Raw genomic sequence first — 54,074 nt, 5'->3', positions numbered from 1 at the left:
AACCTATGAGTGGATGTTTTATACATCAGTGCCTCAGCCACATATTCTTGGAAATATAAAATTCTAAAAAAATATAAAATGATTAACTTCTCATGTAACAATCGCAGGCTAAGACACACATTTTATTAACACAGATAGTGTTTGGATTCAGGTTGTGGGCGACCAGCAGAAATTTTGAAATGCAATGAAGCTAAATATGAGCATTGTACTTCAAGTGCTAAAAGACAATTAATAAACGAATGTGAAGAAACTAGCATGCTTAGCAACATCCGTGCTCCAAACAACACATAAGGCAACACTCTCATATTGTAAAATAATACAAGGATCGGTACTCGAGAACATCTGCTGCTGTGAATTACAAACTCTAAATGTCAAGTCCTCGAGCCGCTTCCAAATGTAGCAGCCAGAAAAGAGTCTTCTGTTTGGGCCAGCGCAGCAGGAGCTGTGTCAGGTGTCGAAGGCATAGACAATGCTCTTTAAGGTGAGCCAGCCTATAGCTTCAAGGTAATTGCATCAGCATCTGTAGCACAGAGTCGCCAACGTTTCAATTGAGTTTGCAGTGAGATCCGGTTTGGTGAAGTCAGTATATTCTGTGAGAAGGTCTTCTGAGTCATTACCCACCGCAATCAAATTTTTAACATATTTCTAAGTCCACAATCACAGTCAATGATGACTGAGTATGGTTAATCAGAATACTTGCCAACGTCCAGACATAACAACAGGAGATTGAATCTAATCAGGGTATCTGGGATCTTCTCCCAGAAAATTGTTAATTTCAGAGGCTGTTTTCTTGCATTCTAGTGAATTTATGAAGTCATTTTGTCACCAAAATGTGGACCTGGGAGGACAGGGGCAAGGGAACATTGAAAAATGGGCTGGAGAGCAGCTACATCTATAAACAGTTAAACTGTATGAAAGCACATGGAGGAGAAAACTAATTGTTCAATGACAGTGGACCCTGCAGGATGATTTAAAATTTAAAAATAAAAAAATAAACAAATTTATCAAATGAGAAAGCCAGCCCAGAAATGGAAAAGTGGGAAAAAGTTCTTACAGTAGCTGAACTATGTTTTTCTCACTGATTATGTCCGAGGTGTTAGGACACCTCTGCCTCCTCCTCCCTTTGGTTCCATTGTGTTTTCCCCCTGTCCCTTTGTGTCTTATGAGTCCTTTCCTTGTGTCTATCATTGTTTGCCTCCTCAATCATGGTTCACCTACACCTGATCCTCAGCCACCATGGCTGCAGCCAATCCATGAATCACCAGCCGCAGCATATAAACCTGGTTCTCCTCACATTGTTGCACTCACCAGCCTGGTACCATGTCTCGGCCGTCTAGCCCTTCTAGTGCCTTGTTCTTCGCTCTAGTTCGCCTTGTCTTTTGCTTAGAGTCTAAACAGTGTTCTCCTCATGTCTCAGGATAAACTCCCTCGTGTGTTAACCTGCCAAGTCTGTCCAGCTCCCGTCCTCCACCTGAAATCCTGTCGACTCACCTCACCTGCCTGCCCACTCTCTCCGGGATCTGCGCAAGTTGTCTCCCATTGATCAATTACCTTTTTGTGACAATAAATCCTTTTCTTAATCCAAGCCATCTGAATTATGTCCTGCACTTTGAGTCCAGCCACAAGAGGTGCTTTCACACATATTTACTGATACAACTAGGGAGGCAATTTATCTTCTAACGCCTTGGCAGCGAAATGAAGCTAAATGATTCATGGTTTTGCGTTATACTAACCTAAAAACCTTCTACTGTGAATCATCAGGGCAACAGAGACACAGAACATCTCCATAACCATAGCAACTCAGCCTCTCTCCTGTCTGCAAGCGCACAGCACGGGAGGAGAGGACGGGTCTGTGCTGCTGACTGACCTTACAGCATGCAGGGGAATGAATTACAGTGTAATACTTATTTCTCCCTTTGCCTCTGACGGTCTGAATAACGCGCTGCTGCACAGGGCTGCTGTTGCACTGCGCTGCTCATGTCTGTCCATGCGCTCTCTTTTTTTGTGCCACAGAGTTATCAGTTATGAATTTGTTTTTCACAGCATGACAAAGTGGACGTGTGGCGTTAGAGCATGTGTCAATTGCGCAAGTCTCGAGGTCACTGCTTCGCAGTTGGCAGCCTTCAGCTAGCGAGCGTGAGCGTGACAACTTTGGAGTTCCAGGGAGGCACATTTCACCTCTTTTGGCTGAGGTTATTTACACCCCAGTTCTCCCCCCAACCACACACACATACGTGGATAGATATGAAATTGAAAGCAACCCTCTCTGTCACTTGATAAGATGGAAAAATATCAAAGTCACAGAGTGTTACTGGCCAATACTTAATAATAATAAAAATGCACAGTAATGTTTGACTGAAGATTGGTGGGTAGAGGGAAGTTTGGATGAATTTATTTATGTAAGACATTTATTGGTATTTATTAAGTGTATTTGGGTGTGTAAATACTTATTGAGACTGCTTTTTGGTGCTTTTTTGGGCCTATGTAAATATTTATTGTATATTTATAGATGTCTGTGCTGCTCGCTGTAAATGGTATGTGCCAGCCAATAAGGTGAGCAGACACCCTCATATAAGGGACAGTCTGTGTGTGGTTCTTGAGGTGGTTTTTGAGGGTGTTGTCGATCAGAAACGGTGTATCGAGGTAACTGAAAATAAAGATCAGATGGAAACCTCATGCTCTCCTCATTTGCCTCCTTTGACTGCTCCCTCAGACTAACAACAAGTTAATTTAATTTACATGTTGCCAAAACAAAACTCCCATGTAACGTCGTAGCTTTCTCCCCTGTGCTGAGCTGAAACACAGTCTTTCAAGAAAGCTGGTAACATCCACCACATCCAGGTTTTCTGTTATTCCTCTCTTGCTGATTGGAACAGCTTGGCTAATCCACTTATTGAGTCATCTTAAAAGTCCACTGTTACCGGGATGGGTGATAAACGCGACTTGTTCAGAATCAGCTTTGCTTGTTGTGTTTTGCTGCATGCAGCAAAATAAAGATCACTTTAACTGTTTGGCCTTTTGAACTGTAATAACTCCTTAGTTGCCACAACTGCTAATGCTAGCATTGCTAATTTGTTATTGTCTGTGCTCTCGGGGATGAGTCTGTTGTGGTATTTTCACCTTATTTCTCACCTGCGCTTTCTCATCCTATTAGGCCTACTCATAATGTTTAACAGGCCCTAGTAGAAGGGGACCTGACACAGACCAGATTGTAAATAAAAAAAATCCAAACCCATGTCAGGCCCTTGGTCGGGGTTTCAGGTCTCATTGAAATGAATGAGGGGGCTGTGTGTTGTTTCATACAATGCTAATATAGGTCTGAACGTGGCCTCATTACCATCGGAGGGTCAACAACGGCTTTAGGTGAAATATAGATTTCCTCAGCAGGAGCCTGCCCTTTTGCTGGTGTCACACTCAAGGTCAACCTCTATGTCATGAGGTCTCTGTCTGGTGTCAGCTGAGACCCTGTTGGCTTTGTGCACAGTTGTGGTTCCTGTTTTTCCACCACTTATCGTCATTATTTTGCCTGTATGTGTCTGTGTTGTGCAGCTTTTGTTTCTTTTCATGAGACAAGCCGACTAAACCTGACAGTGTAGGCAAGAGTATAGATTTAGAGCAACTGATGCAACCAGATCGGCCAACTTATATTTTACTGTAACCGACAAGGGACGTTGTGATAAATTTCTATGAGGTCTATCAAATGAATCACAAAGAAATAAAGTTTGACATCTTAGGATAACTGAAGCAAAAAAACCAGCATCAACAGCTGCTCATGACTTCCCTATTCAACAAATTACATCCATCAAACTGTCCTTTAGCAAATTAACTAACTGCTCCAGCGGTGCTGCTCTTACTGGAAGAAAACGGAGGTTTTACTGGGCAGCGCTCGTGTGTGAAAGTGTCCGATGATTAAAGTGGGAAGTTGGACGGTGTTGAAACGGGTTGTGTGTCCTCAGCAAAGCTTCCCTGATAAATCAAGGTTAAAGACATGGACAGTATGAGCCTGTTTAAGGATAGACATATGCTAACTGCTAAACAATGAAACAGAAACATTCAAGATTTGTTCCATTTATTATCTAATGCATGTTTTGAAGAGCATGACTGAACCTCTGCTATAAATAGGCTGTAACGAGAAAATATATTGAATTTTAGAGGCCACATTTCCTTCAGTTTGATTTCTGAGATACATCATAACTCCAGCACTTCAAAAGAGATGAAAAGTTGATGGCATGATGAAAATAAATATTCACAGTAAGTCAAATTTATGAAATACTATATGTATACTATATCATTTCTACGGACAGTTCATTAAAAATGCCAGTGTTAATCTCTGACCTTAGTATCTACACTTAGAAATTGTTTTGCACAGCGAAACATTACAAATGTAGACACAGGTCAAGGGGGCTGAGTGCATGGTTTAATGAGTATGAAAGTGGTGTGAATCATATGTTATGGCCTTCTGTGCCCAGATCGCAACTCATCAACTCAACTAAACACCTTGGGGAGCGATATGTCAGACAGCTCTCGCCACCACCATTATCAGAACCAAATGAGGGAATATCTTCTGGAAGAAAGCTGTTCATCCCTCCAGCAGAGTTCCACAGACTGGAGTTGTCCCCACACACACATTTTCCACCCATCTGCATGTGTGTTTTGCCATTTTTGATCGGTAACGAGAGAGAGGAAGGAATGACATTCTCACATCTGCTTCTAAATTTATTACATTACAGGGTACTAATTGCAAAAGTCAACCATATAATGAAAATAGCCCATCTGGCACTGTGAGAGGTAGGCGGAAACAGCAGTAACAGACAGATGAGTAGACTGAGAAAGAGGTGAGACAGAGGAAGCAGCTGAATCGGTGAGTTCTTCTCAATCTGCCACTTTGTTTTTTTGTTTTTTTTTCTTCTCAAACTCACCTTCTCCTGCCTGCGTGCATCTTTCCAGGAATGAAATATTCATGGGAGGCCTGGATTTTATCTGCTGCTTATCATCCCACCAGCCTCTCTCAGCTACGACCGCTGTGATCGCCGCTACAGCAGCAGTGAGGTCACCGCTGCCGCCTGCATCACCACCATCACCACTGACACCTACTGCAACTTCATGCTCTTTAGGCTGTTTTGAGGAGCTCCTGCATATATGCAAGAGTTATCTCCAGCTCCAGTTCCAGCTCCAGTCACCCTCCCTTTCTTCCTCCCACCCACACAAGAAGCCAAGAAGAAGAGCAAAATGGTGAAATGTAAAATGAGGGAGAGGGGGGTGCAGATATCACAGAAATGGGAAGGAGGGAGGGAGGAGATAAGGAAGTAATAACTGTGGAGAGAAATGAATGGAGGTGGGAAAATACAGTGCAGCCTGGTGCAGTGGGAAGAGCACCATTATATGCCTGTGATATCTTTTATTGGCCCAAAATTTCCTGAAATCACAGGACTTCATGATTATAATTTTTTTTTTCTCCCCGAGAGCAAATATAGAAAAGTATTCCAGGTCGATAAAGGTGGAAAAAGAAGCACTGACTCCATTTTCAGAGCATGAAAAATAAATTCAGAGGTTTGCTGGCGTTCACGCTTGTGATGCTGAAGCTGCATCCTGTGAGTCTGAGTAGCTTTGGAACTTCAAAAGAAGAGCTTTTGCTCCCCCTAGAGGACTCTCTGCACTCAGCAGATAATTGTTCTTTTTTTTTGTCAAGGAAAAGTGATTATAGTCACAGATGACACTTTTTGCAGTATAATTACCCACTGAACCTTCTGAAATGTAAGTTTGAGACACTTGAGTTTTGGAAGTATTATTTTATTTTATTTGTATTTTATATTCTGTGTTTTGTGTGTTTATATTGATATTAGATTTTGTATTACTTTGTCTCTTATGTCATTGTTTCATTAAACATTCAAAAATATTTTGTGTTTATTTGTTTCCATAGATAGATATTACTATTCTTTTTATATAGTAGTTAGTAATTTTCTATTTTATTTTATTTTATTTTTTTTATTTTATTTATTTATTTATTTTTTTTACCCCCCCCCCCCCCCCCCCCCCCTTTTTTTTTTTTTTTTTTTGCCCTCCTGTATCCCTGAGTCCGCGTCGTGCCACATGGATGAAGTGTACCTGACTGCTTACCTGTTTACAATAGACTGGACCCTGATACTGATTGATATTGAAATTGATGTCATTATCATATTTTTTGAAGACTGATGAAATGTGTTAGGGCTGAGGTCTCGAGGCGATCTTCCCCTGTTGATATGGTTTTTTTTTTTTGTTTGTTTGTTTATTTGTTTGTTTTTTTCTCTTCTCAGCAGGCTGGAGCGAGAGAGAGGCGGGGCCGAGTTACTCTAGAAGCGAGCTTCATGAGACACACCTGCGCCTCATCACCGAATCGGCTCGGCTTCTTAAGCCGCCTCGTGCTCTGCTCCGGTGCCGGACTATTCCCGTAGCTCCGGGTCGCATGCAGCTCGCACAGAATATTCCTCGTGTTTCTCTCGTCCCTCGTGCCTCCTGTGTATCTCTTGTCTCTAGTTATTCTCACTGTGGTTTTTTCACAGTCGCCTTTAGTTCAGCGTTAGTAGATTGCTCATCTCAGCCTCGGTGTATTTTGACTTTTTTATTTTGTGCCTAGTTTTCTTATCGTCTTGTTTTTTGTGCCTTTTTCCCCGTTGTGCTGATTTTCTGTTTTGCTTGTAAGCAGTATTCCCTGGTTCAGGTGATTTATTTATTTTTTTATTTTTTTATTTTTTTGCATTAATAATTTTTTGGTTTTGACGTCTCTGCCATTGGGTCCTGGCCTTGCTTTACCTCAGCCGTAACAGAAATGTTTTATATTTATATTTGTACCAAAGGTTTTTATTTTCATTTTGTTACTTTGCCTTGTCATTTTGAATTAATATATTTGCTTCTTGCTTTGCTGCTGTAACACTTGCAAATTTCCCTCCTGTAGGATGAATAGAGGACAATCCTATTATTCCCTTTCTTATCGTATTGAACTTTACTACATGTGTAGCTCAGATGTAGACTTGCAATTTCTTGATATATTCCTTAATTTTCTGTAGTTTGTTTTTGCTGGTTTTTTGATATTTGGACTTTTGGTCTTTCTTGGTCGGGAATCTCTGGAGACTCATGTCCTTTGAGACCCTAAAGACGACAGCACACTGGAACATGTTGCCATTTTGAGACTTGTAATAAAAGGTTGAATTATGAGTTATGAGTGTGCAACTTTGCTAGCTAGTTTACTCCAAATCTGTTTGGATCTTTTGGACTTTTCTCTAATCTTTGGTGTTTTAATAAGCTCATTTGACCTCTTTGAACAGTGTTATGATCTTGTGGCCACAACAAAAGAAAGACACATCAAGTTAAACAAGTCCATTTGATTAAATCAAACTGAACCAAACTGAACTAAATTAAATGTTCACAACATGGGGTATGGAAATCAGTAAAGTCATTGGTGTGTGATGTGTGTGTGGGTGTACAAAGTAACTAAAGGACAATATTTCCCTCTCAAGTGGTCCCTCCATCCATCCATCCATCTTGTCTTTCCATCTCAGCCACATCCTCCTCAGACCGTCCTTCACTTTATCATTTACCTCGTCAAACCGGGCGTCGTCTTTAACTGTGATCCAAGTCTGGTTTACCGGCTATGCCAAGGAGACCCCATGTTCACTGACTGTAATTTGATTTATGGAAATGTAATCAACTGGAAATGTGTTTGGACAGTCTACAGACCCTGTCCCCACAGTCTGGTTTGAAGACCTTTTTTATTTAACTTGATATTGTGTTTACATTGTACATCTCCCTCAATAACCTCTTTTTAATAACATCACCACACACTCACTGACACAACAAACCTGGGACCAGTGGGGGGAACAGAAGGGGCCCACGGCTCAGGTTTGCTCAGGACCCCTAATTTCGGCCATGGCAAAGAAAATAAGAAAGAACGTGAGTCCACAGGCAGCACTGCTGAAGACTCTGTCAGAGCATTTGTTTATCAAAGGAATAAAATTTCATTTGCTGGAGCCGGAGGTATCATTTAATGGTTAAAAAGATGGTGCAGTTTTGAAAAGATCAACAGTACTTGTAGCTTGGTTTGATGATTTGGAGAGTACACTTAGAACATTTAGAAAAGGAAGTCCAGCAGAGATTCAACATTGGCTGAATGTTATTACATTTGTGAGGAATAAGGAAACCCTCTTTGGTCAGCCTCCATTCAGTTATGAATGTGCGTTTATACTGGTGCCAGGAGGCAGACAACAATGAGTTTAATATTATCAAATTGATGACTGTCTGCTTTCTAATAGTCTGCTCCCTTACATACATACCCATGAACCAACAGTGGGGCCAGCATGTCTTCTTCCCTAAACAAAAAAATGCAGAACGAGCCACTTTCTGAAGAAACCTAGACACCTTTAGGGCTTCTGATCTGTATGATTAGACAGTGTGAACCTCTCAACTTATTCAACAGATGATTTAGGATTGTGCTGGAGGACAGGATCTACAGGTGGTTAATGTGACGGAGTGTTACCTGGCCTGTACTGAGGCAGAGGCTCAGGAGAGAGAAGCTGTCATGCACGTTGGTAAGGAAACACACTGGCTCCTGAATCACAACTGAGAGCAGGTTGGTTCTCCCCTCTTGGGCAATCGGGGCGTGATGATGCCCTTTCCTTGGGGCTTCCAGTAAAAGTTGGAGGTTGGAATTGGAATGAATCTACATAGACAAAGTGTACACGCCATTGAACTCTAAGCAGTGCAGCCTCCACGCATACATAACCGAAACAGAGGAGGATGAAGAGCACACGAAGTAACAGACGCATTAAGTATTTTATTTCACAGTACTTTTATACTTTGATACGTATCTAAATAAAAAATGAATTACGTGACACTGAAGACAAAATAAAAATATGAAATAAACAAAGGACTAAAGTATTAACTTGAGAGACATATAATATCAAGGCATAGCACACATTCATGGGTGTTGCCATTGCTACAAACAACTGCTTCCGAGTTTTCTGGAACAAAGCATCAGATAGGTGGGGAATTGCACACCAAGGTCATCATGATCCTTTCTTGACTTAACGTAGACCTCAACTTAGCAGATATTGTGAGAAGCTGGGGTCTGTTTAGGCCTTTTTGAACTACTTTGTTGTCTTTTGCTTTTGTGATTGAAGGTGATGTTGAGGGATGAAGGGATGAGGGGTGAGGGACGAAGGAGTTGGGGAAGAAGGGTGCAGGGTGAGAGAATGAAGGGAGAGATCTGGGCCGTGGATGGATGCATGGATGGAGTGTGATGATGGACCAGTGTGAGGTGCCTGTGTGAAGACAGGATGAAACCAGGGGAGTTGAGGCTCAGGGTCAGGGAGCTGCCTCTTCAGATGTTCTTGGATTTTCAATAAAAGCCCCCAGTGGTTCCTGTATTCAAGGGAAAACAAGGGATGAAAGAAAAAGGGGTTTGGGGGGAGAGATGTGAAGACAGGGGAAATTAATCAATCAGGTGAGATTAAATACTTGTGCGTAAGTGGGATGTGTGGTCTTTGTTCCTGAACTTAGTTATAAAACTTAATTTCACAAAAAAAGTCTACGTCCATAAGATACAGATTTCTAATGGTTTAATGTGTGTTGTGAATGGAGGAGAGCGTAGATGATGGATGATAATACATTTGGATGAGGGTCGAGGGACAAAGGGAAGGGAGGGTGTAGGAAAGGAGGGATGAGGGGAGAGAGGGATGAATGGATGAGGGGTGAAGGATGAGAGTCGAGGAATGAGAGGATGAAGAGATGAGGGTCGATCGGTGAGGGATGGAGGGATGAGGGGGTGAGGGCAGAGGGGTGATGGAGTAGGGGAAGAAGGGTGGGGGATGAGAGGATGAAGGAAGAGATTAGGGCTGTGGATGGAGTGTGACGATGGAGGAGTGTGAGTTGCTGGCATGGAGGCTCGGGTTCGGGGAGCCGCCTCTTCAGATGTTCTCGGATTTTCAGTAAAATTCCCCAGTGGTTCCTGTTTTCAAGCTAGACACAAGGGAGAGAGAACAAAAGGGTTTGAGGGGAGAGATGTGAAGACAGAGTCGAAAGAGAAGTGAATCGATCAGGTGAGCTTAAATACTTGTGTGGAAGTGGGATGTGTTGGGGCCTGGTCTTTGTTACTGCACTCAGTTCTAAAACTTCATTTAAAAAAAATCACCTGGACTTACTAGGTTACCTGCATGAGAGAAGAGCTTCATGCTGTCGGTGATAGAGGTTTTACTTGCTTAACAACAGCCTGAGTGCCTGCAGGATTTCTTTTCTTTATTTGCATTGAAACCTCTTTTGTACTCTTTTCTTTTTGTCTATTTAATATCTGGAAACTTGAAAGGCTGTAAAGAAAAAAACAAAACAATGTATTTATTGGTTATACACATCACTTTGACTATAAAACGATTTGTAATCAACAAAAATAAATGTCTTCTCTTGAATGGAGAAAAATATAATGCAGATTGCTGAGAGTCCACAACTGTTTTTGTGATTAAAAACCTGCGGTCAGTCAAAGAAGACATTTGTTTAGCTTGTTTGTTACAAGTGGCCAAATGAACCAAGTTCTGTGATAAAGATATCCTTTAAAACTCTTGCTGTTCTATAAATGGATTCTGATTTCCTCACTTTTACTCAGTGGTGGAAGAAGTGTTCCGATCCTTCACTTAAGTAGAAGTATCCATTTGATGTCAAAATACTGTCTGCATTCAAGATCTTAGCTAAGTTAAACCACAAAGTATCATCAGCAAAAACTAATTAGTCTCAAAGTCAAAGTAGTCAGAAGAAGTGTGATATAATCATCAAGTCATTCTGAGTGCAATCCTTCTAATCCTCCACTAGGTGCTGCAGCAGGACAAGACTGAGGCCGAGCAGCCTCTGAAGTCAAACTGATATGAAGCTCAGTTCATTTTAGGTCACATGAAGAAACTCCCCAGGCTCTCAGTCCCAAGTGATATCCAGCGCTGCCTCGTCCTGCTCTGTTTTCCACATTCCTCGGTTCAGAGTTACCGCAGGACATTTTACAGCTTGACCTATTTCCTGGAAGAGAATTTTCAGTTCCTAAACAGCTTCAGTTATCAGTGTCACAGGGTTGATGCTAATGGGACTATTCTGTTTGCATAGCCTGGCATTCAGCGCTTTTCAGAATGTTTAAAGGCTCAGTCTCCGGTGGCCTGGGGTTCTACCGATCAGGTTTTGCATGACCAATTACACAAGAAGCAACACTGGTTTGAGGAGGATTTCTCATTTCACTGGGAAGCGTTCCAATCGTTACGGAGAGTAGTCCCTTGACGGTTCTAGCAAATGAAAAACAGGAGAATAAGCACTTATTATCTATCAGTGCTGCTGGTGATTCTTCAGCTTATTCATAGGAAAAGCAGATTGTTGAGGAATTCATTTGAAATGTTTACTATTTGTTTTTTTTCTCCACTGTTTTTCTCAACACAGTGACCATACTATTAAAACTATATGAGGACTCCTGAACATTACACCCACATATGACCGTAGAACATGTGACTCCAACACCATGGGTATCAATCTGCTGCTATATCAGCCTCCATAACAGCCTAATGTCAGACTTCCGATCAGTTTCAGACATCTAAATTTATCTGTTGGTCAAAGTTGTATAAATCTTGGCTAGTAAGACTAACTTGCGATCAAATCTGAGGAAATTAGAATGTTTTCAAACCGAAACACATGGTAGACTGTGAGACTGTCAAACAGCTCAGATCTGTTGTGCTTCTGCTAACTCGACAGTCAGGCTCAGGATAGTTTGTCTGGGCAAAAGAAAAAGATTGACGAGGTCCTCCTCACTGCTGGATAGTATTCAAACTCTTTCCCTTCTCAAACAACATTGTTAATATACCACAAATTATGAGTCATGTTTTCCTCTTTTTTGTTGTTTGGTGCTGCTGGTCAGCTGCTGTTGCTGATTGCTACCATGGAAACATGGCTCTTGTTTAGCCTGGGGGTAGGGCGGCTAACCTTTAAGCCTTAAAAGACGTCAGTCTTTATTTTTGTGAATGAGGCCAGTCTTTCAAGCCATTTTCATAATCATCAGTAATTGTTCACATCATTTGAATCATCTGCGATGGCTATTTTCCACTCTTTATAGACAAAATGATGAAATGCTTGATTAAGGCCTTCTTGGCTTGGATCTTTTACTTAGTTTAAAAGTTGTAGGTGCAGCAGCTTAAAAGGCATTAAAATACTGCAGTAGCTGCATTGAGAGGAACTAGTGGATTTATGAACACACCAGAAACAAGAGTGTGTGAAGCAGGAGCTTTGAGTTTCCTCTCGGCGTGTGTGTCTATGTTTAAGGCCGAAATGGAAGTATGTGGACCCTGCATCAGCATCAACCCAACCTGACTCTGGAAAGATGTCACAACAACAAAGCTCAGTGAATAACGTTGCACAAATCAATACATGTATACTGACAAAAGTTAAGCAACCCTGTGCTTAGGTGCGTACGCTGTTACGCTATGCTAGCTAGGTATGCCCAGTTCCCAGTCCATGATGGGAGAGAGGCTCTTTGGTGTGCTGCTTTGTCAGCTGGAGAGTCCATCACCCGTTGCCAAGGCTGGCTGGGAGGAGCTGTGGTCCCACTGTTGAATGCAGTCGTTGCTGTGCAGTGATGTGATGTCATTTGTTCTCCATGCGTGTTCTCCACTGACCCCTGATGCTTGTTAAGAAAGCAGATTTTTGCTGTCGTAGCTGTCACAGGTCTTTGACTCAAGGGAGCAGCTGCATGATATGCAGGGAAGAAAGAATGAAAAAAAAACGGGGAAAACACATTTCATCTAAATATATGTGCATCGTTGCACCTTTATTTGGAATTTCATTTGAGACTTAACACAACACAATAGATTTGCAAAGCAGTGCCATATGTTTTGAATATGAAACAGGTGATACAGATACAGATAGACAGATACTCAGTGTGCAACATGTGGCGCTTCAAACTGACAAAAAAATACCTCACTGAACGAAACAGAACAGTCAACATTTGTCACACAGTCACATCACTACCTGCGATGTTTCTGGACAAAAAACACGTAAAAATGGCAGATTAAGTTGTAAGTTTAAAAAAATAACATCATTCCTGAATGAAGCCCACAGACACCAAGTCACATTAGGAAAGTGCATGACAGAAAAAACAATATCATTACAGCAGTGGATGAATGGTGAATGAGAAATGTTTCTTTCCCATTAACATCGCTGTTCTTTATCTTTTGAAACATTTCAGCACTAAACCAATGTTTGATCCCAGCAAATGCTGTGACGGGTAAATATTAGTCAGGCCATCTGTGAAGAAAAGACTCCGCTCTGAACGGAGCTTTCTGACTGAGAATAAAAGAGCAATTATTTTCATGTGGTTTTCAGATTTTTTTGAATTTGACAAATCACCTCACACACACACACACACACACACACACACACACACACACACACACACACACACACATCAAAGATAAACTGATATGTTGATTCTTTTTGTTACTGATTTCTGTCAAAATGAAACTTCCTGCTGTTGTCCCTTAACACAAAACACCTGGGCACAGTCATTTTCATAAACTTAGCTCTAGTATTTCTGAGTATGTGGGATTGATTCCAAATTAACTACAGTGTGTGTGTTCATTGTAACAAAGGAACATGTCACCCAGCGTAATGGTGTGACTCACTGATGTGTTTTTAATAGGTTCTGGACAACAATGGAGCTCTATGGCACAGAGGAATCAGGCTTCAGCCTCTGGGAAATACACACAATACTTGTTAGCAGGATCAAGTCATTGGTGGTTTTGTTGAAGAAGAAGAAAAAAAAGATCTACCAGCCTTACTCTTTAATTTGGCACACAAATGGCACAAAGTGTATTAGAGTGAAGAAGGTTTCTTAAAATAAAGGTTGATAAAGATTAATCATCATATTGATTCATATGAATAAATATGGCTTTCAGGTTTCTCAGTCATCCAGGTAATTTATTCTATGTGGTTCCATATACGGAGTTATACTTCAATGAGGAGGTGGCCCGCAGCTCCACTTATTAGCCTTCTCAGGCAGTTTCACATAAATTCATACCTGTAACTCATGTGACCTCAAAACATAGTCATTTGTGAATGGATTATGGTAAATTAATAATGGCGTGCCTTTTAATAATAATCATGGAGCACGCTTGATCCTGTTTCTGTTTGTGAGCGGAATATAGAGTTCATAGACAGGCGTGACTGACAGAATCAAACAAGCACAATGTACAACAGTAATTAAATGCGTTAACAACCATGAAAAACAATAGTAATTTCCATTATAAATTCGGAAAACACTATTTCTGTGCAACACAATTTTGGTCCAACATCACCCCACACATCCTCATTGACCAGCAGACTAGAAACAGACCCAAGAAATTGACAAGTGACTGAGATTCAGTTTGACGCCAAACAAGGACGTCATTGTAGCCATCCAGCAACAGGCCAACAGGCTGCTTCATCCTCAGTTCAGCGTTTCAAATACTTCTCCTTTGAAATCTTAAGGCTTAAACTCACGCTTATGATATTTAACAGAACTTTTTCAAGATTTTCCACATGAACTGAGAACAAACACACCCCAGACTGTGCTGCTATATATTTCCATATGCATAAAGATTAGTTGCATCAGTCCTGATTCAAGGTACGCAGTACAATGTGCTTACTGGAAAACTACACATCAGTTTCCTTTTTGCTTCTACATTGAGATCGGCCTCATACAGACCTCACTGAAATCACATGACATCACCTGAGCCACCCCGATAGGAAGCAAAAAAAAAAAAAAAATGTATTGAAAAATGTATCAATCAGCACATCTAGAACTATTGACAAAGCATTTTGGTGCAAACAGCAGGTCATGATGGTTTAGGCTAGGAACACTGGGACACTCACTGCACACAGTCCAATATGTTGTAAGCAGTGTTTTACATTTAGTGGAACTTGGATTTTGTGCAGAGAACACAGGGACGGCGACATGATGTCCATGGCCACGGTAACACACCTGTACAATATAATGTGATGTAATCCAATTAAACAGCCCTGCAATGAATATTCATTTTTAATTTTTTTTGTGAAGATCATTTGTTAAAATTACAGATTCTAAAATGCTATGTTATGTTTTATTATGTCAAATCAACAAAATGCAAGCCAGCATTCAATATAAATGTTTTTTTTGGACCATATTTGATTGACCTGTGTAGTTACTCCATATGAATCTTTATACTGTGTCATTCCTTTTGGGAAAGAATTGATTGACAGTGTAAGACCCGTGTTTCCTAATCACAAGGTTATGACGTGTTTGGAAAATACTATCTTAAATAAATTTTTCTAACGGAAAAACTCAGCCTGAAGCACACAGATGACCTTTGGTCCACATGACCACAGAAAGTACAACATTGCCCTAATTTAACAGGTACTGACTCAATATAATCTCCACTTTTTCCCTGTATGGGCAAAAACGAGCTTTGAATATTTTGCAATATTGCTCTAAATATGTCAAGGTGGAAATGGAATATGGTTTAACAAGAGTTTTTTCTTAAAGTGACACTGTCTGACCGAAGATAAAGTGTCACTGGGAATATTTTTCAACTCATTTCAGGGGGCAAAATGTGACCACGTGACCGACTTTTGAGGAGTTGTAGGTCATCAGGCCCGCAAGGGATGGTGTTGAGTGGAGAAAAACCTACTAACAGAAGTCTAGTGTATATATTTAGACATGAAGGATAGGTGGCACTAAAGGGTTGCTGGAGAATCCACAAAGTGTCGAACTTGTGGTTGCAGTGATAACAGAGACCCGTCAGCTGTTTAAGACAGTTGGACATGTCCAAACACTTAGGCTTCAGAGTGCTGACATGCGGAGGGATACAAGAGGCTAAATGTGGCAGGTTTACAAAAGGCTGAACAAGACAATGGAATAAAATCTGAAAGGGCCTCACTAGAGAAAGTCTCCTATTACAAGAAAATTCAGAAAATTGTGCAGTCATTTTTTCAAAGACTTTGGTGCTGTCAATCATAGCTGGAAGAAAAGCGTTATAATGGAAGGTTTACTGTTCAAATGCATCAAATTGAAAGTGAGACTTTTCCATCATGTATCACTGTGACTACGACTGATTGCTTTGGCATTGCCTAATAGAGAATTTGAGGTAGATTCAAATGTACTGATGAAAATAGAGTAAATTCTCTTCTGGCAATAGATTTCCCTACAATAATCGTCACATACCAGTCACATACACTTAAACTGGATGCTTTCATTTGATAGCACACACCATATATGCATGTTACTTTACTCCTCTTTGCCTTATTTTTATACGGTATGCTTCAAAGTAGGGCTTAGCAATGAGGATAAAATATTTTATTGTGGTCTAGGTATTTTTATAGCACTATATCAATATATACCAGAATGTAGTACATTTTCTGTTAAAACCTTTTTGAGGAAATAACCAGATAGAAATTTCTGTTTGGTTAGGTAAGATTAAGGTGTTTCATCAAATGCAAAAATTCTCAAAAGTCCAGTACTGCATAAAACTGTCTTGCTCATGGACATGCATCATTGTCCACAATGAGAGACATACAACCAGTGATACAGATACATTTCTGATATTACATTTCAAAGTATTGTGTTTGTTTTATCAGCAGATTTCAAGCTTAGTAGCAATAGAACTAATTCTGTATCTCATGATTTGTCATTTACGTTATGTCTTTATAACCATAACCACAATCAGGCAGATCAATGCGTGCAGTTGGTATGAATGTCAGATTGTTGGTTTAGGAAAGTTACGGAAATTGTTTACTCTGTGAGCCACTTTGTTCAAACTGAGGGGTTTATGCACAACACTGAACTCATTTAACAAGTTCTGTGACCTCATTCCAGCTTGCCTCCACTGCAGACATGTGAGCAGTGACCTTTGGTTTACCCTGATGTGCAAGCTGCTTCTTTCTATTGACTTCATGCAGAATTCTTCCCACTCAACCCACTTCTTCTGAGCTAACCGTGCTGTTGAATTTTCTGAGCACTCATGAGCATCTCTCGGTCAGCAGAGAATCAATGCCCATCATTAACTTCCTTCCTTCCGCTCAGGGGCGGACATTTTGAAAAGCTTCACATTAGCACTCATTTATGATTCATGGAGTGAAGCCGAGACAGACATGCACAATTTTCAATATGCGAGGCCTATTTTTTTTTTGAATATTGCTCGTCTGCATTCGAGAAATGTGCTTACATGAACATTAAACATCAATTTAAAGAACATTGTAATGAATGAGACACCAGGTATATGCAAAAGGGAAAACATTGAACCAAGTAAATGTCCATTTCAAATTATTAATTGATGTTTTGGGAAACATGGTTATTCACTTTCTCGCGAAGTTACAGGAGAAGATCTATGGGAGATTCTCATGCTAGGACCTGCAACGGATACGTGATATACAGAGATAGCCCACAGTGTCAGTCGGCCATGTTTCTGTAACTAGCGTAGGAACGGTGACAAACACAAGAAAGTAGGGAGCAGATTTACTGAACTAAACATGTCAAACCCACAGTCAGTGTTGTTGATTTTTTTAATTTTTTTATTTTTTTTTTAATAACACTGTAACAGCTTGGACCAAAAGTGGCCAGCTTGCAGTGGACATGCTATCAGATTAGCTTGCTAACTGCAGTGCTAGCTCAGTTACCCTCATCAGTTCTACGAGCCTCAGTTTACAGGTTTAAGGAGTCCCTCGAGAGTTATCACTCTCATGTCTCTCCATTAAGCATTGAGCTGGAGGCAGGAGGTGATTATCTTGGCATCAAGACTGCAGTGGGGGAAATGGCTGGTTCTACAAGTTACCAGTAGTTAGCACTTAACTCCCCATAAAACTATGTTTTGAGTTGATTTAATCCTATTAAAAAAGCAAGATCCATCTGGGGATGTAGACATAATTTCTTTACTTTTGACATGGCTAGGCTAGCTGTTTCCCCCTGCTTACAGTCTTTCTGCTAAGGTAAGCTAATTGCCTCCTGGCTCTCGCTTCATGCTTAACACACAGACAAGACAGTGGTTTCAATCTTCTCACTGAACACTGAGACAAGACGGTGAATAAGCATGCATTCCCAAAATGTCGGCATGATGTGTTGTGGAAACAATGCAGCTATCTTTGATCATGGCAAAAAAAAAAAAAACAGACAACAAATTAACAATAAATAGATACTAAAATGGACCCTTAATTAACCTCATTGTTCCTGTACCCGTGGCCACAACTGTAGGTTTGATAACTAGTGAAAGAATGACATAAATGTCTTCAATGAACATTGTGTGTCCATTCCATTCACACATATGACTGTAACCCAAACTGTTATCACTGCATACTGAATGTTTTGAAGTGAAGTAAAGTGCTGAAGTGCACCCGTCCTGTCTGTGTTTTCTTGTGAAGAGTTGAACCTTTAGCGTATTTGTTCGCTCAATAACCTTTTGATCAATGCTGCAAAATGTCAATATCCTCTAAATGCAATGTTTACGCCTCAGCTTCACAATTTAGTCACATAACGCCTCCTTGTGTGCAGTTTAACAGGTGATGATAACATAAGCTGATCTGATCAGTGCCTTCTGAAATATATCTACTGTATACAAGCCACAGGTGGAAGAGTACAAAAGACAACAGCCTGTACAAAGAAACAGTAAAAATACAACTTTGAGCTTGATGCTTCCACTCAGACCTGATTTAACATGGCTCACTTCAGGTTGATTATTTTGTGTTCTAATTTGCAGTTGAGCTTTAGAAACATTGTCAAAAAAAAAAAATAGTACTTGAAAACAGTGTAGCAGTTCCACAATTTTGCAAGATTTGGATTCACAAAAGGTTACAGCTCCAGATGTTACATAACTTTGAAAACTCAAGCTTTCAAAGTTAGGTTGAGCTGTATAATGAGCACAACACTGTGGTTAGTCAAGAACACGTGTGTTGTCTCTTTCATAGCACTGACAGACATTGTGCCTGTAATATTGAAAAGTGAAGTCAAGAAGCTCACAGAACACATCACTTGTATGTTATAACCACTGTAAAGACAATGCAACTCCACAGATTAAGGAAAACTTCGTAGGGGAAGATGTGTTTCCAAGGAAGTGGAGGTGGAGAGCTGCTGGAAGCACGTGGTGATCCAGCGGGGTGCAAAAACAAGCAGCGAAACTCCGGTACCACCGGCAACAAAGGTGAGCAGTTTATGTCATAGCAGGTGACAGGCAGCGTGTGATTGGGTAAGTGTAGGGCACAGAGGGCGGGGAACAAGGCAAACCATCCAAAGTACAGGAGGTAAGAGGAACACACAGTCTAAAGTGTCTTGTGTCACTTCGTGATTTCAGCTTCTTTGGCTGGTGGTGTGCCACGCAATGACCCGGAAATGGTGTAGAACCTGCAGTGCAACAGGAGAAAAGGTCATCAGTAAGAAATGTCTTTGTTTTTAACACTAAAAACCATCTAAATTTAGATGCCATCAGAACATATAAAACACCCCCACAGAAAATGATGACTACACACACACTGATGTGACACCGGCTGTGTCCGAAATCACTTTCTCATTCACTCAATCACTACATGACTGACTGTCAAACAGGTCCTTATCAGTCATCATCATGGACAGGGGTTGTGTCTGCAGTGCAATTTATGCCATCTGAGCTGCAAAGGTCAAGTACATGCTCTGGGCAGACTCCTTTTATGTGCACTTCAAAAACATTCAGTTAACCCGACGCTCCAGATGGTTAAGTAAACAGCACCATCTGGGAAGTCGTCCTTGGAAACTGTTTGGAAAAGGGCAGATGCTCTCAAAAAACATGGCAGGTGATTGGATGAACCTTCTGTCTATCTCAGTCTATCACAGCCACACTTCAACCAATCGAATGATGTAGTAGGACTCTTGCTGAAGCCAGTTGGGAACATCTTTTCCGTGGAGGAAAGCCTTCAGTGCTGTTCTTTCGTCCTCTTCCACTGTAGAAATACTCTTCACTTCTGATATAACTGATGCTATAGCAACATCTACACTAACCTCCACTGTTGATTTCAAACTAAAAGTTGATTTTCTGGATGTCATCACACCTGAACCACACCTGTAGCTGCCAACAGTTCCTCATACACATTGATGCAATAATGTGTAAGCAGTACTTTACTGCTGCAGCTGGTTGAGGTGGAGCTAGTTTGAGCTGCTTTATATACAGTTAACCATTTAGTCATTGCCCACAGTCATACTGAGGATACTATATTGTATTTGTTGTCTGTTTACATCAGGTCATCACTGTGTTTAAGTTAATCCTTCAAGTACAGTGGAAGTTTTGTTTAAGCAATGCATGTTGTGGATATAATTCAAACAGGGACATTCACAATTTCAGTGACTGATAACTGAATTATGGTCATGGGGCCTTTTACTTTCCACCTCTATTCTTTAGATTTCAATAAAATTCCTTAAACTGTGGTAATTCTGCTGTAGGCACAGACAGACCCACTGTACAACGAACAACCTCTGACATATTTGTAAAGGGTTCAAATGTGTAGCAGCCATGGTATTTCTGCTATAAAAAAAGCTGCAGTTAATCCTAAATGAAAATCTGCTGAAATTCTATTTACTTATTATTTTCTCACTTCATCTGAAACAACCCTGTTTGTGCCATTCAGTCTCAAGAGTCTTGTTGTCACAGTTGGACATGCACACAATTTATTGCGTAAACAATGGAAAATGCAATACAAATTTCTACGTTTTTTTGTCAGTATTATTTCTGCTGAATACCGTTCAATCATGAAGTTTTGGGTGAAGCAGGAAGCATAATGTTGTCCTGCCCGGAAGAGCACCGGACTGTGAGGAGATTTGGCTTTGGGAGATTTGGGAGATCCACATATAGACTATCTATATTGTGCATATACAGTACATACAACTAGTATTTCTCAAGTACAATACAATACATGCCATTAGTTAGTTTTCTCATAAGAATATTAGCAACAGTACTTTTTATGCAGTAGGTTTTTTATAGCATTTACTATTTTTTATAATCTGTACAAATGTACTTATACATAGTTGTTTTTCATAGTTTTTTTTTTCTGTATCCTGTATACTTTTTTATCTTTATGCCACTGTGCTTACTCTTAGTAATACTTGCTGGCTGTAACGACTACATTTCCCCAGTGTGGGTTCAATAAAGTCTCATCTTATCTTATCTTAACATGCTCTGTTTTACCTTGACTTTCTAAAGTGCCTGCGTTCCTTCCGGGCCTTAAAACAGGAGGATTTGGCGCAGGAATTTTTCAGATCCACGACCTGGTAGATGATGGGGTTGTACATGGCTGAGGACTTTGCCAGTAGCGTGGGAATGACAGACACAGGGATGGGCACCGAGTCTGGTTCACCAAATGCTGACACCACTGACACCACTGCATACGGGATCCAGGCTATCAAGAAGCCTGCACAGATCAGCATTGCCACCTGGGAGAGGATCCAAAGCAATATTCAGATCAGAGATTTGTCCTAAATATGATTCCTCTATGAGCAATGCTGAAAAGTCTTCTTCTCTCTATTTCCTTTGTCTAGCACTCTTGCTTTATCCTGCTTTTTTTCTTTCCCATGCATTCCCTCCAACCTCTCACCTACCTTTGTAAGTTTCATCTCAAGGTTGTGACTGTTTCTGATGCGGGCATCAAAATGGGAAATCTCCTTTGCAGAGGACTTGACCTTGAAGATGATCATGACGTACGAGAAGACAATGATGCCTGTGGGGAGGACAAGACAGAAGAACAGGATGGCCATGACGAAGCTCTGGCCAGACACGGAGGCCTGTGCCAGCCACCAGTCCAATGTGCAAGAGGTCCCGAAGGGCTCCGGAGCATAGCTTCCCCAGCCGATCAGGGGCATGGTGGCCCAGAAGGCTGCATAGACCCACACAAAGGCCAGGCACAGGAAGGCGTGGTGGCGTTTTAGCCATGTGCCTAGGAGTGAAGAATGATGGACTAGTGGTGAGAAAGACAAGAAACTTTAAAGGCTGCTTTAATGCTGTTGTGCAGCTGCATGTTTGTCTCTGAACTACTCAGTAAACTTGTTAGCTTTTGGGGATCAATTAGTCTTGTACAGACATCTGTGCAGTCAAATACTAAGAAAAAAAAGTATATTGGTTTGGGCACGCATTGTGAACAGTTACTAATTTTTACTCAAATCAAAAAGACAGATCTGTGGCCTGATTCGTATGTGCGTGTATGGAATTCAATTGTTTAGGAGACCCTGGGAGATCCTGACCTACCGTATCTGAGATGGCAGATCTTGAGGTACCGGTCCAGACTGACCATGGTCATCGTAATGAGGCTCCCACAGCCAAAGAAGAAGCCCGCCCAGCCATAGAAACGACAACCCTCCCACCCGAACAACCAGCGGTGGGAGAAACTAGATACAATGAAAAAGGGCTTTCCCGTCACTGCAAGGACAGAGAAGATGGACGGGAGGAGGAGGAGGGGAGGACAAATGAATGAGACACATGGAAAGGGATCGGGGGGGAAAAAAAAGTAGAATGGGAGTGAGTGGAAGTGTGGCTAGAATGCAGTGAAATCCTTTATTAGTATCAAATCATTAAATTAAAGTTCATCATAATCCTGAAAACACAGACAGAAATTACTTGAGATCAGTCAAACACAAGTGTCTATTGACTCACACCACACACATAAAATGCCTGCAGAAAATTTCCAGTTAGTATTTCCAAAACAATAAATGGAAAGCAGGAATACATGTGATAGCTCTTGTGACAACTTGTGACAAGTGCCTCATTACTGTGCAGCATGAAGGGCAGTGACAAAGGAGAGTGAAAGCACCGCTGATTGTTGAGAAACACAAAGAAAAAAAGTATGACTACTACAGAAGCTGTGATATTTTCATGAGACTTGTCCCAGCCTTATCCTTTACTTAGACACAAACATCAAGGATTAATGAGCTTAGCACAAGGCTCAAGTGTACTCTTTTCAGGAAACCACTGTGACTCACTGATTATTGTGGTGTCAGATATAGGACCCTTGTCCTGGAGAGCTGGACAGGCCAAGCCCAAGTGGCATAAAAGGGACAAACATTAAAACCTCTTGAGGCAAGAATGCATGAGATATGATGAGCTAAATGTTTTCTTGGAATCACTGAAAACCCAGCCAGGCATGCACACACGCTTGCACACAATTGCTCACATGACGGGACGCTGAATAGCCAGTCCTATTTAAGTTCATACTTCACAAGAGCCTGATCAAAGTTCAGTTCACATAGATTAAAATGAACTAGTTTTTGTTAACAGTTAACAATTTTGAATTCCAAACTGAGTTCACAGTCCTAAAAAATGAACTAGCTCATGTTCACGTCTCCCGTTTTTCATAAGCTGCAAAGGTTGCTGATCCCCTTTCAATGTAGCAAACAATGTTAAATGATTTGACTTGGGTGGGGCAACTCTGAGGTGGTTGACTCATGGTCTTATCCTTCAATGATATCTTGTGATCATCATTCACTCGCAGATATTTCCCAACACCGATTGGATGCTTCAGCTTGATGTGTCATTTCAAATTCGTTGCTGATGTAGCCGAGGTTTGGACTTGTTTTTTCGGGGCGCAATTTGAATAAAAATGTTCTCCATTGAAATCTGTATTTATTTGATCACAGAACTACTTCAGATATTCATAGTTGTGTCCGATATAGCCAGTGGCTGTGACTGCAGGGAACCTCTTCTTGACAGACTCCTGGGTGTTTTCTCCCTGAGGCGACATGTGGTTGCCAGGCGACAGGCTCGACCATTCTGCTCTCTCACCTGTTCATTTAGTGAATTCTGCCAGTGGTCCTTTTCAACCGTTGCACAGCTCCGTATTTTGTATAGCCAGTTATACGCAGACGTAGAGTCTGTGTGTCAATCTCATGCTGGTTGACAGCGAAATGACTCACTATTTTACTGTTTTTAACTTTCCCATGATAACTGCGGAAAACCTTTTCAAAATTGATGTTACCTTCTCTTGCCAAGCAAACAGTCAATATCAATCAGAGGTGAGGTCTGACTGCTCTTCCACTGGACAATGGAACTAATTTTCATTCTGTGTACATTTTGATTGCCATTTGTTTCCTTTGAGTCTTCTTAATCCCACCAGGCCTTTGTTGTAAATCTCTGAAATGCAAAAAGCTGGTCTTTTCCTGGGAGTGGATCACTCTTTCACTCTGGCAGTTCTTTTTAGTTTTGTAGTTAAAGGGTTGAAAGGAAATCTTTGGAAACTACTAGATAAACCCACCATTATCTCCTCAATGGCATGTCAATGATGCTAAGCTGTCTCTGTGACAAATTATTCAATTACTGAATAATCGAGAATACTTACAGGAATGAATTGCAGGAAGTGGAGAATGTCATAATATATATGTAGTAGTATAATTGCATTGTCTAACTGAACTAGCTTCCAGGGATTGCTCTTCTTTTCCAGGAATCTCTTGTTTTCATTTTCATGTTCTCCTCCTCAGTGACTCCAGGGTTTCTCATGTTTAAAATGGGTCACAAATACAGTATGTAGATTATATTTAAAAAAAAAAAAAAAAAAAAAAAAAAGGATAAATAATTTCCTGGGCATTGCCATATTTAGCAAGCTTTACTCAAACAAGGATAAGCAGTGCATTTGTTTGACAGTTTCCAGCTGTGGATTTGGTGCGCCAGGGAGTATTTACAGCAGCACAGCAGTGTATGTCAGGCTTTGTATACCTGTACAATACTTGTTAGTAGTTTCAATTTATTGGTGGTTTTGTTCTTTTCATGATATTTGTTGACAATTATAAAAATAAAAAAAATAAGTATTTTCAAAGACAGCAGTGGGTGTATTTCTTAAGAAAGCTACATAGTTCAAATAGTAGGGCTGTGACATAACCTCAGCACATAAAGGTGAATGTTCCTGTCTTCATGTCTAGAACTGAAGAGTGGATCTCAATTATGTACAAAATTGTGTAGACAAGGATCAGCAATGATTTCTCATGTCAGTTTCTCAGAACCCCTCAAGTGAGGTGGTGGGCTGATGACTTGTTCCAGACCTAAGTGTTAGCTGGACAGGCCGAGTGAATCAATCAGCCAAATGACCTCATCATCTTTTGGTCCTACAGGGCAAAAACTCATTTCAGTAATGGAGAAGATTCATAATATTAATGTATTTGGCCTCTCTTGATCCGGGGAGTGTCTGTTCTGGATCATTCTGTACACTTCCAGACAAGGTTATTGGCAGCTACAGCTATCACTATTACTGTTATTTATTCATGTCAGTGTTTTTGTCTTCAAACGGGAAAAAATAAAAATAAAATCTAATTAAATTTTAAAAAATGCAATGTGATTTGAGAGATATCAGCTAGTTTTGGGAGGCTTAAAAGGCTAGTTTCTTCTAGTATATTATCAGTTTCACAACAATCACGAACAGCACACCATGTCCTTGTAAGGCCAGCAAAAAGGCTTAATGAGAGAACAGGTCAACTAGGGGAGGATTAGTGAGGATTAACACACTGAGGATGACATCAAGTGTTACACAAGCTAAAACAAAATATGTAATTACATGATTTCAGTTGCGTAACTAAAATAAAATTTGAAAAATAATGATGTTTTTAGACTTTTCCCAATTTTGATTATTTTAATGTTTGTGAGATTTCTGATAAATAAAATAATTCTGTGTGTTTAAATCATGGTCCTGTCCCCATGTCCATCAGGAGTTATGGCTGCTATAGTTACGACTCACAGAACACACGTTAGATCACAGTCCACTAATACAGTAACTGCATTACCTAACAAATCTGTCCATTCATTCTGTCCTTAGTCATTATTTCATTTCGGCCAGTCCTCTTGAAAAGTGACAGTTCAGCCCAAAATCAAAGAAATTGTTACTATTCTTGGTTTAAGACTTTGTATATGAATGCTGCTATCTTTTTTCCCTTCTTTAATCATGCCACTGTGACCATTGTAATTACCAGCATCCAAAGTGATAATCAGTGTCTATAATTAGACATGGTTGAAATGGAAAACTAGCAATTAAGATACTTCACTGATCAAATGTCACTTTTTTCTCCCATTATTATTGGAAGTGGCATAAACACCTGCACATGTTGAATGAATGTGAGGGTGATGGCCTTTAAATCCACCACTGCATCACGGCAGTGTGATCAGTGTGTAAGGTACTGTGAGCCAACTACCTAACTATCAAGCTCAAACCGTAAGGGTGTCTGGATGCCAACAGAATCCATTTGATAATCTAATTAATACAGAATGATTAATCAAAGAAAGGACACAGTCACTTAACCTGCTTTTTATAATGTATATTTATATATGGAGCTGCTAAACATTTAGGAGGAATATAATTACCATATACCTTATTACCAAATGAAACAGCACAGCATAACTTAATCAAGCGACCAATATGTTTCGACCATTCTTCAAGTACTTGAATGGTAACCCATTTTGGGAAAAAAAAAAACTCTTGAGTTAGTCTCAGTATGCCAATGTCATAAGACATATGTGATAAATTTTACTGTGAGACAGGACTATGGTGTGAGTAGCTACGGGGCAAACACATGGGCCAATAACCCATCTCTTTTTTAAGTTCAAGGCACAAATGGTCTCTGCTGACTTGACTGTCAGCACAGCATGGTGGGTCATACACAGATCAGCATCTCTGATACTGACTTGCACTAACTGCTTTGCCCCAGTTCTTCAGATCCCAAGAGCTTGTCTTAGATTTTTTACACTGCCTCAACTGTCTCTTAACATGCAGCCAGTCAATGTGAGAAATCATTTGACCCTGACCTTGAAAGATCTTTAGTCCTCAGTGTCTCATGGTGTCTGCAGCTGCTGAATGTAACTGATTTTACTCTGAAGGAGCATATAGCATCTCTATGAACTGTTCATGCACTGCGGCTTCTGCAGTCTAAGATGTTACAGTTCTACATAAAAGCCAACTCATCTGTAAAGAGGATAAGAGAAACCACATGACAAAATCACAGAAACAGAAACATCCTTTGTGTACCTCAGACAAAGATAATGTATGTATCTTAGCCATGTATTGCTTTCCATTCTATTTATGCTGCCAGTAGTGTAAAAGGATGCATGGCTGAGCCTTGTAGCAAGATCCATGTCCCAAGCTTGTTTTACCCCAGAGCCCTGGAATTTGGTGTAGGGCGGAAGGCCTCCTGGCAGGCGTTCCCCCTGCTGCTTTATACCAGAAGCTCCACGTCTGAAGAGCAAGTTTCAAGCCCTGGAGGCCACAGGGCTGGATTAGCAGGAGTTCCCTCCTCTGTGCAAACAACTACAATCATACTCTTCTCCTCTGTCAGTGCGCACACTGGCACGTCCACTGAAGCAGTTGCCGAGGACAACACTGCAACATTTCCCCCCATCCTCTTTGTTGGGTTATCCATGGTTCCTCAGGTTTAGGTCAACAGGTGCCACCATCCATCCTAATGGCTGCCCTTGTTAACACATTAACACCTCTGCCCTGCAGCTGCTGCATCAGCACCCATCTTTCTCAGCTGTTGCTATGAATGTTGTTCTGACAGTCGGAACTGGAATTGTCACCTTGCCGTTGTATGCTTCCGCCAACCAGTCAAGTTGCAGTTTACATCCATGTTTGTCCAGACAAATATATGTGGTGTCAGTATCACCAATTCCGTATCTGAGCAAATGTGAAATATGGTCACAATCTCCCCTTCTTGCAGAACATTATTATGTCACAGTGAAGTTGACCTTTGACCCTTGAGTGATTACCCCCCAAAATTCAAACATAACTATCTAAAATTTCATCTGAATTTGACTGCACTGTCACCTCAGGGTACTTCAACATCCACACATAAACCCAGTGATCCAGATATGAAACAGTTTACTGATTTGTTCGATTCATTTGAACTCTCACAAATTCTTATGGGGCCTACTCAAAAACTCACGCTTCACCCTCAAAAGCTCACAAATTGTAGTTTTTAACATGATCTGTCAAGGCAGTCAGAACCATAAATAAGTCTTTTATCAATGAAAATGCAAAAGTATGTCTGGCACGTCCTACCCTGGCACCATGTGATGCCATAGTGGATAAATTCATCTGTGTTTTTGGTCGAATTATCTGTAATCTATAACACCAAAAGCTCCTTGGAGGAATGAGACAGGACTAAGAATGCTAAAGAAGCTGAGTGTAAGCGGCTGAAGACCAAGCTGCTGCTTTACGTCAAAATCTTCAAAACTGCACTTAAGTGCTATAATAATAATAATAATAAAAAAGAAACTTTCTAGGCAATCCTACAATTCTCAAATAATAAATGATAATCAAAATAATGCCGTTTCCACTAAACCTGCTTAGCAACTGCTAAACTGCCTCTGTCAGTCTGTCACAAGAGGCAGATTTTAAAAAGAATGGCCAAAATAGATACAATAGACACCGGGGTATCCTTAATTGTAGTCCCTAATTTGAGTCCATAAACACTACAGACCTATTTAAATTGCATGATGGCAACAGTCTTGGGCTGTGTTTCCTGCATTTCCAAGCACCTTTCCTTCCACCGGTGCACTGTGAACCCTGAGCCAGGCACCAAAATACTACACAGACAGACAAAGGCAATTTTAATGACGGGAAAAAACTAAATTTTACAGCACTGCTTGTGCAGGTTGTAGCATTGCCACAACAATAGAGTCCAGAATCCTATTTCCCATAAGACAACTAGAAAGCATCTTTCAATGAGGCCCTGTCTGTTTGGTAAATGCTCACACCTTTCAAACTACACACCTCTACTTTGTAACACAAAATGTAAGCCTAAGGTGAGTTTGAAGACCCTCCTCCAAGGCTACAAAAGACATTATTAAGCTGTTGTCACAGTCTGAGTAGTATTCCCCATGACAATTAAAGTGACCTTTACATGTAGGAGAAATGTGTTAACTAACGCTCCATATTGTGACAGAGCCCAGTAATGAGAAAAGACAGAATCTAAATCTAAATGTCAACATATCCCTCTGGGGTCAATATCCCTCTGGGGTCAAAAGTGCGCGCAATCAAAAAGAGCCAGTCTTCAAAAAAAGAAGCATCTAAGAGTTAATAATGGACAAAGTCAATAATTTGAGGAAATAGAAAAATAAAAGTTCTATTCATGAAAACACAACTAACAGATCACATCTTATCAAGAGAGAACATCTTGTCAAGAGTGGAAACAAAAAAAGCTATTGTTGCTTGAAATGCAGAGGCCCTGAGAGCTGCACACACTGCAGCTGAAGAAAACACATGCAAACAGACAGAACTCAAGAGAATCAAGAGAACACCTGCACAACTCACACGCAGCATTCAAAAACAAGCTGCAAAATGAGAAAACAAGACCATATACAGAAATAGTGCAAACTTGCTGTCTCCAGAGGACTCCAAACAGCGATGAAGATGGTTTTTGTTGCTATGCTTTGTGACACCTGGAATTGATTAAGGTGTTGGAAAAAGAGCTTAAATCCAACAAAAAGCTAAAGTGTTATCAAAAATGTTTTTTCCCTAAATGTTTTCCTTTTGGTGAGACTTGTCCCCGTCATGTGTGTTCATCACTTGTTAATGTCCCATGCAAACAGTTTTAGTTCTGCTAGTAAAAAGGCCATACATTATTTTTCTCTTCCTACTGGGAACCTACCAACACGTGTTTCCTTTTATGTTTTAAAATGTCTAAACTGCAAACCGTGTTTGCCGACCACAGTAACTTCACATGTAAAAGCATACCTGATATACCGAAGTCGAAGATGGCTAGATTAACAGTCATGAGTTCAGGAGGCTTCAATTTGGTCTTGCGTTTGATGGTCATATAAATGACGTAGCCATTCCCCGTCGCAGACATGATTCCTGGAAGAGAGCGAGAGCGAGTTTGAGATAAATACCATTTGCACTTCTGAGACACTGGTCATAACTGTTCCTACATGCATTTGAATGCACTGCAGGTGCTTCGCTCCTAGAAGGGATATGCAACTCACAACTGCATTAAAAACAACACATAGTGTGTTAAATTTTAGTCTTTTTTAAGTCTCCGGGTCAAGTCCATCAGTGGCATGAACCAGAAATTTTGTCAAACCAATGTAAAAACTTGGGTTGGTTTTGTCGAACATAACGAATGGTCTACTTTAAAATGGATGTTAGAAAATGAATTTCATCTGTAGAGCTATGTGAGGGGAATAAAAAGAACAACATACACATTTCAGCCTCTGAGCCAGAAGGCAGCTCTTCACGGCCCGTCTATTTGTGAGCAGAGCCATACATATGATAATGGCATGGTAATTCAGCATTCACTATTGGGTTATTATCAGGCAAGAAAACATGTGAAAACAGCCAATTTGAATCCTATAAACAACAGTGTGTGCGTGTTAACACCTACTTCAGTATTCATTGTGTACGCCACTGGCTTTGAACACAGTGTCTCACACTTGGTAGTCAAACCACATGAAATTTGAGAATGATTTAATCTCCTATGTGTAGTTTATAAGGGAATGAGTGGAGCTGCGGGCCACCTCCTCAGTTCAAGTATAACTCCACATATGGAACCACATAGAATAATTTAGCTGGATGACTGAGAAACCCGAAAGGCATATTTATTCATATGAATCAAATTCACTCTAATACACTTTGTGCCATTTGAGTGCCAAATTAAAGAGTAAGGCTGGTAGATCTTCTTTTTCTTTTCTGGTAGATCTTCTTTTTCTAACACCAATGACTTGATCCTTCTAACAAGTATTGTGTGTATTTCCAGAGGCTGAAGCCTGATTCCTCTGTGCCATAGAGCTCCATTGTTGTCCAGAAATAATTACCATGAACACACACACACACTGTGGTTTATTTTGAATCAATCCAACCTACTTGGAAATACTCACTAGAGCACCAAATGTGTGTTAATCCGCAGCTCTCATTTGATTGATTCCCAAAATTACAGAGGCCAGATTTTTAAGGAAACAGTACACAATGAAGTTCCCATGAAACAGTCTTACTTTTATTGGATTCTCAGTCCCAGACACAAACTATCTATTTTTATTAGTTGGTACATTAACACTTTCAATCACAGTGTGCAGAATGCTTCCCCTGAGGCACATTTTCAAATAAGAAAACTCCCATAAACACAAAAACAGACAGGCACTACGTAAGAAAGCTATCTACATTACTGTTATCTGTATATATGTGTGTGTGTGTGTGTGTGTGTGTGTGTATATATATATATATATATATATACACACACACACACATATATATATCTCTGGCCCCCACAGTGTCTGTTTAGAAAAATTCTGGCCCTGCAGTTGAGGACCCCTGCCACACGTTGTGTTTTGAATGGGCTCCAACACATTATGAAGTGTGATGTTTTCTATTTTTAAAATGAATTTACTATTGATCAATAAATTGTTATTGACTTTGAACAGTGATCCTGTCCCCAGATGAGTCTGCTTTTCATTGGTTGACACCGTTATGCCAGATAAGTTGCTCCAAAATCACAGACCCAGAATGTGTCTCCTTTCCCTGAACACATTTTATGCAAATAGTGAAAAAGTAGTTGGAGTAAAATGTCTGAGTCAGAATTAAATATGGACTAACTGAACCTCGTCTGCCTAAGTTTCATAATGATCCAATCACAAGAGATGTGATGTTAATTAATTATTATTATGCTGTTATTTCTGATTGTTCTGGAGCAGAAATAAAAGTCAGATGTGGACCTTTACGTAGTTTGAGAACCCCTGGGTCAGACTGTGGTGACTCTCTTGAACTGTCTGTATTCAATGACTTGCCACATGTTACAAACATACAAATTTACGCCAAGGATTCTTTACTGTATTACACAGCAAATACAACGATTTTCTGAGTTAAATTTGGTTTTAAAAACTAAATAAGTTGGAACTAAATATGCCAAAGACAAAATCCATTTTTCACAAACTGTCATCCAGGCTTGCACTGTGTTTGTAATGGTCTGGTGAATCTACATTAACAGGTGTATATGGTGAAATTGCCGGCTGTCATATTGGTTATTCAACTGTCATGGGTAAAACACATTAACAAGACTGTTATGAAAATGGGCAACAGCATCTCTATGGCGAGAAAATGCCTTTGTTGTGTTCCAGCACACATTCTGGGACAAGTGGTTAGATCTTTAATTTTAAACCACCTGGACTACTGCTCACCCATATGGTCTCTTATTCAAATACCACTAGGAATGCATACTAAAAGAGCTGATCAGTAGTCCAGTGTAGGTCATGAATGATGAAATGAATGTCTTCTTCTTGTTTCCCGCTGATTTGCACATAATTAGAGGTGTTCATGTAATGAACATGACACATGGAGTGTATTGTTGTATTTATATGGTGAATATGATGTAATGGAGTTCGGATCTCATTAAGAATAGCTACTGCCACTAGCGTCAGCTAATTGGAATCCTAAATAAATAAATAAATAAGAACTAAAGTGGTGCAATCATGTTTTATTCAACTCAAAGACATTATGAAGACCTTTGATTTACACAGGCCTGGAGAGTCAGTGATGCTTTTATCTCCGCTATGCTTCATTACTGTAACACGTTGGCCTTTGCAAGAGAGGTATGAACAGTATTCAGCAAGTACAGAACACTGTTGCCAGGAGGCCGACACGCTCCAAGAACCATGATCGTGTTACCACGATCCACAGTGGACCTACATAGCTGCCTGTCAATTTGAGAATTGACTCTAAGGTTTTATTGCTGATGTTGTTTTTAATGGTCATTTTACTCATTTCACTTCATTTAAACATTGATTACAGTTGTACAGTTTTAATAATACACAGCATTCTGACACTGAAAGTGATGTATACAATTTATTTTTAATTATTCTGATCACATGTGGTAGTAAATCACAGTAAATAAACCCCAATTTAAAGCTATTTTCATCATGGACACTGTTTCTACGCCACCCCACCAACTCTGCCTATTACGCAACAACAAGTATGCATTTTGTGAGAAAACTGTTGCTCTACATCTGCTTCCAAGATTTCAGTAACAAAACATATTGATTCCTGAAAGCCTATCACTTGCTACCATGGAAATTGGTGCTGTTGTTGTTATTGTTGTGTCTGACAACTTGTCCGACAAAGAAGCAAGAATTGTTCAAGCCATTAAAAATTTCTGTAAAGATTGTGACTTCCATAAAACCATCATTTCCGTTGGTTTCATGTGTCGGTGTGAGGAAGGTTTCAGACTCTTCGTCACTCAAACCAGATCAGATGTTTTCATCGGACACCAGGAGGCTTCAGTGAACATCACATGCTTTATGTATGACATGACTTATTCATGAAGTCTGTTTTCATTGCATTTAGTCACATTTTCTTTCAATTCATGCACAAACTTTTCCACCTCTGCCAAGTGTAAGGTCAACCAGTTTTTTACGATATTTTTTTCAAATTCCCGCATTTCCACTGCGGTTTCATGTGCAAATTGAAAATGTGCATTAAAACAGGTGGATGGAAGCTTGCTTCACTCGAGAGTGAGCAGTAAATTAAGAATTCTGACACTTATGATTCAATGGCAGGTCTGCGGTTGCACAACAGTAATTTGTGCTTCTACAAAAATGAGCCCAATTACATTTGCTTGCAGAAAGTACTGTACATTTTATGAACTCTTCTGAATTCTGACAAGAAAAGTACGACTGTAATTATAGTGCACTACACAGTCAATAGTCAGTGATACTGGCCATGACTGTTTCTCAATAAAGCCATAGGAGGAAAGAAGCTCCAGCAACATCAACACAATGAAAAGGAACTCATGAGCGTCTGGAAAATGTTTAATTCCTCTGGGTTTATTGCCTTTTAAAAGGCAAACAGATCTAGAGACACAGCAGCTGCTCTTGTTGTGTCTGTAATAAAATGCTGCAAACAAAACGTTATAGGGAAAAGCTTCAGGCTAGACCATTCACACCAAGACTGTCAACATCCAGAGGCAGCAAGACATTGATCTCCATCAAATCACCCCTAAACAGTGGACTGTATGTACTGTATTGTGTATTATATAATGTAAAAATATATATAAAAATGCATTTAAAGAAACCATTCTTTTCCAGTGTTCCAGAGACTTTCCCAGAGACTCATTTGGCCATAATGATGGTCTTTGAAAAGGAGACCAAGATGACAGCATGCTTATTAAGCCTCTACTCCATCCCCATTCTGCATCCACACTGTTAAGACCATCCAATCGCGTCTTACTGTCCAACAAAACTACATTTGTTTTCACTGCTTATTGCATGTTCACTGTGCTGCAGCATTAAAAACCGGCAGCGTGAGGAGACTAATTATGACATGTTCAGTTTACATTGATCCAAAGTGTCTTTCAATACAATGAACACATTATGTTTAATGTGAACTGGCAGTGAACTCTGACATGGTTTGCCTCATTTTTGAACAACTGAAGTGCAAGATTATACTTTGAAATATGTTGGCCAAATTCATGCACTCTGTATACCACATGCAACAGTATATGATAGCAGCATGAGAGGGTGCATTTTCTCTGTGTTTGCTATAGGAATAAATAACACATAAAATGGCCATGTGTAATGTGAAAGGGACTATATGCATTTACAAAGCCACAGAGAAATGTCACCTGTAGTTTATGGCCTCTTTTAGTTTTTTGTCGGAAGCATCTCATGCTGAGGTTAGCGAGTGTCAACAGATTCCTGATAGGATATTGCAGAAAATACAGTGTGATAGTGACTCTGTATGGAAAACATTACAGGAAGCCAGCACATTATATTTTCATAATGCAGAACTATTCAGCCACTTAACTTTAATAATATGTGGGAAAAGAATCTAACATAGAACCAATGTAAAGGCTGGATCATAAAATGTGGTAAGGACAGCCAGAAGTGAAATTATCATATTAGAAATACTGCACCCCCGTACAGACATGACAGACACAGAGATATTCACCTTCTCACATTCCATTACAACACAGTTAAGACGAGTGAAGTCATAACAGGGACAGAGTGCATGTAAAGACCCTAGCTGACAGCTGATTACTGATTTGTAAAATTACTTTCATTTTCATGAAATATTTAACCATGGAAAGGCCAGGCCCCTCTCGCCATGGGAACCAAAATGTCCAGAAACAGCTCTGGCCGGGTTCATTTTTGTTGACAGCGCACAGCTGTGTGAGTGTATTATGTGCACGTGCTGTATATCTGATGATTGCTCATTTTAACTAAGCCTGAGGTGTAGTTACTATTGTGACATGAACAGATCCACACCAACGTCCTTAAGTAATCTACTGTATGTTGCACATGCATGGGCTTTCTCTGCACAGCTACACAGAAATCAATGCAGGTTCACTCGCTTATTTGACAAGAGTCTGAACAGCCCCGCTATCACTACCACAATCTGACATCTGACCAGCTCAGCAACAGATACAAGAAAAAGTCCCATCTCATTATGTTCCTCCCCAGTTTTCTAAAAAAAAAGAAAATAAAGACAAGAAACCTTCGCCCGGGGCTAGAAAGATTAACCTTCCAGTCGCAAACCTACCGGCCTGTCAGCTGTTCCCCATTCACGCTTTTTGATCTGAATAAACCTGATTCATTCCAATTATTTACTGGGCACTTGAAGTAAAATGCCAAATGGAATGAATGCATAATACAATGAGTGCACTGTAAATCTCCTCATATCCATGCACTCATATGATTCAGTACACCAGGAAAAAAAAAAAAAAACAGCAAATAGAGGCTCTCAGCCAAGGTTGGGTTGCTGGAAGGTTCCCATATAAGCCATATCTAGGTCTGCATGTAGGTACACATTGTAAGTGGAACGCCGACATGAGTTGTGGCCCATGTCTGCGGTTGTCTACAAATGTGCCCGATTCCAACTTAGCTTTGGTATTTCAAGTTCAAATGCCACATTGTTTTCCTCCTCAAGCCATCGCACTTGAGGAGTGGACCACGCTCCGAGCCGACGGAACGCAAGACTCGAGCCGGACAAGGAGGCAGGAGGTGTTCACATCAATGATGCTAGAGTTCGTTAAGATGATGTGATGATGACCATATAATCATCACTATCTTGTTGTTACTGTTTACATTCCTGCAGATGCAAATCCAAAAAGTGCACTACAGAATTATTTCCTGGGTGTTTACATGGATAATGTATAGTAGGAATTAGATGACTTACTAATCCCAGGAATCAGTCTATGAATTGTACAAGTTTTTGAGGCCCTTTCTTGCTAAGGTGAAGGAGAGGACAGAAGGACATTTGATGATGGAAACAGGATGGAACAGGACCCTAAGGCAATTTAGGATGAAATGCATTGTGCCTGAGGAGTTTTAAACCCTAAAAAAGGATCAGTGTGCTCCTCACATGGTCATTGTTTTGGGGGAATGATTTACCAACACCAGGTGCATGTGACAACCAGTTGTCCTTTGCCGGACAGTATAAAAGTCAAGACATTGTGAAGATCTGCTGAGAACACTCTGCATGAGTCTTCCCTCCATGCTGCATATATTAAAGAGACCTGATTCATCACACCGAGTCTGTAATTCTTCAGAGAATTAGCAACTCTCAACACTCAACAGGGAGAATTTCCCTTACAGTATTTAAATAACTGTATATATTATTATTAGTATATATAGGATATTGTTTTGTCATAGTACCACCTAATACATCTATAGTGTTTCTGCTCAAAACTGACCATTATGATTTCAATCAAAACCTATTGTCAAATAAATGTTTATTTCATCAGCATCATAAACTCACCTCCAAAACAGATTATAGCATGAAATATACAACGTAAATTAAAAAAAAAAAAAAATCAGAAAATTGGACTTTGAAAAGAACTTTGTGCATATTGTATAGCCATTGAATTACTGCAGAAGAAGACTGCACAATATTAATTACAAGAATAGCAATTAAAAGAGCAGCAGTCAAGCAGCTGTGGAAAGCAGTGTCGGAAACATGGTGGAAATATGGCATTTTTCATGTTTGTTTCATGTATTAATGTGAGGGAGGTTCCACATAGCTCTTCTGTTTTCATCTTTTCAGTGGATGCTTGTCACATACTTCATGCATGTCAGTGATTTATTTGCTACTGCCAGTTTTGTTTCATTTGCCTTTCACTGATACACCAGCTCTCCAACCACAGCACAGAATGAAACCTTCTTTGCAATATTTTCTTTACGTTTCCACTCAGGTTTCTTATTTAAATATTTCCCATAGTCATCCCTCATATTTGAGATATCTGTTCATATTGACAGTGTATTTCCCAACACTGGGTGACATTACACCACCTGTCCGAGTCTGTCTTCTTCATGGAGACGTGTGCCACGACATCTCTGCTGCGAGTGCAATTCTGCACAATGCATGCAAGATACAGCACCGTAAAACAATGTGGATGATGGATATCAGTTCATGCAGCCGTTCTGCATATATAACAGTGGTCACTGAGTGAGCTACTTGTTAGATATTGTTGTCTTCCAATCACCATTAGAACAAAGCTCAATGGAATGAAAAATGCATCATGTAAACATGATCTGACAAATGAAAAGAGAGGATTAAAGCTCTAATTGATGGGTGCAGTGTTCTAATCAATATTACTCAACAAATAATGAAATATTGATTATAGGTAAGGGAAGGTTGGGGAGTCGATGGAACACACACACACACACACACACACACACACACACACACACACACATATATATAATTGTACAGGGTAAGGTGATGAACAGTCATCAGTACATTGAAGTAAAGCATTAATGGTTACACTAAGAATGTCTGTATTTTCAGTATTAACTCTTTAACCAGCAGCTATGTGTTGGATGTTCAGTTCAACACACACACACACACACACACACACCCACACACACACACACAGAGTGGTAAGAGCTGGACGCCATAGTCAACATGTGCTCAAGCACACTTTGCCACCCATGTGCATTTGTGCATTTTCGAGGAGTTGAGGGTCCATCTAATGTGTTTTCGATTGAGTTTTACACTAAATATTAAAGAGAAAAAAGTAGCTGCTCTTTTAGGCTGGTCATTAAAACTAATTTAGCTCTTGATAACAGCAGCTATAAGTAAACTTTAGTTTTTAATTTTTTTTATTAGGCTTTAACTTTATCACCTCTCTATTCTTCTAGCCCTGCTGTTATATTAAAGCAGTGAATTCTTGTTCTTCTGTCGGTCCATGAAGGCACCAACCAGGGTTTCTAAGAGATGCAAGGCACACGAAGCTGCTAAGGCTATATACTGCGGCTACTGAACCATTTACCATGCTTCATGTGTATAATCTGTACACATAATGCAGGTGTCTATCACTGCTTTTCACTCTGGATGGAAGAATGGTGTTGGCTGAGCAGCCATGCTGCCAAAGAAACAGAGGATGGAGAAACTGAAGGTGATCGCAGGCTGTTCATATGAAAGTAGAAAGAAAATAAGCCCATGACTGCTGATCAGAGCGTGTCAGTAGACCTCCACTCAGCCCACTGACGGATAAAAGAGCTCCTATGTATGTGTGCTTGTGTGAGAACTGTGTTTACACACCACAATACAAGGATTAAAATGTTCTTGACAGACGTTGATTTAATGAGGCCTCTTTGGGATTATCCTGTTTCTTACAGGCACTTTGTGTGAGTGTGTGTAAGAGCAAATGAGCAACTGATGACGCTCCAGTGCAGTAAAAGTGAACTGTATTACAGTGGGGCCCAACACATCAACAAACAACTTTACAAATCATCCTATACCACTGTATCGCCTAATCAGATCCAACGAGGCCTGCGTCTCATCCTGTTTTGTCCTCTAGTAAATGCTGTCAGACCATCCATGTGACACCAGACTGTGCTGCTACACTATTACATTATAAAGAGGCATTCTGTGTGTTTCAGCCCCGCTCTCACCCTTTCAATTACGTAAATAGAGAAACAGTAGCCTTCAGTTTAGAGGAATCTGGGTTGTAAGCTGACGTAAATACGATGTCATGACTACGCTGGTGTCTCACTTGTAAACCTCGATATTAACACTGTAATGTTAAGGAATTTTACTTCAGCTTTTGCCTGAGAATGCAGGAGCTCTATTAGAACCTGTGACATGTTGGGAATATAACCAGTGGCATGTCACTGAAATAAAGTTTAGAAACACTAAATTTAAGCCTGTCAGGCAGGCAAAGGTAAAGTCTTACTACATGAAATAAGTGAATCACAGTGAAATGCCAGCAGTCACTTCATACAGGGGCTGGACTGGTCCAGGGGTCTAGTGTGCATGAAAATGGTACCATGGCATAAAAAATATGAAAAAAATGTCAGATAGATGACAAATGCTTGTCATCATATCGCAGTATTAAATCACACACAAACTTAACCAATCATGTTTCTGTTCATTTTGTTAGCTGGATTGCACAGGGGTCAGGCTGGAAACTCATTAGCCACTTGAAAATGTAACTGACCCTCAGTTTTCTGTCCAGGCCCCCCAAGTACCTTCAGCTGTGATCTCCTCTACCAATGGTCACAGGCTAAAAGGTCAGCAGCTCATTGTGTCTGAGGCACCTTTAGTTCACCTCAAAGTTTACGTTTTCCTTCTATTTTGTTGCTCTGAATTGACCCTGTTTCCAATAAATCTCCAATAACGGCTCTCTTTGTACTCCTGCCTGCCTGTCTACAACAGGATTTTATTTCCAGCAGAGGTCAGTCATTTGATTACTGAACAGTACTAACTGCAGTCAGTCGTGCACGTTAAGAAAGTGTTTCGGGATAATAAAAGGGTATAAGATATTAAAAACAAATATCACATACTTCATACTGATGTATCAGTCTGCATATGTTCCCAGAATGCACCAAGATACGTCATATAATATACTGAATGCCCACTGCTTTCATAAAATCCAAAGGCAGTGGGCCTGGATTTGCTCTGTCTATGTATAAAACCGAACAAAGGTACAAAGAGAGCAGCATGCTCTTCTCTCCGTCAGCAGGACTGGCTGAGATAACGGCTCCTCCAGCTCCTCTTGAAGTTCCTGTCATTAATTTAGTACATATGGAGCCTCCTCTTATCTTTGTTCCTGGTGAATTGTAAGCAGTTAAAGGTAAATTCTACCATGTTCTCTTCTGTATGAGCCCAGTCTGTGTCACGGATAAAAAAAACTCATGTATGCACACAAACAGGGTGCGCCAGGGAGCCAGGAGAAGCTTGGCCCCCCCTTAATGAGACATGAGCTCCCCTGAAAACATGATTTTCTGAAAATTTTGGGGCTCTCTAAAATATTGTCAATATGCTATTTTTGCCATGCATTTCTATCTTTCTGTATCATCATTGATCATGCATTTAATTAGGCTATTATTGATGTATGATTCACGCATGAGGTTGATTCACTCTTATAAAGATACCGGCGTGCATGCTATTCTTGCAATCACCATCGAAGCGCTGCGGCGCAATATCAAATTTCACTCACATTAACAGATAAACTGAAAGATCAGAAGAAAAAAAAAACCTTCTTAGTCCCACTGAGTCTGGTTTGTTGATCCATGACCCTCACATTGATGTATTTGCGCACAGAAATGATTGTGCTCTACTGTGGTAACTTTAACTGTTGTTAACTTTAACTGCCTTGTAGGCAGCCTGGTGCTGTCTGCTTTTGATTTGATGCTCATAAAGTTGTGTGTTTATAGGCTGTTTTGCTGTTTGACCTATTCGTGTCTTATTGGTTTCAATAAACTAGAATATAGTACATCACTGCAGAGTAAGCACTGTTCCCTGCTTTAGTTGGCCATATTGTATTAACCTGTGTTGTCTGGTTTTCATAGTGTGGAGGTTTGATGTGGGTATTGACTGATTTTCATATATCAGAATCACACACACATCACACACAAGTCCTCTCCTTGCACCCCCCCACCCCCCCACTCCCAAAAGCCATAGCATAGTTCACACACTGCACACAAATGACTAAATTCTACACTCAAATAACCTAATTTGTGTTCTTGAATGTATAATTTGTTTGCATGAATTAATGGAAATAGCATTAAATGATATGATATCATATGTTTACATGATGTCAAAGACAGTTTTGTTCAGCTGTGCTATTTGCATGTATCTCTGTCCAAAAAAAAAAAAAAAAAAAACCTGTAAATTAAATTGAATGTACTTGTTTATACACTTGAGATGCTGCTATCCTTAGCTGCACACTCAACACTGTGTAGCCTTGCAACACAATGATAAAAGCTGTCACATAATGGACAGTCTAACATAAATGAATATGATACTAAATAAATATATAATTTTACCTGTTTGTGTGTTAAACAAATGCCGTGTTAGCTTTTCCATAACCCAATGTTAATGATCCCCTGACATTCAATCATATGTGTGCATGGATTAATTATATTCATTCATTTGTGCACATAAATGATTATTAGCTTTTCCTCGTTCACCAGCCACACTCTGTGAAGTCTGTGGATTAAAAAGATTTAATTAGTTGTCAAGTTACCCTTCCTTATTTGCTTACTGATCATAATGTCCATTATAATTTCTCTGAACCATCCATCTCCCATACTTGACTCTCACTTACTGTCTCCACCTGGACATCATGTGCTGCATATTATTTTTCATCACAAGCACATCACAGGTAGAGCACACGGTCAGTCAGAGTGTTGTGGAATTTCCTATTTTTCCTAAGAACCATTGTGTGCTGTCTTCACTGTCGGCCAAAGTAAATCCACACATTAAAGACAGCTTCCTGTGTGTCCTGCCTGCCTCCATCTGGAAAATTCAACAGAAAATCCTGTTGCAATTATTTTGACAAATGTTGTCCAGATTTTAGTGGCAATGCTCATTTTTTGCATGAAGTAAATATGAAAACGATGATGATGTGTGAGTACCAAGTTTGTTCCCTTACATCTGGAGAATATGATTTTTGGGCTGGGGATAACTATTATGCGTCAATGCTGCATTTTATGTTGTGATTCTTGTACAGAAATCAGTACAAGCATGAACTGAAGGCTGCAAACTGTTATCATCTTTTTCTCATTACCTCATTGCCTCGCGGTGAGATGGAGCTGAAAAGATGTTCTAGAATGCTGGTCTTATGCCTGATTTCAGTTCCACCTGACATCACTTTCAATGCATAATGAAATAAACAACATTTCTGAAGAGATGAAGACACGGCGTTCTTCACAGTGAGGGACTGACCTATGATACAGATGTAAAAAGCTGCAACGATATCTGCCTCTCTGGAGAGTCTCGAGGCGAAAGGGTCACCACGGAGGAGATAATGGGGGACGTTTGAAGGGTACAGCCACGTCTCATTCTCCATCACTGCCATCAGCGGGGAATGTCCTGTGAAGAGGAGGAAAAGGCTGAAACAATGAAGCTGCTTCCTCAAATTGAAAGCACTTTTCACATACGCAGGCACCATGTAAACAGGACACATAAAAACACAGACGTACCTATACATGCAGTGAATGAAATGTAAACAAATGCATGTAGGCGTAGAATTATTCATGAGCCCAAACGCCCAAAGCCCTTGGTAGTTACTTGTAAAACACAAAACAGCCAACTAGTGATTGAAACCATAAACTCAGTAAGTGAAGCTCAGTCCATTATTTACACAGCCTCAGGCTGTGTGTAACAACGTGCTTGATGCCAACTTCTCAAGAGCTTTGTGTGTTTTTTTTAATAATGCTTCACTTGCGAGCGTCTTGCGAGCTTGGTTTAATTATTAGAAGTCATATTTCTTTGGAAACAAGAAGAAAAACTCAGCTAATGAGGAGGATCACTGAGCAGGCGCAGCCACACTAAGAATCAGCTAGCACTTCTATATTTTACAGGACAGATACAATGAGTTTCACATAGTCATTTTATCTCCACAGTTATTTATTCTACAGTGAGCAGGCTTGGCTGTTGTTGGCCCATCAGACTACTTTAACATATCCTGGAGTTAGCAGCTACATATGCATAGCAACCATATGCAACTGGAGTAATGATAAGCATACTGCCACAGTTAGGACCGAGGATAATGTTGACAGCACAGTCAGCTATTCGCCAGGCTGATGGGGTATTTCTTGCCAACATTTGTCTTTTCTGACTCGGTCTTCCTCCCTTGAGGAAACAACAAAAGGAAGGGGTGTTGCCGCAGCTCAACAGACTTTTCCTCTCTTTTGTTGTCCCACCTGACAGCAGCAACTTCAGCATCTCTCCTCTTCCTCCTCTTTGCTATGTTTATCCGTACAGTGCTCTGGAGACAGCACCTGATTGGTCAACGCTCAGGAACATGTCGTGGGAGACGTCACACTAAGACGTGTCAAGACAAGGAAATTCTGACACACAAGACTTTTCGTTGGGCTGTTCTTCAGCTTCCCAGATGCTGCACAATTTTGTTTAGCCTGTCACACTCCAGATGCCTGACTGTCGTTCACAATCAGCCATGACATTGGTGAGCCACCAAAAAAAAGTGTCAAAATCAGATTAGAATGGTATGCGGTACACTTTTGTCTCACAGTAAAGGAGTAACATGCGTGCCTATTCCCAGCAGCAGAACAGACACAATCTGCATCCACGTTATCACATTTAAAAACTACTACACAGCTGTGTGTCTGCTCTCTAACATCTCTGCACTCAACAATAAAAGAATGATGGAATTCAGTCAGAAACACTCTCCTGAACGTATACATACAGCTGACCTTGGTATGACAGCTTATTTCAAAGCCCAATCAGAAAGTCCCCTCAAAGCAGAAGCAACCCCCGCCTCTCCCAGTGGTGATAAAGTGAAAGGAGCACAGCATCAAGCTCAGCGTTATCTCATATATTACATATACATATTGATGATGTTGAAATTGATGCATTGCAATGTATTATAGAAATCGTGATTTCACTGCATTGCAAGCTGAAGTTACCTTCAGCTTGCAATGCATTAATAGGTGAGTGATTTCATATTGCTCCAGTCTAAATAAATACTGACAGAGACATCTGCACAATCTATAAATGAACTGTTTTCTAATCAATTCAAATGTGGTTAAATACCAAACATTTGATCTGTGCTGATCTCCACACGAAGCCATGTCCTGTACTCCAGAAAAGCACTGTCCATCTGACCCACTGCATGCCGAGGAGGAGAATCTCCAGTTGAATCCATCCAGTGAAATGACACCTGAATTGATGTGTTGTGAAGGAGACATGAGTTCTCAGTGAGTGGCCTTGCTGCAGAGTGTTGGACTCTGTAACTGCGTAACTGCATCTTGGCTTTGGCAGAAATAAAGAGCACTGCACTGGTCAAGTGGGAGGACACAGAAGCATGGCTAACCGTCTCCAACTGCTGGAAAGATAGCAGAAAATTCCTCAGGTGAAAGCAGCAATACTGAATAAATATGTCTCAAAAGGTAGCACAGAAACAGGTCTGCAGTTTGTTGTGATGCTCGGATCAAGGTGCAGTTTCTTTAGGAGGGGTTGAACTGGTTTCAGGAATGTAGCCTGACTGCTTCATAAGAGATGGTCCAATACTGCCTTTGTTATGTCATCATTAACGTGGAAGAGTGAATCTAGGAAACAGTATCGATCAAATCTCTGTAGAGATGGGAGAAAATTGATCAAGTAAGATGGAACAGGCGTGAGATGGCTCATTCTGAGTGCACTGGGGGGCACTATAGATGCTCTTATTCTGTTTATTATACAAAACAGGGTAACAATTTTTCCCAATCCTCCACAAAAGGTGAGGACATGCTGGAGGTGGAGCTATTTCAGAGGTGGTCAGTGCTTCAAAGAGAAAACCAGGACTGTGTCTGTTTGTGGTGATGAAGGAAGCAGTTTGTACATCCTTATTTTTTTTATTCGGCAACATCATCAAGTCTTGAAGTCAGCTATCCATATCCACCTATGCGCTGCTTTTCCGCATTCTCTTTTCACAGGGCAGATGTCATCGTTTTTCCTGGGAGGTTAATTGGCTTTAGAAACTGATTTAGTCTTGAGAGGGGCAGTATCTGCTAGATCAGTGACATATATATCATTAAAACCATGTTATGAGTATGAGAAGGTTAAGATCCCCCTTGATCCAACACAGAAAAAGCAGAAGAAAATGTGGCTGCACACTGACGGTTAATGAGGTGGTATTTTACAGTGCACTTCTGGGTTAAAATGACTGGCTGTAAAAAAAAAAAAAAAAAAAAAAAAAAAAAAATATATCAAACACGACACATTTATCATCACATAAAATCATCCAATGTTGGCGAGCTAAGAGACTTGTTCACGGTAAAAACTAAGGGATGGGAATAGCCACAGCTATGAGTAGGAGCCTTTAAAAAGCACAGCTGGGCCACCGGCCAGCATAGGAGCTAAAACAGCTCAAATTTGGTGAGCATATCTCCGAAGGTTGACTGCATTGTCTTTCCTGCAGCCAGATTTCAGAGGAGGTATTCTTTTATCGCTTTACAACAAAGGACGGCTCCAGCAAGACTTTGTCCAGCATCGTTTTTAATCCATGAGCCATGAAATCATGTGCATCCAGGACTAAACTGAGAGATCACAAGACCAACACACATCATTCTTTCAGCTCATTTAATTGTGTGCAGCCGATGTCAGTTCAGTACCCGTCTCCAGTTTTAACTCTAATCAACAACCATTTATTTAGCAATTGGGCAACTCCCTAAATCTCTCTGACCTCTTTTATCTGGTCAATCTCTGCTGTTGTAACTTCCCTAAATCAAGTAGCATACACTCTCTAAATAAAGTTTCACTCGATCCTCTTCTTTATCCAACAAGCACTCAGTACAAAACATTTTCACATGAAGAATCTCAAGAGTCCTCAATCTCTCTCTACCACAGTAGATAAGAGTTATTAAACCAAAACAAGAAGAGACTAAAACACTTTGCACAGCTGAGGATAACTGCAGGATCCAGAGATAATTCTCTTGTGGGTCCATCTCTACAAGCCACCCATTTCACATTTAATATTATCATTTGATCAATTCTAGATACAAAAATACTAGGAAGTGCAGCATGAAAATCAACCTGTGGCCAGGACTGTCTATGCAAATAGTTGCTTTTTTTGATTTGATGTTTTTCCTTGCTTCCAGGCTGACAATTTCTTCCTCCACGACAGTACAGATTAAAAATAAACCTGCAAAGCCCTTGACATGCACTTGAGTAATCCATCACAGTGAACAGCATGTCTTCTGTAATTTCTGTCAAACCTGTTATTATTGCAGTCAGGAGAGCACTGAAATGTGTTGATCCCTGTAAATTGTCATGGGAGAGAAAAAAATAATAGATTAACCATCATAAATTTACACATACTTGTCATCTGTGTGAAGTTTAGCCTATTTTGCTCTGCAATTTCGCAGCCTGTAATGCAATGGATTCATTGATCTCACCAATTATGTTCACAGCACTGAGTAATGCAGCTGCTGCTCCAAAACACACCTAGTTAACGTGCCCGAATAACCAACTATGCGCTAACGAGAATAAACTAACTGGTTATGACAGAGAGCCAAACAATGAATCTCAGGCAACTCCATCAGAGGTAATTCTTAAGTTTTACTATTTGGAATTCCGAACATTTGCGGTTGTTCAAGGGGTTGGAGGATGATGCTCTTGTGTTTTTTTCCAAACCAAACACACAAGAGCAAAAGTGCAGGGAATAGATAAAACTGTTTTATTCACTCTGAGGTACAGCTAACACGCTGACTGCCCATAGAGTGGCAGGGGGATATAAGTTCCTGAGTGGAAGCCGGTCCGATATGCTACCAGAGTTTAGGGTGAGGTTGGTATCTCTGTCTACCTCTTTATTGGAGTTGGGGAGGTTTACACTCCAGTAACCCAAGCAACACACCCAAAATAGTTTATGTTGGGCAAACACACTGGATAGTCCTCATCCTAAAAGCCCGCTCTCTCGTAAAACTGTTTCAGCACTTTCTTGCATTCCCAATAATAGGTTTTAAGGTTAGTATGCTGAAAATCCTGTGATGTAATTTTACAACACCGATTCCAAAAAAGTTGGGACGCTGTGTAAAACATAAATAAAAACAGAATGCAACCATTTGCAGACAAACAGTTTAAGAAAGTGTTCCTGAGTCCATGTAGTAATCTCCTTCATACAGTCATGTGTTCACAAAGTGCTGAACCTCTCTCCATCCTTGCTTGTGAACGACTGAGCCTTTCCAGGATGCCCCTTTCATACCCAATCATGATACTATCACCTGTTACCAATGAACCTGTTTACCTGTGGAATGTTCCAAACAGGTGTTTTTGGAGCATTCCACAACTGTCTTTTGTTGCTTCTGTCCCAGCATGTTTGAAACATGTTGTTCAAATTCAGAATAAGCAGATATTTACAAAAATCAATGAAGCTGATGAGGTAAAACGTTAAATATATTTTCTTTGTACTGTTTTCAATTGAGGATATGTCAAAAAGGATTAGCAAATGATCACGTCTGTTTTATTCAGATGTTAAAGAACATCTTTTTTTGGAATCAGGGATGTACATTTTGGATTAACATTATACAGGGTTGCCAACGCGTTCTCACGCTGCCCAAACAAACATGACACCAAACACATCAGCCTTTTTTCCAGAACCCAAAGGGCACAGTTTGTGTGGCACACACACATACTACACCAAAACCAAAAAACACCTTTCATGTATATAGTGTTTTGCCCACTTTGCTCTTCAATGTCACATCTATGACAAATGAAAATACTAATGGAAAAATGACATTTTAATGCGCTTAAGACAGGTTAGGTTAACTGATCAGGCTCGCTAACAATGTCTCCTCCTGCCACTGCATGTAATCCGGGTTTTTCCAAAACATGGATTGCACTAAAGTGGTATTGTAGTGAACTGTATTACACTGTGTCTAATGTTCTTCCCACCCTATTTACAATCATGAATGCAGTCCAGTACAACGCCACCACAAACTACAGCCACAGTAATAAACACATAGTTGAATTAATATCTCATCTCAACATCATATACATACATGTAACCATCAAGAGCATGTGAGACCCTTTTAACAGGGTTCTCATTTGAAAACAAGTCAGATAAAAATATTAAAGTTAGCCAGAGATAATGTTTTAAACAACCTCATAAAAGTAATATTTGCTTAGTTAGCTGACTAGATACAGCTGATAAAATCTGCTCACAACTGGTCAGGCATAAAAAGCCTGGTTTAGTCTTCTTTGAAACAATGGGTCCTGGAAATCCAATTAAAATGAATTAGAATTTCCCACACTATCAATGGAAACTCCTTATGTGCTGCGTGAGACTGCCAAGATTGACAGGCATAGTGACAATAACAAAGGGGAAGCAGTCAATTATACAGTTTTTCATCAATTTTAAAGAATTTTCTCCCTTTATTTCATTGCTATGCTTCCAGGATATTGAACAGATTACTTTGCCAAGAATTAGGGACTATTTAATCTACTGAAACACCCAGCACAGATCATGAAGGTTGTAAAGCCAAATGAGTAGATCATATCCCATGAGCCTTCAAATTTGCATTATTTTACAAGAGGCTTCGATCTGCTTCAGAAGGAGTGACTCAGGTTTGTCAAACAGAGAGGAAACATGACAATGCCCATGAAAAATGAGGGAAAGGACACGCACTCCGGAGGAAAGATGTGATTATCCAAACACAGTCAAACAAAGAAAAATCCAGGTTTTGTTAATGTGCAGCTCTGGAGTCAGAATGCCTTTCAAAGAGAATGTGTCTTGTCCACAGCAGATTTAATTAGTATGTTTTGGAGGACCAGTCAATACCATGACAATCTAACGGACAACGAGATGCTTTGTGGTTGGAAATGACTGCTTGAACCTTCCGTAAGGGGCAACATCCAACCAGCTCAGTGCAAAAACGCATGCTCAAGCCCACAACACTGCCTACAGCCCTGCATCAAACATCTGAAGGGGAACGATTTCTCTGGTTTCCACGCATTTAGATGTGACCTGGAATATAAAATGCTCCCTACATCAAAGAGTATACTACATACAGATTATATATTAAATATGTTTGGAATGTCTGGGTCGTTTCTGGTGAGAGCCGAACTGAACGAAGCTGCGCTAAACACAGAAAAAAGAGCAGAATGACCAGAATGAAGAGGGAAGTGAACAGAACACTTAAGATAAAGAAAGAAAACTGGACAAATTCATGAGAACATCTTCATACCTCTGAGGAGTCTTGCTCCATTGTCTTGATTCTCAACAATACTGTTGACAGTTATAAGTGAATATGGAGAAGACTAAACAACTTTCCAAATCTAAAATGAAAGATTTGTTAATAATTAAAATGCCTCCCCGTGCTTTCAGGCAGAGCAGTCAAATTGTGGATGCCGTTGTGAATGTTAAGTATTCAATGGCAAACAGGCACAATTCACAAACAAAGCAATTAAAAAAAGTGATAAAATGCAATGATGAAAGGCCGATAGGTGATACTAAATTGCTAATTTTTGCAGATGTGTTGAGGAGAATAACAACAAAAGAGACGTATAACACCTCAGCTGGAAGCTGGAAGTGAAAATGAGTGGCCTCAGAGAATTTGTGAACAGACCCCCCCCCCCCCCCCCAAACAACCAGTGACTGACTCTGAGGTATTGTCTGTGTATCCAAAGCTTTATATATCTTATTCCTGTGTCTGAGAGCTCCACTGACTCTTCTTCTTCTTCTTAATACTAAATGGATATTAATCACTACGCACTATTTCTTCCTGTTTTGAGTGATGTTTGTTCAAAACTCTGTCCTCCTCGTCAGCTTCCTGCATGGTAGATGAAGAAGATGCACCTCTCAGTCACTCTGATTAGCTGTGTCCATCCACAGGTCAACGGCCAGCTTTGGGAGACAATGCATCAGGGCTGAGAGATGTGAAAAACCAGATCTGTGCTTGGATTTTAGAGATGTGACAGTCCCCTCTCACATGCTGCGCCAATCCAAGGCAGCGTAAAAGACACTTTCAACACCCTGTTGATGTGGACTAAGTCATACACAGAGGACGCTGCCAAGTTTTTCTTGCTTGCTTTAAGAGCATCATTCTCACAGTGGAGTCTCTGTCAAGTTGCAAGGTAGCCTCATATTTCTGCAGAATAGTGTCCATTGTTGTGCTGCCAAAACGGCAAAACTCTTGCATTTCCTGAGGCCAATTAGAAGAGGGCTCAACAACAAAAATATGATCTCATGACTACAGGGAGGCATATTTGATTTCAAACTCTTCAATTAAACCTCTGACTAAATTTCCCTCGTCCCTGTCAGCATCAGCATTAGACCGAATGTCTCACAGTAAGGAACCTTGCAGTCAGCTGATTTCGCACAGTTCTCAAGGATGTTTACAGAACATGCACAAGGGAATCGCACAGCACAGCCAGTTGCAGTAGTTTTGGTGAAATGTTGGTGTGCTGCTGTTGCACATACAGATATTGACCGAAGCCAATTCTGTGCACATGGCGACCGACCTTGTCATCCAGTCACCCAAGCCTGTTATAGCCCGTGCAGTTCGGCCAGCATCCAGTTCAATCAATCCAAAGAAGTCAGAGGTTAAACTCTCCGTTGTTGGATAAAAACACAATGCACATAATCTCCAGCACACACGGTAGGTGCTTTCTGAAACAATTAGTGTTACACATTGCTGATTTCTGTCAACCACGGGTACCGGCATGCCAGTGACGTGCACCCCCGAATATAAAACTGTCACGAATCTTATTAAGTCTGCAGCCGTGGCCCACTGTTATCTGTCTTTAACGTAATACTTTGACACAACCGTATCTAATTCCTGTTACAGCGTTTATGGGGCCATCCGTAAACTTTAATTTCATTGTATCAAATCCATGACCTTTTTTAAACCAATTTATCATCAGTCTACTTCACCTGTCCACATAGAGAAATGTGATGAATAATTTAAAACGGCACATTAAACATGGTTGGAGACTATTTGCAGTGCTGATTTAATCAGATTTTTTCTGTCACATCTGTCCCTGTTAACAATATTAATGCTGTCACAGGGCGGTAGCTGCCTTTGAGGACACTGCGGTCATGTCAACGGTATGTTTTCGGGGAACCTTGAAATTTTAGCATTCAAAAATGAAAAACTCACACTTTCCACTGTTCCCCATATGCATTTGGTGGGTAAATACTTGTCTAAACATTTGAACCAATGAATACATTTTAAAGTTGCATTATGCAAATGAACCTCATGTTCAAATAACACAAAAGACGACGGTAAGTGAAACTGGTGAAACTTGATATTTCTTCAGTTCAGTTAATTAAGCACTGCAAGCATCCCATTAAGTGGATTATCCATAAAAGGAAAACATGGAAAAAAAACTGTTGAACCACATTAATGAATTCTGTCTCTGTTGAAATACAACTGTTGCTTACATGTTTGTCCTTGCTGCAACTAAATCTTGATGATATTGAACATGTCACGCTTTCGTGCTCAAAAGTTCCCAGCAACTTTCGAGGAACACTACCATTCAACGAAAACTGTAACAGGAAACACTGTGGTGATACTGTGACTTCGTCTCTCAGTTTGACCGTGATCTTTGATGATAACCCCTTAGGATCTCTGCCAAAAGCAAAACAACTTTCCACTCACATGAATTCCGACCTTTGACAATCTTCTGGTGTGAAAAAATAGAATTACTGCCCTGCAGTTGTTTGTCTCCTTTAACCAGTCAAGTTGCATTTACATCCATGTCAGTCCAGAGTCATGTAAAACATGCAGTGAAGACTTTGAGGGAATTTAACAAAAGGTATGTTTTTGCTATACTGACATGTTTGATTCCAGTCAATCATTTCCAGTGAGAAACATGCTGTCTTCACTCAGATACTATCTTTCCAGAGGAGCACAGAGGACTGATAGAGAGCTTCATCACATGGAGCAACAACAATCACCTGAAGATCAATATCAGCAGAACCAATGAGCTACAACGCTTCAAATATGGATGCTGCTGCAAAGAAGCTACAAATAGTAAAATTAGGATGCTTCACACACGTCTTCGCACCGTCAGCACAGAAGATCTGTACAATCAGCACAGTTCCAAGGTGGACACCCAAGATTAGAGTCACCCATTCAGCCTCTGACAAAGCAAATGTGAAACATGGTCACACTCTCCCCTTCTGTTCCTGAGTTATGGTGTTGAATAATGGCCAGAAAAGTGTTTCTGCAGAACATTATGATGTCACAATGAAGTCACCTTTGATCATTTGAATATAAAATGTGACTTCGTCATTTTATCCTATGAGACCTTTCAGTGAAATACTGTCGTTTGAGTCCAAGCAAACATTCGCACAAAATCTGAAGAAATTCCATCAAGACGTTCGTGAGCCATCGCGTTCACAGAATGGGACAGTTGAGGGACGACCTGAGAACATCACGCCTCTAGCTACGGCTGTCTCCATAATAACCTCGCAGCCTCATCATCGCTTTAGATGAGATTAGAGTTCACACACATATTCGCATGATATTTCAGATTCCAACTTGCTCAGCACGCAGCATTCGACACGGGTAAGGAAATCCACCTGGGGAGGTTAAGTGACAGGGCTGGGTCAGGAGGAGCTCCACAGAAACGAAGCTGTAACTGAATTCATTTACTCAAGTGCTCTGCTTCAGCAAAATCTTCAGGTGTTGATCGTTACTTGAGCATTTCCACTGCAGTTACAGATCCACCTCCAGAGCATGATGCATTGTTCAGAGCACAAATGTCCTGCTTATCAAGTCATTTCCATCCAGACTTGAATATTGGCCCTCAAGCCTTCCATAATTCTTTTTTTTTTTTTTTTTTAAGTTTTTTATTAACGCTAGCATGCTGTTGTATTTTTAACATGTCTTGTCTGATTTATTATCATTATTTTTATTGTTTTATCTATATTATTGATGAGTATTTTATTTATTTTCGTTCCAGTCCAGTTATGCAGAGCACTTTGTAATGGGTTTAAAAAGTGCTGTACGAATATAAATACAAAATTAAACGTTATTATTATTAATAACAATAATAGCAGTAGTAGTAGCAGTCTAACAAAAGAATTGAAATTTGGCCTAAAATTCTGTAGTTATGCTCTAACCTGTGTGAAAGTGACAGTAGCCTGAGTATGAGATGGAATTTTTTACACAGCAGTCCCTCTCCAAAATCTAAAATAATTGCATCGGGTTCACAGTTGATGGTTTGTTTGTTTGTTTGTTTGTTTGTTTGTTTGTTTGTTTGTTTGTTTTTTGGTAGCTGTCTGTTCATAAGAGTTCTGACGGGGAGTTAGACCTCATCTGAATTGACTGTGTTTGACGCAAAGCTCATATACCACAGCCAAACACAACTCGTTAATATTTGTCATTTCTTCATTAAATGTGCAGCAAAGACGAGGGAAACTACGTATTTCGATACTTTTCCCACATATTGACAAATACGAGAAAAAATAAAAATAAAAAAAAAAGTATTCTCAGTCTTTGTTGTTTCGACGCGTTTGCAGGTCTTCCTCTCGCTTTGCGCGCCCGGTGAAAAGACGCTCCGGCCGGACAGAAGCCCGAGCAACACCCGCTGCTACATGAAGGCGACCCAGCTGTGAGGATCAACTTTTTTTTTTTTTTTTTTTTTTTTTTTTTTTTCTAAATCACATCGGATCTTTTCCCATCTCGGCTTTGGCGACTGGGCGGTGATAAGACAGCATGAACTGACATTTGAACGAAAATTCGTTTTTCGGGGTGAGAAAACAATCTTAATAAAACAACAACAATCCTGAAGTGAAGGTCTGCTTCATCACCCACCTTCTGATCATCGGGCATCAGTCATCTCGAGCGGGGTTTAATTCCCACATGAGACCGTTCCAAAAAGACGATGGCGGTAAGTGGGATCCTGCTGATGGACAGAAACAGGTTGGAGTTTATTCCTTTGCTTCAGCTTCAACTTCTCCTTTGAGCCTCCACCTGTGAGCAGCGACATCAAGTCAATCAGCCCGACTTTGGTAATCATTTTGTTATATGGGTTAAAGTCTGCAGACACCGTGTGGTAAAAAGAATCACAACTTCCGGTGACGTCTTTCAAAATAAAACCATCGAAATCTTTTGAACCTTCACCTGTCGCTAGGACACTGCTGCACCTCGGAGAAGTGACCTTTGGTTTGGTCAAATCAAAGTCATTGAATGCATCGACCTCAAAACATGCAGCCCACGGCACAC

The 54,074-nt window shown here is 40.3% G+C and overlaps 1 protein-coding gene across 1 annotated transcript; it reads right to left on the bottom strand.

Moving 5' to 3' along the window:
• Nucleotides 1–17,582: 17,582 nt before the first annotated feature.
• Nucleotides 17,583–53,859, bottom strand: opn5 (opsin 5). Its single transcript, XM_076755502.1, has 7 exons — nucleotides 53,664–53,859; nucleotides 42,127–42,273; nucleotides 29,707–29,826; nucleotides 22,251–22,421; nucleotides 21,608–21,942; nucleotides 21,198–21,442; nucleotides 17,583–19,387 (listed from the first exon to the last, which is right to left on the bottom strand). Exons 2-7 carry the CDS (start codon nucleotides 42,257–42,259, stop codon nucleotides 19,321–19,323), a joined length of 1,071 nt encoding a protein of 356 aa, XP_076611617.1. The 5' UTR covers nucleotides 42,260–42,273; nucleotides 53,664–53,859; the 3' UTR covers nucleotides 17,583–19,320.
• Between the last annotated feature and the right edge of the window lie 215 nt (nucleotides 53,860–54,074).

This window comes from Chaetodon auriga, chromosome 18 (assembly GCF_051107435.1).
Source record: "Chaetodon auriga isolate fChaAug3 chromosome 18, fChaAug3.hap1, whole genome shotgun sequence".
Classification (NCBI taxonomy): domain Eukaryota; kingdom Metazoa; phylum Chordata; class Actinopteri; order Chaetodontiformes; family Chaetodontidae; genus Chaetodon; species Chaetodon auriga.
This window is presented reverse-complemented; position numbering and strand designations above follow the sequence as displayed.

What these genes read in the sequence shown, in the direction of transcription:
- opn5 (XM_076755502.1), bottom strand. Translation starts at nt 42,259, where the DNA reads ATGGCAGTGATGGAGAATGAGACGTGGCTGTACCCTTCAAACGTCCCC. An exon ending in CTTCGACTTCGGTATATCAG is followed by an intron (nt 22,422 to 29,706) that starts GTATGCTTTTAC and finishes CTGTCCTTGCAG; the next exon opens with TGACGGGAAAGCCCTTTTTC. An exon ending in AGGCACTTTAGAAAGTCAAG is followed by an intron (nt 19,388 to 21,197) that starts GTAAAACAGAGC and finishes GTTGCACTGCAG; the next exon opens with GTTCTACACCATTTCCGGGT.